The sequence below is a fragment of the Hibiscus syriacus genome, unplaced genomic scaffold (assembly GCF_006381635.1).
Source record: "Hibiscus syriacus cultivar Baekdansim isolate YM2019G1 unplaced genomic scaffold, ASM638163v2 tig00110347_pilon, whole genome shotgun sequence".
Classification (NCBI taxonomy): Eukaryota; Viridiplantae; Streptophyta; class Magnoliopsida; order Malvales; family Malvaceae; genus Hibiscus; species Hibiscus syriacus.
In genome coordinates, this window is record NW_024062698.1 from 379,053 (window position 1) to 451,141 (window position 72,089).

The following is a 72,089-nucleotide window of genomic DNA, read 5'->3' on the forward strand; positions in this document are numbered from 1 at the left end:
CTGCTTCATTAAAAGTGGCAGGAACGTTATCAATTGCAATTGGTGATGGAAAAGAGACCATAACAGCATAACGAGCAGGTTGTCTAATGGTCATCTTTCTCTTTCCTAGTGCAATTGATTCATGTTGCTGTTGAGGTTCTTGGGTCTGAACCTCTTTATCATCTGACTCTTCTTCTACCATAGGAAAGTCATCATCAGTTTCTTTACTGGATGGGTCAATTTTGCTTCCTTCAAACTCCACCTGTTTGGGAGTTCCATCTGTCTGCTCCAATTTTTATGAAGTCACCTTTCTCAACATGGTAGATTCATCAAAGGTAACATCCCTGCTGAAGATTATTTTCTTTGTTTCTGGACACCAAAGACGATAGCCTTTTACACCAGAGGTAATCCCCATAAAGATCACCTTCTTTGCTCTTGGATCCAGCTTTGACTCCTTAACATGGTAGTATGCAGTGGAATCAAACACATGTAAGGAATCATAATCTGTAGCAGGTTCTCCAAACCATTTCTCTAATGGTGTTTTAACACTAATAACAGTCGATGGTAAACAGTTGACAAGGTGACAAGCATAGACCAAAGCCTCAGCCCAAAATTCTTTGCCTAACACAGCATTAGACAACATACACCGAAACTTCTCCACTAATGTCTGGTTCATTCGCTCTGTCACCCCATTTTGTTATGGTGTAGATCTTATAGTGAAGTGCCTGACAATACCTTCTTCATCACAGAATTTTATAAATGGATCATTTTTGTACTCTCCACCATTGTCTGTACGAAGACGTTTGATTTTTCTGCCTGTTTTAGTCTCCACCATCTTTTTCCATTTAAGGAAAAATCCTAGCACCTCATCCTTTGTCTTCATTGTATACACCCAAAATCTCCGGGAAAAATCATCAACAAAGGTGACATAATAGTGTGTTCCTCCAAATTAAGTTGTCTTGGAAGGCCCCCATACATATTAATGAACATAATCCAAAATACCTTTAGTATCATGGATTGTTGTTCCAAATTTCACACTCGTCTTCTTCCCTTTGATGCAATGGTCACAAAAAGCTAATTTGCAAGCATGGGCACCCTTCAATAATCCTTGATCTATCAGCAATTTCAAGGATTTTTCACCAACATGCACCAAGCGCATATGCCATAACCTGGTTGCTTCTGACTCATGTTCATCAGTAGAAGCTGCCACTGTTGTTGTCCCAACAATTGTACTACCCAGAAAGTAATACACATTGTTTCTTTTCCGGATTCCCTTCATTATCACCAGTGCACCAGAGATAATCCTCATAATCCCATCTTTTGCCCTCACTTCTAAACCTTTTGACTCTAAGGTTCCCACATAGATGAGATTTCTCATTAAATCTGGTACATAATGGACACCTGTTAAGGTTCTGATTGATCCATCCTGATTCCTCAAGCGAATTGAACCAATCTCAAGTGTGTCAAGAGGGGAATTATTTGCTTTGTAGACAATTCCACCTTTTAGTTCTTTCAAATCAAAGAACCATTCTCTATTGGGGGTCATATGGTGGCTACAAGCTGAATCTAACAGCCATGAACTGGAACAACTAGTTGATGGCATAGCAGCGAATGCGAAATCTGAATCTGCATCATCATACTCGACCACATTTGATTCTGAGACAGCCTTTCCCCTTTCAGGTTTGCCTTTTTTCTTTAGCCTGGGTCATTCTTTCTTCTAGTGCCATTTTTCTCGACAAAAGGCACATTCATCTTTGCTCAATCTGGACTTTGACTTTGATCTCCATCTCCTTCCTTTATTCTGACTCTTCGAACGACCTCTAACAACAAGAGTTTCTGCTTCGACACTTGTGTTTTCTTGTTTGCTTTCTTTCTCAATTCATAACTATACAAGGCAGCAATTACTTCACTGAGAGACACATCAACTTTCCCATGAAGTAGAGTACTTTCAAGATACTCAAACTCATCAGGAAGTGATCCCATCAACATCAGAGCCAGATCTTCGTCTTCAAAAGTCACGTACATATTCATCATATCAGTCACCAGCTGATTAAAGCTAGTAATGTGATCATTTATAGTGGTACCTAGTACATAGTTGAAGCGAAACAATCTCTTTTCATGTAGAGCTTGTTCTGACCGCTTTTCTTCAAAAATTTCTCCTCCAGTGCCTTCCACAATTTACTTGCAGAAGTTTCCTTAGAAAATGCATACTTCTGCTCTCTAGAAAGACACGATCGAATAGTACCACATGCCAATCTATTGATCCTCTTCCATTCTTTCTCCTCAACATCATATGGTTTCTCTCCTTCAATAGAAATGTCTAGACCCTACTGAAATAGGGCATCTAGAACCTCACTTTGCCACATGCCGAAATGACCGGTGCCATAAAAAATCTCCACTGTAAATCTAACATTTTTCACATCTGTTGACAACGATGTGGATGTTTTTGTTGCGTCTGCCATTTCAGCTACAAATTCTATTTAATAGATGTCAATGCGGAATGCCAATTATCCCAAGCAAATTTTTTCTGATGTGGAAGATCAGCCTAAGCCGCAACCACAGAGCATACTAAAATAAACCAAGAGTTCTGATACCAATTATTGTGGAATTTGAGTTAATTTCCACCAATAATAACAAATTCAGCTTTCAAACTATTATCTAGGTGACTAGTATGAAAATAATTGTACTAAAAATCACATTAAGATAGATTCTCAGGAAAGAGGAGGGGTCACAATGGTCCCTCTTAAAACCCACTTTCCTTAGACAGAACTACCAAGACAAGTAATTTTAATAGGACAATAATTAACAACAACTATACCCGACAATAGCTATTAAATAGACATAAAGAGAACACCAAAATTTAACGAAGTTAAGCCAAATTATGCTACTTCTTCAAATACTACTAAAATAATATTTCACTGATAGAGGAAATATTACAAAGAGAAAGAAAGAATACAAATAGCCTTTAATATAGAAGAAGGCTTATATTTGTGGGATGTTTAACTAAGGAGGAGGATGACTCTATTTATAACAAAAGAATTCTCCCTCCTCTTATACACAATCAATGTGGGACTTTGCTAAAAAGACCAACAATTAGAATCTGACATAACATGATTTATCAACGAATTAAACCCAAAAACGATCGAACTTGCAATGAATTGAATCAAAATTATTTAAATCCAAAATAATTTAAGTTTGAGATACTTTTAACTCAAAAATTCTGATCGACAAAATAAATAGTTCAAACATGAAAATATTATAATATTATAAATATTATTAAAAAAAACAACAAACATGTCTAGCTGCATGTACAATATATAGAATAGTAGTCCCCTGTATAAAGCCTGCAGAAGCTATTTGTTGTTGCTGTTGCATGTTGGTGTTTGTGGGGATACTACTCTCTCTTTGGGTGGTGGGGTTGGATAAAGTTTTTTTGTTCATTGAAATCGATAAAATTGATGTCCGATTTGGTGCATCTGATATTATTATGGTGTTTTCCTCTCTCAAATTAGCATACCTGTACGAGTTAAACCGAGCAGTTGATTATAATAAAATATTTATGTTTGATATATTAATTAACAATCTTTCAGAACTAGTGTATATTGAAATCTACGCTCCTATCCAACATTGATTCTAAGTGGGATATATGTTATGGGTTCGGTGGATATATTATTGTTAACCCCGCACGCTGTTCCAGAGGAAGGCAGTTGGTGTTTGTGAACCACTAAATAAGGTAGGCAAGAGGACAAACAAAATGGCTGAGTAAATGATGTGGGAAAAAAATTCTCAATATAATCCACCTCGGGAATTATTTTCTCATCTAGGGTGAATTGCACATCATCAACCTAAAGACGTTAGGTGTTCTGTACGTCTTCAAGCTAAATATGAAGACTCAACTACTGTATGTAATCTTTAGGCAAATGAAGAAGACCACGACTACATGGCGTTTTCAGGCAAATGAAGAAGACCTTAGGAGTGCACGGTATCTTCATATCAATAAAAAGTCCTAGTTCAAAAAATATATGATGGATGTCTTATATGAGAAAATTATTTTTTCTTACAATACGCGAGAAAGCCAAGAGGACATGGATTTCAGAAATCAGGTTCAACCCCTCCACTAATTTAACCATAGGATCGGTTGGGTTGGAGGGAAGCATTCAATAGCTTCTTCTGCATCTTGTCCTCCTCTTATTTAATCAATCATTCAATACTTTTGATCACCGGATAAAAGGAACACCACGCTTTGGTTTTTTAATCAATCATTCAACAGGATCATGTACATGTAATGTAACTGAGAAATGGGTCATCTCAGATGGGTACTATTATTAATTTTAACATTTAATCTAATGGGTGAATATTCACCTTCAACTGAGAAATAGAACACCACCACATGCTCTTTACAAGGAAAATGTAAGATATCGATATCATATTTAGGGTATTCACATTAAGAGCCTCATTATTGATATCTTAGTTAAATATAACATATAAAACAAATAAGGATATAGTATCAATACTGTTCCTTAATTATGGATACCCTATCTTTCAACTGCAAGACAATCTTATACATCGGAAAAACAATTCAAACTGGTAGAATTGACCTTGGAGCATATGAAGACTTGAAATATTATTGCTTTCTAACTCCTCAAGAATAATAAAAAAGAATTTAAGAGAAACTCAAACTTAAAGTTTTTTTAAAGAAAAAAAGAAGAAAAGTCTTAACCACTATGTTACAACTAACCAATAAATATATATCTCAGTTCTATACTAATTTAATTAAAAGTCAAATTAATTAAACCAAAAATTAAAGACGTCACCAGTTCCTTCCAATCTGTTGTGCAAACATTGCTTTCAGTCAATCCAAACGAAACCTGTACAGTGGGAGACATTTGTGTTGCTGCATGATGAAATAATTGAAAAACTGTGTATTTCCCAATACTAGCTAGGTGAAACACTGAAGTAGCTACAGTCTACAGGCTATACGTCAGGACAGGCCTACTTAAAAAGCTCATCGTTTAGGCGATAATAGCCTACCAACAACCCTAACAGAGATTACACTCCAACATAACCACATTGGTGAATGTATTGTTTTCCTATTGAAACTAGTATGTATTCATAATAAATTTACTTTGATATATTATTTTAGGTTTATTTTATTTTAAAACAATTATATATACATGTATATCTAACAATATTTATAAATATAAAATGATATTAAAATTAAATTATAAACAATGCTTTTAGTCCGACCCAAATAGGGTTGTAAATGAGACGAGATAGATCGCGAGCATTCGAGATCGACTCGATCAAGGCTCGATAAATACTCGGATCGAATGGACTCGAGCTCGAGCTCGACTCGAGTTCTTAACGAGCTGAAACGAGCTACTTAATATTCGACTCGAAAAGCTCGTGAACAGCTCGAAAATATAATATATTAAGATTTTATTTTTTAAAAAATAAATTATTAATAATATTAATATTTATGTATTGATTTTTTTTAAAAATATAGTAAGATTTCATATTTAAGGTTCATGTTCGAGTTTGAGTTTGAGTTTGAGGCTTCAATCGAGTTAAGTTTAAGAAACAAATTTCATTTCGAGCTGCTCACGAGCTTCAGTTCATGATTTCGAGTTCGAGTCGAGCTCGAAAATTTTAAGCTCGCGAGTTTTCGAGTCTAGTCGAGTAGCAATACTCGAGCTTGACTTGGCTCGTTTACACCCCTAGACCCAAACATATACCACTATTTCTGAATTTATCCTAAACCCATCATCCACTAGGAGTAGTCATGCCCCAAGGTCCATTTCCATAAGACCCAGAAAAGCCCAAACCTTGATAACCTAAATCGGGTCAACCCAAATTTAGGTCCAGTTACTCGACCCGGTCTCCCCCCAACTATATCAGTCGAACTCGATTATTCCTTAAAATCTCTAAACCTCACACCCAATAAATTTGCAAAAATCTCACTCTTTGAGAAGGGGAGTTAGCGACGAAAAAGAAAACATAGAACTACAACGATAAACAGCTAATCCAGAACAGAAAGCTACGATATACAGAAGAAGAAAGTTACGAAATCGACTTTCATATTGCACACAACAAATTAATGAGTGGCATGAAACCTAAGGCCCGTCGTACGGGACTCCAATACTTAACCACTAAATTAAATTAAGAAGTTTGATAAGTATCATTGTTAATTATTTAATACCAATAATCAAAATAAAAAGAAATAATATCAATGATGATTTTTCATAAAAATATTTAAATTATCAAAGTAAAAAATGATAAATTGGTGACTGCTAATATTATCCTACTATTTATTTTCTATTTTATATTTCCATCGTTTAACACTTGTAAGTTGCAACTGCGGTTTATAAAATTTAAAAAATATATTAAAAAAGAAAATAAAGAAAAATGGTCCAAAATAATTTATATATGAGATATATTGGGGGAAAAAATAAACTTTACACCCTCTGGATCCAAGAGATAAAATTTAAAAGTAAAAGTGAGCTCGGAACGTTTTGTGTAAACAAAGTGCTTATAAATTATAATATTATATTAGTAACCATCCTAAAGAAATGATGCCTAAATGAGACATGAAAATGGACTAAGTACAAGGTCCGGACTCCGGGAACCGTGGAGGTCTTGGGATTGAGAAACTAATGAATTAGCATAGCACACTGATAACCATGCTTCACATGCAACTTTTGCTTTCCAGTGGGCACTTATACTATCTTAGTCTGCAAACAACATTTTTAATAAACCCTAATTATTCAGCCACACCTGCACTTCCAAATGGATGGTCATATTCTTCGGCTTCTTTTACCACAAGTGAACAAAACTTAAGAGGAAGCCATGAAATATAATTACAAAAAACACTACTGCAAATAAAATCCTAAAGCGTTTTTTTTTTCATGATCAAGTTCGAGCATGCTCAATGATTATGTCGCTCTGAAAATAATGTTTCGTTGCTTTAAAGGGATACATTGTCATGCTTGGCTTCAACCCAAGTAAAAAGGATGTTCTCCCAGTGAGTAACAACCATTGAGCACTACTACTTTTCTTGCCTCTTAATCCTGTAATCACCCATTATTACTGGACACCTGAAGTTTGGTTCCCTTCCTCCAGGTATTTAAATCAAGCTGGTAATAAAAAAAATCAAAACAAGCTACCTCCTTCATGTTTTGCTCCCAATATGGCAGATCATCGTCGTCGATTGCCTGGGCAGACTGCAATTTAATGTCGACACTCGACATGGGAGTGCATATATATATATATGTTTCCTTGTTTCTCATACTTCTGGAAGAAGGATCAATTAAGTTCGCTAACCTGAAGGAGATAGATCAGTCTGGCTGAATCCATCTTAATTCATCTTGTTGAACAGGTATGTAGCTAAACCAAAGGTATATGTTTGTTGAACAGGCGATAACTACTAAATATTAGCAATTTATCATCTAAATGTTAACTAGAGTAACAATCCGAGACAAAATTGAACCTGAGAAAAAGTAAAAGAAAGAAATCAAATTCTTTAAAATAAAAAAGAATTAAAAAGGAAATAAAAATAATATTTTATATTGTGATCGTAATCAATTGAGACATGTCGCTATACAATTTCCTTAAGATAGATGTTCGATTACTCCTTAGTGCTCGAGATCTTTTGGTCGTCAGTCTCCTAGGATACAACAACTTAATGATCAACTACAGTAGTACAACAGTAGAAATCACGAACTTTCTTTGCCTTTTACTATCACCGAAAGATTAGTTCTCATGGGAATGTGCCTAAAGCCATGGACAACATCTGGTTCCATAAGAGTTTGAGAGAACTATGCCCGATAGTCTCCTTGAAGCTGCCCCACTTCACTCTCACATATGACTTATGTTGCTCGACTCACCGTGGCACACAATGGTCATTAAAAACCTAGCTTAGCCTATACCACTTTGATCATTGTTTACATCATAAGAACGGACTTAGGATAAGAAACCCCCACAGTGAGTGTACACGATTTATGCAATTAGGTTGTCCCTTTGAACCTAGATCTTGGGGTCTCCAGTCAATAAGGTAGGGTTTTCCTTCACATAACACCTTTAAATTTCACAAGCTTTAGTCGCATTCCTTTAGATGTTTTCTCAACTTGATCTTGATTTAACCCTTTGGTTAGCGGATTTGCGATGTTATCTTTTGATTTTACATAATCAATAGAGATAACTACATTTGAGATCAATTGCCTAATGGTATTGTGTCGACGACACATATGTCTCGATTTACCATTATACATAAAATTATGTTCTCTAACAATTGTTGCTTGGTTATCACAGTATACACATATAGTGGGTATAGGTTTTACCCATTCTAGAATATCCTTAAGAAAGTTTCGAAGCCAATATGCTTCTTCTTTAGATTTATCTAGAGGTACAAATTCATATTCCATTGTGAATCTTGTTATAATCATTTTCTTGAGGTATATTAAATACATATCCACTTGTACCTTTGGTATCTTGAATATCAGATATCTAACTAGCATCAGAGTGTCCTTCTAAGACCGCATGATCTCTAGAATAATGCTACCCATAATCTCGGGTATATCTAAGATATCTCAGTATCATTTTTATTTCTTTCCATTGATTTTCACTTGGATTGCTTATGAATATGCTATGACTGCTCATAGTGAAAGTGATGTTTGGTCTCGTATATCTCATGAGATACATTAAGCTACCTATGACCTTTGCATATTCCACCTGGTGAATACTTCCACCTTGATTTTTAGACAAATGTACACATGAGTCTATTGGATTTATAGAAATACCAAAATCATCCTTGGTAAATTTCTTAAGGATCTTGTCCACATAGTGTGACTGTGTTAGAATAAGGCCTTAGATGACCTTTTAATTTGGATGCCTAGAATCGTATTGGCCAATCTCATATCTTTCATGTCAAATCTCAAATTTAACATGCCTTTGGTACGTTTTACCATTTCATTGTTACTCCCAACAATGAGTATGTCATCAACATATAAGCATAAAATCACATATCTGATGTTTGTAGTTTTGACATATACACATTTATCACACTCATTTATCTTGAAGTCGTTTGTCATCATGACACTATCGAACTTCTCATGCCATTATTTTGATGCTTGTTTAAGCTCATACAAAGACTTCACCAACCAATATACTTTCCTTTTTTGACCTAAAACTACATGACCCTCATGTTGTTCCATGTAAATTTCTTCGTCAAGATTTAGGAAAACTGCTTTAACATCCATTTGATGTACTTCTAGATTTCGCAAAGCGACAATTGCGAGAATCATTTTTATGGATGTTATTATTGATAAAGGAGATTATGTATCAAAGTAGTCGAGGTATTCATTTTGTCGATTTCCTTTTATTACCAATCTAGCCTTATACTTATCGATTGTTCCATCTTCTTTTATTTTCCATTTGAAAATCCATTTAGAATTTAGTGGTTTAATCCCCGGAGGGAGATCCACTAATTCTCACCTATGATTCTGCATGATGGAATTTATTTCACTCTTAATGGCTTTCTTTCATAAGTTGCCTTCAGAGGATCGTATATCTTTACTATACGTTTGAGGTCAACCTCCAACATAAAGGTTAAGATATCTAGACCAAAAGATTTTCCAACCCTTGCCCGCTTACTCCTTCTTGACTCTATCCTAGTTTCATCATTTTGTTGATCGTCTAGACTATCCTCATTATAAGTCTCTAAGGTTCATTTTATTGAACTTTGATCAACCTCCTTAGATTTATAAGGAAAAATATTTTCAAAGAATGAATGATGCATTCTTTAATTCGATAATTGTATTCTTGTGAATCTCAAGATTATTTGATTTATACACAAGAAATTGATATGCATTGTTATGTTCTCCATAGCTATGAAAATACAATCCACGGTTTTAGGAAATATTTTCATTTGATTTGGTAATGGGGTCCTTACCTTTGCAAGAAACCACCACATTTTCAAATGTTTGTAAAAATGTTTCTGACCTTTCCATAATTCGTATGGTGTCTTGTCTTTTTCCTTTCGGGGCACCTTATTTAAAAGGTAATTAGTTGAAATGATAGTTTCCCCCACATGTTTTGTGCTAACCCAAAACTGCCTAACAAGGCATTCATCATTTCTTTTAGAGTAATTTTTTTTGCTCGGCTACTCCATTTGATTGAGGAGATTATGGTGGTGTTACTTCATGAATAATTCCATATTGTGAACAAAATTCACCGAATGGTTTAACATATTCACCACCACGATCACTGTTTATCATATTAATCCTTTTATTAAGTTAGTTTTTGACTTTCTGCTTATAGAGTATAAATTTCTCTATAACTTCATCTTTGCTCTTAAGCAAATATACATAGCAATACTTTGTGTTATCTTCAATGAAGGTAATAAAATATTTATTCCCTCATCTTGTTTGAACATATTTTATGTCACAAACATCACTGTGAATTAAATCAAGCGGTTCAGTATTTCTTGCAACAGTTTGAAAAGACGACATAGTTAATTTTACCTCAACACACGTTTCACATTTATGATTATAATTAATATGAAACGAAAGGATGTGTTCTAAGTTAATTAATCTCCGTAGAGTATCATAACTAACATGTCCAAGCCTACCATTCCATAAATTAAATGCTCAAGCATATAAACAGAATGATAAACAATTTTCTTATTCATGTTTTTGGCTTTTATAGTGATAACATTGAGTTTCGACATATTATTCAATACATATCCTCTACCCACAAACATTCCCCTTTTAGACCAAATCAGCTTTTGGGATTCAAAAACCATTCTAAAGCTGTGAACACTTAGGAGTGTTCAAGAAACAAGGTCTTTTTCGTATGTCAGGTACATACAACACATTCTATAGCTTGATTTCTTTTCCAGAAGTCATCTTCAAGCTAAAAACCCTTCCCCTTGATTTCAGAAGTTGCAGCATTGCCCATGTAGAACTTCTCCCCATCATTGCAAAGTGTCAATTCAAAAAATGAATTATTGTCGCAACAAATGTGACACTTAGCTCTAGTATCGAGCCACCATTCTCTTGGATTAGAGTCAACCAGATTGACTTCAAATATCACAACACATAGTTATATATCCTCCACATCTTTAGATGTTTTTTTTCCAAAACATTAGCCTCGTGAGCTTTCACTTTCTTTGGATGTTTGCATTCAGAGGATCTATGCCCCATCTTTCCACAGTTAAAGCACTTCTCTTGGAATTTTTACTTATTGGAAATTCCACCTTTAGGTTCTAGTTTTGACCTATTTTTGGGTTGTTTTCCCTTTTCGATGTCTTTAACTTCCATCACATTTGCCTTAGCTTCTTCTTTGTTGAGCTTTTTGGCAGTAATCTTGTTGTCGTCTTCTATTCAAAGTATGACAACCAATTCTTCCATGGTCATTTCTTTCCTCTTATGTTTCAGATAATTCTTGAAGTCACTCCATCTAAGAGATACTTTCTCAATAACGGCGACTACCCGAAAGGATTCGCTTATGACCATTATTTCGACAAGAATTTCATTAATCAATAGTTAGAATCCCTCCACTTGTTTTACTATTGGTTTAGAGTTAACTATAGTAAAATTCAAGAACTTGGCAACTAAAAACTTTTTAGTTTCAACATCTTCAGCTTTGTACTCGTGGTCCAATACTTCCCACAATTTCTTTGATGTTTCATAACCAGCATATCCCGAATATAATGAATCTTAAAGACAATTTAGTATTATATTCCGACATATATATTCTGAATGCTTCTAAGCTTCAACAATGTTGAAAGTAGTAACATTGTCTTCTCCATCTTTAATAAAATAAAGATCTTGCTTCAAGAACCTTGAAAGGTTCCTTGTGGTCAAATAGAAAGTCATCTTCTGTTGTCACATCTTGAAATTCTCTTCGTAGAATTTTTTTGGCTTTTCGTTGTGGTTAATTGCCATTGCTGATTGACACACTTTCAGATTTGGATTATGAGTCGGTACAATTATCTTAGTATCCATGTTGGGTAGATCGATAGAGTCTACTGTCTCTATTTTCTGTAAAAGAAACGAAACAAAAATTAGAAATAACTCCAATAAAAAGAAACTTAATTCTCGTTTATTTTAGATTTTGTTATCGGTCAGAATCAATATGCTGAAAAAAAATAGTAACCTCAGTTAATTTTACGATGATTTCTGTTACACATATTTATCCACTTGAGATTCTAGTAAACACGTTAAGACGACAAGATAAATCCCGAAGAAAATTTGTTTACTATCTCATTTTCCCCAAAATTTTGAATTATCTCGAATCATGAAAGGCAAAAAATGAGAAAAAATATGTCTTAAGATTGTTAACTAGAGTAGCAATCCGATACAAAATGGAACCTGAGAAAAAGTAACAGAAAGAAATCAAATTCTTTGAAATAAATCAAATTCTTTGAAATAAAAGAGAATTAAAAAGGAAATAAAAAAAAATACTCTTTTATATTTCATGCTGTGACCAGAATCAGTTCAGGCATATCACTATACAGTTTCCTTAAGATAGATTTTTGGCCACTCTTTAGTGCTCGAGATCTTTTGGTCGTCTGTCTCCCATGATACAACTTAAGGATCAACTATAGTAGTACAACAGTAGAGATCATGAACTTTCCTTGCATTTGAATATCATCGAAAAACTAAGGAGAAAATGATTATTTTCTAAGAAAGAGAGAAAATATTTTTCAAAGAAGGAGAGAAAACATTTTTCAAGTGAAGAATACTTCTTGAATTCTGAGATATGAAAAACTAAGAGAAAAAACAGAGAGTATTGCTCAATATTTATAGGGGAATTTCGAAAGAGTTTTAGTTGAACTCTTTTAATATCTGAAAATAGATAATAATATCTTTAAAATTTAAAATATTAAATCTGAGAGTTTTACTTTAACCAAAACTCTTTTAATATTTAAATTTAAACATATTATAATATCTTTTAAATTTATAATATTAAATCTGATAGTTTTACTCCAACCGAAACTCTTTTAATATCTAAATTTAAATAGATTATAATATCTTTTAAATTTATAATATTAAACCTGAGAGTTTTACTCCAACCAAAACTCTTTTAATATCTAAATTTAAATAGAAAATAATATTATTTAAATTTAAATATTAAACATATATTCCCTCCTAGATTTAATATAAATATTAAATACATTGATGTAATTCACCTTTTTTCGAACATTAAATTCTCTTTCCTGAGCTATCAAGTTGTGCATTTGCTTGTTAAGTTCCGAATTCGAATGTGTGAAGAAGAACGTGAGGGTGACAAAATCTTTTTTTTATAGTCTGCCAGATAATGAGATAAACGTGTTCAGAATCTTTCTTACTACTTAGGCTAATCAATGGGCTATGTTTGAATTCATGGAAATACCAACAAATTAGTTTAGACTGTGAGAAAACAGTTTGTACACAATTGGGTAGTGTCAAGTGTATGACCTGCAATCTTCTTAGTGCTTTGCTTTTGTTAGGTATGACTCATAAATATACCGGTAAAGGAAAGTCTCATAGAGGGGATTACAATTATGTGGGTTGGGGTGCGGGGGCTGTGGCCCCACGGTATGGTACATGGTTATTTTTGTAAATATGTACCAGGGTTTATTTATTATAAAATGAGATGTAACCTAATCCTATGAGACATTGAATTGAATAAAAAATTCTAGCGCCGTCTAAGGCACCGAGGACGTAAGCACATTGCTGAACCTCGTTAAAATTCTTGTGTTCTTTTTGTTTTCTTTACCCAATTATTAAACAATTGGTATTAGATGTCAGGAGCCAAATTCGAAGTTGCGAAATTTGATGGTCAGGGTAACTTTGGATTATGGCAAACAATAGTGAAGGATCTGTTGGCGCAGCAAGGGATCCTGAAGGCTTTGCAACCTACAAAGCAGCGTCGATGGAGGAGGAAGATTGGGAAGAATTGTATTAGCGAGCGGCATGAACCATACGATTATGTTTGGCGGACGAGGTCATGTATCACGTCATGCATCTGTCGTCTCCAGATGAAATTTGGAAGAAGTTGGAAAGTCAGTTTATGTCTAAATCCTTAACGACTAAATTGTATCTAAAGCAACGACTGTATGGGCTGAAGATCCAGGATGATCATGATTTGGCGCAACACGTGAATGTCTGCAATCAAATCGTTTCTGATTTGGCTCGGCTTGATGTGAAAATTGAGGATGAAGACAAAGCGATGATTCTGCTATATTCGTTGCCTCCCTATTACGAACACATGGTGACTACTCTTACATATGGGAAAAAGACTATCAAAGTTGAGGAGATTACTGCAGCGTTGTTGGCTCACAACTAGCGGAAGCAGAATGCAGGAGAAAGCTATCAAGCTGATAGCTTATATGTCAAGGGTAATCGAGACCGTGGACGGAGGCCAGAGAAGGCGGGGTCTGGGAAGCGGAATTTCAGATCCAAATCTAGGGATAAGAAGACAATTCATTGTTACAAGTGCAATGAGGAGGGACATATGAAGTGAGACTATCTGAAGTTGAAAAATTAGACTGATGAGAAGCGTGATGACTCATCCAAGTCTGTGAATGTGGTCGAGGATGACAATTCTGATTGCAGTGAGGGTGATATCTCTCTATTTCAACAACTCAATTGACGGATGTTTGGATTCTTGATTCTGGATGTTCTTATCATATCACACCAAATAGGGAATGGTTTTCAACATACAGGTCGGTTAATTCTGGTTCTGTCTATTTGGGTGATGATTGATGTTGCAATATTATTGGTATTGGTGATGTTAGAATTAAGATGTATGATGGTTATGTTCGGATGTTATGTGGTGTTCGACATATCCCATATTTGAAGAAGAATTTGATTTCTCTGGGCACTTTGCATAAGAATGGTTTTATCCCTAAGGCTGATGAGGATAGGGAAACCATTCGGATTGTTAAAGGAGCTTTGACTGTGATGAAAGGAAAGATGACTGCAGAGAATATTTATAGATTGTTAAGGAGTACCGTTGTAGGTGGAGTTCATTCTGTTGAGTCCTGTGATGATACTACTAAACTGTGGCATATGCGTCTTGCTCATCTTAGTGAACGTGGTATGGTTGAATTACATAAAAAAAATATGTTGCATGGTGTTAAAAGCTGTAACCTCGATTTTTGCAAGTATTGTGTTCTTGGTAAACAGACTAAAGTTTGTTTCAAGACTGGGAAGCACACAACTGAAGGGATTCTTGATTATGTGCATTTTGATGTATGGGGGCCTTCCACGACATCGTCTTTGGGTGGATCTAGGTATTATGTTACTTTTATTGAAGATTTTTCACAAAAAGTTTGGGTGTATTTTTTGAAACTAAAGTTTGACATTTTTTAGAAGTTCAAGCTGTGGAAAGCTGAGGTAGAAAACCAAATATGACAAAAAATCAAGTGTTTGCGATCTTACAATGGTACGAAGTACACAGATTCACAGTTTCTAAACTTCTGTAAGGAGCAAGGATTAAGAGGCATTTTACAGTGTGCAAAACACCACAACATAATGGTGTTGCGAAAATAATGAACAGGTCGTTGAATGAAAGAGCCAGCTGTTTGCGGTTGAATGCGGGGTTTCCCAAACACTTCTAGGCTGAGGCTGTTAACATGGCATGTTATCTTATCAATAGATCGCCAAGGGCATCATTGGCTGGGAAAGTTACAGAAGAGGTATGGACTGGTCATGATGCTACTTTTGATTACCTACGGATTTTTGGTTGTCCTGCTTATGTGCATGTACCTGCTGATGAGAGATCCAAACTTGATGCAAAATCGAAGGAGTGCATTTTTCTAGGTTACAAGAAAGGAGTCAAAGGATTCAAGTTATGGGATCCAGTTGCAAATAAAATTATGATCAGTAGAGATGTTATTTTTTATGAACTGCCCATGTTACAGCAGAAGAAAGACACGACAATGGTGGATTTCAAGCAGTTTCCAGTTGAGAAAATAGAAATTTCTCAACTGACTTCTGGTGGTTCCACTACGGTTGATTTGCAAGATTACAGTCTTGCCAGAGACAAGGTGAGACAGACGAATATAAAGCCTCCGAATAGATTGATTTTTGAAGACTTAGTCTCCTTTTCACTTACTGTTAGTAGTGATAATCCAGTTACTTTTCATGATGCTCTTACTAGCAAGAAAAACGACAAGTGGATGGCTGCCATGGCTGAGGAGATGGAGTCTTTGAATCACAATCGTACATGAGAGTTAGTTCGCCTTCCTAAGGGTAAGAAGCCTATTGGTTGCAAATGGGTGTATACGAAGAAACCAGTAGTAACAGAAAAAGAGGGGGAGAAGTTCAAGGCTTGTTTAGTAGCAAAGGGTTTTTCACAGCAGAAAGGAGTTGATTATGATGAAATTGTTTCTCCTGTGGTCAGACACACTTCAATCCGAGCAGTACTTGCATTGGTGGCTAGTTGGGATTTGCATTTAGAGCAGATGGATGTTAAAACTGCTTTTTTGCATGGTGATTTAGAGGAGCAGATCTACATGCAGCATTCTGAAGGTTTCACTCAACCTGGAAACGAGCATTTAGTTTACAGATTGAAAAAATCTTTGTACGGGTTGAAACTGTCTCCGAGAGAATGGTACAAACGGTTTGACTTCTATATGATCAAGATTGGCTACAAGCGATGTGAGTATGATTGTTGTGTCTATGTTAAGAGCCTTGATGATGGTTCTTTTATTTTTCTGTTACTGTATGTTGATGATATGTTAATTGCTGCGAAGAACATGGAGGGCCTAATTTGTTGGAAGTCTATCGTTCAATCTGTTGTGGCATTATTTACAACTGAAGTTGAATACATGGCAGCGGCTGAAGCTGCAAAACAAGTTGTATGGCTTACTGGTTTAGTGAAGGAGTTAGGAATTCAACAAGGTGAAGTTCAGTCGCTTTGTGACAATCCAAATACTATTCACTTGGCTAAGAATCAGGTATATCGTGCTAGAACCAAGCATATTGATGTAAGGTTTCACAAGATCAGAGAGTTGGTTGCATCTGGAGAGATTTTGTTTCAGAAGGTACATACTAATGAGAATGTCGCTGATATGTTTATCAAGCCAGTTACGACAGACACGTTCATGCATTGCTAGGACTTGTTGGATGTTTTCGAGTTGTTAAAGAAGTAAGGTAACTCAAACCACATTGAATGTTTCCTAAGGGGCAGGATATTCGCCAAGGTAGAGATTTGTTAGGTATGGCTCATAAATATACCGGTAAAGGAAAGTCTCGTAGAGGGGGTTACGATTATGTGGGTTGGGGTGCGGGGGTCGTGGCCCCGCGGTATGGTATAGGATTAATTTTGTAAATATGTACCATTGTATATTTATTATAAAAGGAGATGTAACCTAAACCTATGAGACATTGAATTGAATAAAAAATTCTAGCGCCGTCTAAGGCATCGAGAACGTAAACATATTGCTGAACCTCGTTAAAATTCTTGTGTTCTTTCTGTTTTCTTTACCCGATTATTCAACAGCTTTCATTGTAGCATGCATCAATTCTAACTTATCTTTAAGCACATGCACTGCCAGAGGAAAGTTATAGATAACTTTTTGCAATGTTAACATCTTTCTGAGCCTCCGGTATTTACCTTATCTTTTTTCGACGCCTGACTAGGTCAATGTTAAGTGATATTGAACTTAATTAAGAGGATAAATCATTTAAACTTTCAATCTATGGGCTATGTTTATTAGAAATTTAGAATTTTATAGCTCAATATTTTATTGTTTTTTCGTCAAAAATGTTGTCTGATTTCCTATTTATGTCCCGCACCGCACTTATATGAAACTACAAAGAAGACGATAACGGTGACTTGTGAGTGTCAAGCTTTCCGTAAAAGGGATTGATTTAATTCATTTTTGTAGATACTAATTTTTCAATTTACTTTTATTATTGTTATTTTTATTTATTAATATTATTATTATACATTATTATTATTTATTATTATTAAATAAATATTACAAATTACATTTTACAAAACTGGAAGCCCGTTTACAAGCCCAAATCCCAGGCCCAACCAGAACCGACCCATACCTAAATGGAAACCCTAAACTGATTTAGGGTTTCAGCTAGGGTTTTCAAACCCTAGCTCCCAGCCGCTGCTTCCAGTGATCCCCAGCCGCCTCCAAGATTCCAGAACAACCCGTGGTGCCGCCGTTGCTTCCAGACGTTCCAGCTACCGCCGCCTCGCCAGAAGTCTCCAGAAGGCCAGCTCCCCACATGTCACGGCTATGGGGTGAGTCACCACATAGCTCGGTGACTCACCGAACTTCCCTTAGACCGGGCGAGCATGGCTCTGTGGTGGCTATAAAAGCCACCGGATCCTGCAAAACAAAAAAAACCACAACATAAAAAAAGAGAGAAGGGAGACAGAAAACAGAAAAAAAATATAGCAACTAACGAAGAAAAACAGATAACAAAACACAACAACAGCAAACTACCAACGATCTCAGGCAACAACAAATCAAGGGAAGAAGAAAATGTAGAAGAAACTTACCACAGAGGAGAGTAAACGTCGCCTGAAACCACCAAAACCCGAAGGTATTCTTGTAGATCTGCTCCGATTAGGAGCTTTTTAAAGAAAAGTAAGGTTGGATTCGGTATTGGGGGTGTTTAGCGCTCCCTTTTGGTATAAGATTGTATAGTTCTGGCCACCGCTCTCGGTGGCCGGTGGCGACGTCTGACGCCAAGGTATGGTGGCCGGCAGCTGTCGGAGTTCCCTCTGTTGAGGGAAGCAAGAGAGAGACGAGAGAGAATTTCTTCTCTCTGTTTTAGAGAGAAACTGAGAAAGAAAGAAATGAGAAAGCTTGGCCCTTCGGGCCAGGCGTTTAGGGTTTATAAACCCTTCCCCATACGACGTCGTTTAAGGAGGATGAGTGTGCGTGTAATTTCTATCAGGGGTAATCCCTGTCCGCAGTCACTATATTTTGTTATCATTACAATTTAGTCACTGAATTAATTTCTTACTATTTTAATTTAGTCTTCTAATTTTATTTTATTTTAATTTAATCCTTATCAGCATATATATATTTAAGGAAAATATCAAATTTAGTCCCTCATAGTTTAGTAATTATTATTTTAATCCCGTATTATAAATTATGGTTAAATCCACTGTTAGCACTCAAGTTTTTATATATCGAATTAGGACTTTAGTTTTTATAATTTTACATTTTAATCATTCATTTTAATCATTAGTTTTTAATTTGACTATTTTTTAATATTTTACATTTTAATACTATATTTTATTCCTTTTATTTTAATCATTATTGTAATATTTTTATTATATTATTATTATTATTTATTTTTAATTATTATTTTATATTATAAATAAATATATATATATAAAATAATATCTTTTTTATTAAAATCCTATATTTCATAAAATATTTATAATCATATTTTAATATATATTTATTTTTTTAATATTAAGAAAAAGATTGTCTTAAAACACCTAGAAGTTTGTTTTCTGATATTTTTAAATATCCTATTTTATAAATTATAAATTAATTGTTTTAATTAATTATTTATTTTTTAATATCAAAGAAAAGAACTGTCTTAAGGCACCTAGAAGTCATTTTCTGATATTTCTAAATAAATAAATATCTTAATGTATAAATTAATAGATTTTCTTAAAAATAAGTTTGAAATAACAGAATTATTAATTATATATATTTTGAATTTTTAATTTTTAATAATAGAGGCAATTTATAATTAAAAAGTACCAATTTTGGGCGTTGTAGGGGTGCTAATCCTTCCCTAAATGTAACCGACCACGAATCCCTTTTTATTATTAAAAAGAACGAATTTTTGGTTAAAACACAAATCAGTTTATCTTTTAATTGATGTTTTCTTAAAAACTCTTTTAAAAGATATTTTTTAGGTATTCGACCTACCTGACCCAAAAGGCCGATGGCGACTCCCAAATTATTTTCAAAACCATTTATTCACATCACTTTTCCCGTCAAGTAAATATTTCATGCCCGGACGAAAACCGGTTACGACAACTTGGCGACTCCGCTGGGGACTGACAAACTTTAAAATTAATTATAAATTGTCTCTATTAATTAGAAATTAAAAATTCATTTATTTAATTTTTAATTCTTTTCTTTTAAATTTTATTACTTATTATTTTTATATTATTTTATTAATTTTTTTTGAGTATTAATTTTAATTATTTTATTTATCTGTTAGAAGTTTGAACATTTCTCCTCACACACAACACTTGCATTGCATAACATAAAGCTCTATAATTGAGTTTGTCCCTTTTAAGTGGGAGTGAAAGCGACGTCTTCGTGAGAATTTATTCTCCGTGTCAGACCTAGCAAGTAACTTTCGGGGTTCATATGCTCTATGTCTTCGTGAGAATTTATTCTCCGTGTTAGTCATAGAGAAATGTATCCCCTCGAATTGAACTCGATCTGTTTAAGTCTGTAATGGACTAGGATTGAGGGTTTGGCAGCCTAAGGGGGCACTAACAAGGACAATTCGAGTACCTTTACTCCTAGAAATAAAACCCTGCATGTAATAAACCTTAGAACTTCTCCTGATTTAAGACAGTACTGAACCTCTGTCCTTAGGTGTACACAAAGGATAAATAAGCTTTAGCTTTTAATTTTTTTATTTATTATTTTTTCTGAATAAATGCCTGCGAACTAAATATCATACGGTTAGGTTAATTTTTCCAAACAAAGCATGGAACTAGAAAGCATGAGGTTAAGATTTATACCTTGATAGATAGATTTTTTTCATTAGTTGGTACTAACTATTTTATTTTTTTCTCATTTCTTTTGTTTGCATTGCATGATCATAGCATAACCAAAAGGTGTTTACTGGAAAAACTGTTCATCATATTGGAAAGAAATCGTAAATGGACAAAAAGTTCTATGATCAAACAAAATATGATGCGTCCAAGAAAAGACATCCTGAAGAAACTCCGAGGATAGAAAAGAGCTATGCACCTAGAGATCATGTGTCCATTAAGGAGCAAGAAGAGATACGAGAAATAAGAGAGCAGATGTCCAAGATGATGGATAGAATATCTGTTTTGGCCAAAAGAGAAGAGATTCCTGCACAGAAAGAGAGAAAGCTTAATGAACATAATCCTGCAATCTCAAATATACAAGGGACTTCCGATCCTAATCAATTGGAGAAGTTACAGACAATCATCATCCGTATTCACAAGTTGTCTGGAGATATTCAGGAAATGATGACAATTGTAAAAGCTCCCAGAGAAGAGAAGAAATTATGTAACCTGAAATCATCGAAGTTTAATATGCTCCTGATGTCTGAAACTCGGGTTCAATCCAAGACAAAAGGCGGTTCTCATTTTGATGCTATCCCTATATCGTATAAAGAATTATATGATAAGCTACTTGAAGCACAAGAAGTGGCCCCGTACTACATAAAACCATTCCAACCCCCGTATCCGAAGTGGTATGACATCAACGCTTATTGTGAATATCATGCCGGAGCTCAAGGACATACCATTGAGAATTGCCTTGCTTTCGAACGTCGAGTTCAAAGTCTTTTGGATCGGGGAATCTTGCAGTTTATGATAAATGATCAACCTAGTTTGGTAACTGAAGATCCTGCCAGATCAACACTAAATGTATCCAAAGGTAAGAGCATTAGTAGGGGCGTCCAAAAGGAAGAAGATTTGCTTAGATTCGAAGTTCAAATACGTCATTTGAAGGATCAAAACAATGAATTGAGCACCAAAATGGAAACCATGCAGGAAGATTTCCAGAAGGTCAGTCAAACCTTTCAAAATGCTGGCATAGGAAACACCCCAGAAGAGTGGATCAAAGGGGTCACCAAACTGAAAAAGAATTATAACATACATGAAGGTCGAGCAAAGAAGTTTTATCACGATTTACGAGTTACAGAAGAAATACACAATACGTCTGTCAGTGAATTGGAAAGATGTCAAGTCGAAAATCAAAGGTTGAATAGTGCTATGACTAACATGGAAGCATCATATCAGATCTATCAGCATGAGGTTAATACTGAATTAAAAGCCATTATCGAAAAGAACAAGACATTGAAGAAATATTTAGATGATTATGGGGATATTGTACGAGAACTCTGTAACCACGAAGATTTTCTCAAAAAATGAACAACATTGTTTACAACTCCGAGAATCGACACGAAAGATAAAGGAAAAAAACAATATCATGAATGAAGCTGCTGCTCAAGCAAACAATGTGGCTCATAAGCTGGTGGACTTAGCTGGCTTCACGAGAGAATTAAAGCAGATGGATAATTCCACACCTAAGTAAGAGTGGAAGTTAGTTTGGCTTTTAAGTGAAATAGAGAAATTAGGAGTGAAAGTTATTCCCTATATGTAAAGTTTTATTGAAGTTAGGACTGAAAGATGTCCCCTACATATAAGAGTTTTGTTTGATGTACCGAAACTTTGTGTTCAATGAAATCTGTTCTAAGATGATCACTCTTGAGTAACACCTTTTCATATGCATTTCATTTTGCATCTTTGCATTTCATTTTGTATTTATACTTTTATGTTTGCCTTTGAATTGCACATTTTTCATTCTTATTTTTCCATTTTTTGCATTTTTGCACATTACATTTTTATTTAGTATTGTTATATACATAAATTAAAAACATGTAAATAATTCATGAAAGGTTTCTGTAACAGTAAAAACCAAGACCATTCATTCATATTACTTTACTATCATCATGAAAACAATGGAGCAATCTTATAAGGGACTACAAGACCAGTGGCCAGAACCATTGACAGGGTTACCTCGGGATACAAGGAAAGAAGCGTCAGATTCAACACCAGATGAATCAGATCAAATTATTCAGGGAATGGAATCGGATAAAGAAAAGATAACTGCTAAAGAAAAATCGTGCTATCAGATTGAAGAGTCAAGAAAGATAACATACCATGGGGCATCCTACTTGAACCCAAAGAATAACCTCATTAATTATTCACAATATGAGGAGAAAGTCAATAGGACAAAGAAAGCAATCAGAAACATGAAAGATGTTAGTTCCCACCACAAAGAATTAGAAGCAAGAAAGCTCAGCTTGGTTCCAGATTTGGTTATTCCCCATGAATTCAAAATGCCTGATTTTGAGAAATATGATGGCACCAGTTGTCCCTTAATCCATTTGAGAATGTTTTGCAGAAAAATGGAAGGATATTTAATTTCTAATGATCTGTTAATTCACTCTTTCCATGATAGCCTTATTGGCCTAGCAGTAGTCTGGTACAATCAGTTGACACAAGAACAGATCAAGAGATGGATTGATTTAGCTGATGCATTTTTGGAACAATATCGGTATGTTAAAGGCTTAGCTCCAACACGTATGGATCTTCGAAGAGTAAAGAAGAAAAACAATGAAAGATTTCAAGAATATGCCTTAAGATGGAGAGGAGTGGCTGCACCAGTTCAACCTCCCATATTAGAAGAAGAAATATCACGTATATTTCGTGATTCCCTTCCAGCGCCTTTCTTCGAGTTAATGCAGGCAAATCCGACGAAGGAATTCGAGAATCTTGTGACAAGTGGAGATTTAATTGAGAATGTAATCAGTGAAGAAAACTCAAAAGTCACATTCAAGAGCCCGACGGATCAAAAAGTGAAAGCTGATGATGTGAATGAGTGTCGCATCCAGAATCTCCACAACTGCAAAAGAAAAAGAGCAAATAGTTGTTCGGATCGACCAAAGAAAGTCACACGATCAAGAAAAATTTTGGAAGTGTTCCAAACTTCTATTTCAAACTTATACCCTCATTTGGTTAAAAGGTCAGTACATCACACCAAGACCAATGAAAATGTCACCAAACCCTTCTGCTCATAAATATGATCAAAGTAGTGTTTGTGATTTTCACTTGGGAGTATTCGGGCATTCCACGAGCAATTGTAGGCAACTGTTAAAAGAAATAGAGATGCTTGTTGAAAAAAGAATCTTGACACAAGAAATGATCAAGAAATGGGGGGCAAATGAAGACAATGACTCTGATCTTATTACACACCCGATATTAAAGGGGTAATAATGCATAAACAAGTGGAATTGTTATCTACCACTGTAGTACCTTTTATTTTCAGCATCTTGTTTGAACTTGTTTTTTGTTCATTTCTCCGTCTTTTGTGCAATAAATAAATTTGTGTTGCTTATTAAGGTTATGAGCAAGGAATCAAGTTTTAACATTGAGATTATTGAGTATCAAGTAGATTAAATATTCTTTTAAATTTTCAAGAGTTATAGATCTATTGGCAAGTGGTAAAATTATATCTTCCATATCCCATCCAATGCTAATTACTTGACCCTTACCAAAACCAAATCCTGACACTACATTTATCTGAGACTCTGAAGAAGTGTCTCTACCTGTTTTTGAGACACCAATTATAGATGTTTATTTTTTCGGGTAGAGTTGATCGATTCATTATACTACCTTCCACCATATACATGACTTCAAAAGTCACACATTTTTCCCTCCAAATACAAAACCATCACAAACCAAAGAACCTCAAAAGAACCAAACTTTCAAATTATTCGTGAATCTTACTGCAAGAAGAGACGAGATGGGGCATCATGGACCAACTTATTGAAAATGATTTCAAGTGATTAGGGCATACTCAAAGAAGAAGGGGAAAATGATTGATTGAAATAAATATATCATGTATTAATTACATTTTCATGTAAGTAAAATTGATCTTGAATATTCATCCCCCTGGAGATATCTTTTTATAAGGACTTCTATGACATGACTAAACTTCGCGCACAGATCAAGCATGTCAACTCAGTGACATATCGCCCAAAGATGAATGGGGCATTGGCAGGAGCAAATAAGAACCTTAAGAGGATCATTACAAAGACCACTAAAGCTTACAAGGTTTGGCACGAGAAGCCACCTTTTGCCTTACATGCATATTGAATTACTGTGCTAGCATCTATTGGGGCAACACCTTATTGTTTAGTCTATGGGATGGTAACAGTATTACCAATTGAAGTTGAGATCCCATTATTTTGTATCCTCAAGGAGGAAAAATTGGAGAAGACTGAATGTATCCAATTTCGATTTAATCAATTAAACCTTATGGATAAGAACCAATTGGAAGCTATCTGCCATGGGCAGATGTATCAGAAATAGACGATGAAAGGTCACGAACAAAAATTCGAGAGAGTTCCAAAAGGGTGATCTAATGCTAAAAATGATCTTGCTTGTACATAAAGATTTCCATGGGAAATGAATGCCTAATTGGGAAGGGACCTATCCAGTAAAAAAAAAACAAAAGACCTTTTCCGGAGAAGTGTTGATCTTGGCAAAAATGGATGGGAAAGTTCTGAAAATCCAAATAAACTCATATTCTGTCAAGAGATATTATGCTTAAGAAAAAATGACAAAAGGAAAAGGAGACGTCCAAAGCAATTGAAGTATTAGACTCATCCATCAAAGAAAAAAAAAACCTGAAAAAAAAATTGAATCAAGATGGGTGACTCATGGAGCCTCAAGTTACAAGATGGATCAAAGATCCATATTCAACAAGAAGAGCAAGAAATGATGAAGATATGAGAAAATGGAAATGAATCCAAAATTTAGCAGTCTAGAGGGATCCAGATTATAGAAAAATCCCCAGCAAGGCAGATCCAAGTCAAGCAAAGAAAGATTGAAGGCATCTAAAGAGAATATCTTCATAATTCATTCCGCCTCTCAAGATTGATTTTTATTTGCAAAAATTGGTTTTTAAAATCTTTAATGCATGATATGAAAAATGATAAAAGGGGGGTTCAAGATGTAAATTTTTAAATAACATCTTGAAACCAAAGGAATATTCGAGTTGAAAACCTAAAAAAGGCGGCTCGAATAATGAATGGTTCAACAACGACATAAGAGATGATCTTAAGCTCTTAAATGAAACACCGCAAATCCCGAAGACGTTCCTGAGAGTCGGGAAACAAGAAGCATCTCTACAAGATGAGCATAACAACCATTTGTTCAAGTTAGTGGAAGCCCGAAGCGACATACTGAACCAACTTGAAAGAACCTTACTTTACCAAAATCCACCTACACCTTAAATCAGTCAATAATTTTGACACTTGCCATAGGACTATGATTTTTGAATGATTTAAAAGTGTAGTTGATTTATTGGATATTCATTAAACTTATTGTTTATGATTTGATTATATTGTGAACCTGAAAGGGGTAATACTTTGCAAAATTCTTTCATTCTTCAATAAAGAAAGGAGAAAAAAACATTTTCAAACAGGACGGTCTCAAATGAGAAAGGTCCTTGAAGCAAATTGATGCCTGTCCTACCTCTGTTGTAAAAAAGGAATGAACGAGGCCATAATGATGAAGCATTTCACTTTCTTGAAAGTAAATGGTCCAAGAAGCCAGAAAGTCTGGAGAATTGAACTTGTAACGCTCGCCGGTGACATTATTAGCAATCTATCAAGAAAGATTATCGTTTATCTCATGCTGAGGGCGATAAGCATCACCATACAGATTATTTTCCCCAACCATTAATTCATGTTCTCTAGAAGATTACATCACAGAGATATAGGTCCCCGTAAGATGTATTATGGGAATGAACAAGTCACTACCTGCACTCTGGTGTTGGCTCAAGTCTTGATACATCTTTGCTACCTCTTCCATGCCGATCATTTTCTTTGTTAAGATGATATCCATTAGGTCCTTCAGAAGATTGCTGAATTTGAGAACATATGGCACATACTAAGACATTGGAACAGATTCTACACTTATAGACTTTACTGGATTCTAAAAGTTGAGATAATCAATTTTACTATCAGCTAGACCTTTCCATGGTTCGGGAAGAGTGAGATATTGCAGTGCATATTTTGGAGCAGCAGAAGAGACAATTGTCGTAGCAGTCATTGCAAGAAAATGCACCAACAAAAAATCGCCTAGCTCATCATGATGATGTTTATTTCTTCCAGTAAGGTTGTTACACTGGATACCATCGACAACAAGGTTGAATCCTCCAAATCTACCCATCAATTGCTCCAACTGATCACCATTCAGTTCTTGCACATCTGTTTTCAAAGGGATGCCAAGACAGTAGAAAGCAACCTCTGCATGATCCTAGAGAAAAGAGACATGACATGGAAACCTGGAAGTATTTCCACCTCATCAGGTTCAAATGAAAAGGCTTATGCCTTCCAACTCATACTGGATTCCATTTTAGGAACTCATCAAGAACATACTTCTGGACACTCGAAGGTGGCTCATCATCAGAAGTTTCAAGAGCCTTACGGATCCTTTCTGTCAATTTGGCACTTCCTGTACATGTTTGTAAACAGTTCAACTTTGCCCAGGAAGGCCACCATTCTTTGTCAATGGAAAAGCATCATGTATGGCACATGAAGGAAGTAGAATAAAAGGAAATCTATTCTCAATTAGCAGATTATGAACATAGCCCCTTTTCAGTACAACATCATTGAAAATACTTTGAATCTCCAAATTCTGGCTCTACATCGAATAAGTACCGTGATATCCCAGTCCAAACATTAACTGGAGTAAGTGCCATGTTCTCATAGTAGAAATAAGAAGACCTAATAGCATCTTCTGGAAGTGTTCTTTAAGTTATCTGATCTAATTTGGTATGAACCCCAAAATCAATCATTGGATTTAAAAGATGAATTTGCTCGTAGTAGAAATAAGGAGGCCCAATAACATCTTTTGGAAGTGTTCTTTGAGTTATCTGATATGGTTCGGTAGGAACCCCATAACCAATCATTGGAATTGAAAGATGAACTGCATGATCGTCTTCATTAAGAAGCTTCTTTTTAAGCTTCCTCTACTGCTTCCTTCTCTAAAAATCATAGCCTGGGTTTGGCCTTTGCCTGTAATTGAGGTCATTGCATAACAACTTTCTATCTTCTCCTGAAAGAAGTACGTCAGCAGCCTTAGCCATTTGAGCAGCACATATAAAATCTGTCAACTCTGCAATTGATGAATCTGGATCACATCTCTCCATGGCTATTGAATCTTCAGCTTCTGAGAACCTCATTTTCGTCAAGTATAACAGTTTATTCTCCTCGTCATAATCAGAATTCATGATTTCCTCGGTATTAGAAAGAACTATCAATATCTGTGAAATCATCCTGAAAGATCACTTCATAATCAGATGAGTTGTTATCAGAATCAACATGTTGCATGTGTGTGAATTTTTCAAGAGCCTGTACCACTGTATATGTAGTCTTGCAATTGCATCAGATTACTGTTTACAGAAATTGGTTTCTCTCCCACAGAAAAGTATATTTCAGAGATGGCCTTCACTGAAAGATGATAAGCCACTGTGTCAGCCTGGAACAGATTACCAAGCTATTTTCACTGTTCTGTCTGACTAAATCCCTCCAGATACAGAAAATGGTCACCTCATTCAGAAGATACATATCTCAGACGTTTCTGTCAGAATGATTGAATACTTCTTAAGTCTATGACAACGTGAAGAGGATTACTCCAATTACTTGACAACACTGCTGTTTAGTGACACCATAATGAGAGCATTCAAGATAAATAGATTTGGGGCACGAATAAATCCACATGTTTCTATAACAATGCATTGTCAAAATTGGACCTCATAGGGATCATGAGATTCAAGTCAAACAGACATTGAAAATAAACCAGAATTAGAATGTCGGGGGCATTTTGAAGATCCAAGTCAGACAGATCCATGTGGGACATCTTGAGGGCCAATTTTAACCAGTATGAATATTTGGGCATTTTTGAAGGCTCATCTCAACAAGAAGTAACGTTTGAGCACACTTTTAACATCTGTATCAGCAAATGTTGGGGCATTTTAAAGGTTCCTTCAGACAGATCCATGTGGAGCATTTTGAAGGCTCAGATTAACAAGAAGCAAATGTTGGGGCATGCTGAAAGCCCATTTCAATCAGAATCAAGAATGTCGATGCATTCTGCACGCTTGTATTAGCCCATGTTGGGGCATGCTGAAGGCCCATATCATCCTGTGTCAAGATCATTGACTTGAAAAAATATTTCCAATGAGACAGAAAGATATGAAGAATGAAAATAGTGACAGTCCAGCTGATTATACATAATTGCTTCGTTCATCAGGCAGTTGCATTAGGGTCCTGTTGTTGAACAAATATTTACTCAGCAAGTATGGTTTCAAATACCCAATCTTCTTAAATCATGTGTCACATGACAATGTGTTCTTTGTTAAACTACATCATGATTGCATGGATAAAGATGATCCCCAGGCAAACTACTCGATCCAGGGTTCAGTTCCTCAAGATCTCAGCTTTGAATTTTGCATTCTCTGTATCAGTGATAATTGAAAATATTTCTTTGAGGTTCCTGGCAGTTAGTTTCAACCATACTGTTGAGGTTACGAAGCTGTTTTTCACATCAGTTTGTTACTTGATGACATTGAAGAGAGAAGCTCATGTATATTGCTCTTTCCCGCTGTTACTAGGGTTATTATTTCCAAGCCAAGATGAACTGATTTTCCATCAATTGGATTTTATCATGCGTGTTTCATCCCCGGCAGTAAAAATTTCACGGATATCTTTCTGTACATGGATCCTATAGCGGATGTGTTTCTACTTTCTACAATTCTCATTATGAAAGAAAGCATGATCAGTATCACATTTGCCTTTGCCAGAGATGATATCAAGATTTGTTGTATCTCCTATTCAATTCGACAACAGCACATTTTGTGAATTTGACTAACTTTTTGGTCATACCAACATTACACTTGAATCCCCAATGAGTTTTGTTCTCAAGTGGTCTTGTGACGTCATTCAAAAGTTTTGAACATTAAGCAAAGAGCTTCAATGATTGAGAAATCTTGGCAGAAGCCACAGGAAATGATGAATGTGTTGTCAAATGTTTTACGAACATCTGAACAGAAACCACAGGAAATGATGAATGTGTTGTCAAATGTTTTACGAACATCTGAGCAGAAGCCACAGGAAAGGTTGAATGCGCTGTCAAATGTTTTATGAACCTGCTATTCTGATGCTGAACCAATGTTACGATCATATGGTTTCCATTTATTGATCCAAGATGAAATCTCTTCTTAACCCAAGATTAGAAGTGAGATATGATGAAGATTTCTTTCCACAAAGGGAAGCAGAAATTTTAACAGCAAGAAACTAGAGCCGACTAAGGTTGAACGACAAGTTGTTGTTAAGCATCTCGACATTATATGGTCCAAGTTGCCTTATTCGAGATCTGATTATATGTGGAGACATGAAATGAATTGGAATAAATCTTCTTTGTGATGTGTTTCAAGAGTCAAATCAGAACATACTCTACTCTCCTGATTAATCCCTGCTGAGTCAGGCATATCTACATCTGCACTTTTTAAAGATGATAGATTCTCACTTCAGAGATGACAAATTTTCTTTTTAAAGATGATAGATTCTCTTTTCAAAGATGAAAGCTTTATGGGATTTCTACACAAGTTCAAGCAAAGAAAGTTGGTTTTATCCAAGACAAAATGGGGCATCAAGGTCATAGTTCTGACTACGACAAGAGTTCCACAAATGAAACAATTCTTCTGAGACTTTTATGAAGCAAAGAAGACATAAAGATACAAGTTGATCAGATGATTCTGCAGAAATGCAAGCTTTACACTGACATCTAGAGGTGACACTGGCAATAAATGATGAACTGAAGGAAGACTGAGTTCACCACTTTGAAGTCAAATGAAGATTGCATCAACATTCATGCATTCATAAAAACATCATTTACACAATAGACAATGCATTACATTGATACATCTGAGTGCATTCAAACATGAAGTTTTACAGATCTTCGGAAGAACAAGAAGATTCATGGTAAGAAATACCTTACAAGAAGAAGGTATTCAAAACCGCAAATATAGCAATCATGCAAACATCTGAAGAAGTGATGGATGCAATCCACAAGAATGAAAATTATCTTGAGATTGGAGCATGTTACCCAATCAATATGTTATTTTGAAACATAATGAGAAAACGATTTTCATAGTTTCTCATTTTATCTTTTCTAAAATGAAATTGTTGAAAAGTAAGAAAACGATTTTCTTAGTTTTTTTACTTAGTAAACTATTTCCAACAACCTTATTGGGGCATGTTACCCAATCAACATGTTACTTTGAAACATAATGAGAAAACGATTTTCATAGTTTCTCATTTTATCTTTTTTAAAATGAAATTGTTGAAAAGTAAGAAAACGATTTTCTTAGTTTTTTTTTACTTAGTAAACTATTTCCCACATCTGTAAGTCCTGCAGTGCATGATGTCTCCAAAAAGCCTTCGGGAGCTTTTTGATGTTTTCAAACCCTCAGGGTCATCTGTAAGTCTTGTAGTGCATGATGTCTCCAAAAAGCCTTTAGGAGCTTTTTAATGTTTTCAAACCCTCAGGGTCATCTGTAAGTCCTGCAGTGCATGATGTCTCCAAAAAGCCTTCGGGAGCTTTTTGATGTTTTCAAACCCTCAGGGTCATCTGTAAGTCCTACAGTGCATGATGTCTCCAAAAAGCCTTCGGGAGCTTTTTGATGTTTTCAAACCCTCAGGGTCATCTGTAAGTCCTGCAGTGCATGATGTCTCCAAAAAGCCTTCGGGAGCTTTTTGATGTTTTCAAACCCTCAGGGTCATCTGTAAGTCCTGCAGTGCATGATGTCTCCAAAAAGCCTTCGGGAGCTTTTTGATGTTTTCAAACCCTCAGGGTCATCTGTAAGTCCTGCAGTGCATGATGTCTCCAAAAAGCCTTCGGGAGCTTTTTGATGTTTTCAAACCCTCAGGGTCATCTGTAAGTCCTGCAGTGCATGATGTCTCCAAAAGCCTTTGGGAGCTTTTTGATGTTTTCAAACCCTCAGGGTCATCTGTAAGTCCTGCAGTGCATGATGTCTCCAAAAAGCCTTCGGGAGCTTTTTGATGTTTTCAAACCCTCAGGTTCATCTGTAAGTCCTGTAGTGCATGATGTCTCCAAAAAGCCTTCGGGAGCTTTTTGATGTTTTCAAACCCTCAGGGTCATCTGTAAGTCCTGCAGTGCATGATGTTTCCAAAAAGCCTTCGGGAGCTTTTTGATGTTTTTAAACCCTCGGGGTTATTCATAAGACCTCTGGGCAGAATGTTTTCAACATTTCCATATTACTTAAAATAAGCTGAATGAAAAATTATTATCTTTTTCGTCTTTACTCTATTCTTGTTAACACAAGAATGAGCAAAGAAGGGCAGTTGTAGACACTAATTTTTCAATTTACTTTTATTATTGTTATTTTTATTTATTAATATTATTATTATACATTATTATTATTTATTATTATTAAATAAATATTACAAATTACATTTTACAAAACTGGAAGCCCGTTTACAAGCCCAAATCCCAGGCCCAACCAGAACCGACCCATACCTAAATGGAAACCCTAAACTGATTTAGGGTTTTAGCTAGGGTTTTCAAACCCTAGCTCCCAGCCGCTGCTTCCAGTGATCCCCAGCCGCCTCCAAGATTCCAGAACAACCACGTGGCCGCCGCCGTTGCTTCCAGACGTTCCAGCTGTCGCCGCCCTCGCCAGAAGTCTCCAGAAGGCCAGCTGCTCCCCACATGTCACGGCTATGGGGTGAGTCACCACATAGCTCGGTGACTCACCGAACATCCCCCTCTAGACCGGTCCGAGCATGGCTCTGTGGTGGCTATAAAAGCCACCGGATCCTGCAAAACAAAAAAAAAACCACAACAGAAAAAAAAAAGAGAAGGGAGACAGAAAACAGAAAAAAAATATAGCAACTAACGAAGAAAAACAGATAACAAAACACAACAACAGCAAACTACCAACGATCTCAGGCAACAACAAATCAAGGGAAGAAGAAAATGTAGAAGAAACTTACCACAGAGGAGAGTAAACGTCGCCTGAAACCACCAAAACCCGAAGGTATTCTTGTAGATCTGCTCCGATTAGGAGCTTTTTAAAGAAAAGTAAGGTTGGATTCGGTATTGGGGGTTTTAGCGCTCCCTTTTGGTATAAGATTGTATAGTTCGGCCACCGCTCACGGTGGCCGGCGGCGACGTTGACGCCAAGGTATGGTGGCCGGCAGCTGTCGGAGTTCCCTCTGTTGAGGGAAGCAAGAGAGAGACGAGAGAGAATTTCTTCTCTCTGTTTTAGAGAGAAACTGAGAAAGAAAGAAATGAGAAAGCTTAGCCCTTTGGGCCAGGCGTTTAGGGTTTATAAACCCTCCCCCATACGACATCGTTTAAGGGGGAGGAGTGTGCGTGTAATTTCTATCAGGGGTAAACCCTGTTCGCAGTCACTATATTTTGTTATCATTACAATTTAGTCACTGAAATTAATTTCTTACTATTTTAATTTAGTCTTCTAATTTATTTTATTTTAATTTAATCCTTATCAGCATATATATTTAAGGAAAATATCAAATTTAGTCCCTCATAGTTTAGTAATTATTATTTTAATCCCGTATTATGAATTATGGTTAAATCACACTGTTAGCACTCAAGTTTTATAATATATCGAATTAGGACTTTAGTTTTTATAATTTTACATTTTAATCATTAATTTCATTTTAATCATAATTTTTATTTGACTATGATTTTTAATATTTTACATTTTAATACTATATTTTATTTCCTTTTATTTTAATCATTATTTGTAATATTATTTTATTATTATTATTATTATTATTATTATTATTTTATTTGTTTTAATTATTATTTTATTATTATAAATATATATATAATAAATAATATATTTTTTATTAAAATCCTATATTTCATAAAATATTTTTAATAATCATATTTTAATATATATTTATTTTTTAATATTAAGAAAAAGACTGTCTTAAAACACCTAGAAGTCTGTTTTCTGATATTTTTAAATATCCTATTTTATAAATTATATATTAATTGTTTTAATTATTTATTTATTTTTTAATATCAAAGAAAAGAGCTGTCTTAAGGCATCTAGAAGTCATTTTCTGATATTTCTAAAGAAATAAATATCTTAATGTATAAATTAATAGATTTTCTTAAAAATAAGTTTGAAATAACAGAATTATTAATTATATATATTTTTAATTTTTAATTTTTAATTTTTAATAATAGAGACAATTTATAATTAAAAAGTACCAATTTTGGGCGTTGTAGGGGTGCTAATCCTTCCCTAAACGTAACCGACTACGAATCCCTTTTTTTTAAAAAAAAGAACGATTTTTTGGTTAAAACGCAGATCAGTTTATCTTTTAATTGATGTTTTCTTAAAAACTCTTTTAAAAGATATTGTTTAGGTATTCGACCTACCTGACCCAAAAGGCCGATGGCGACTCCCAAATTATTTTCAAAACCATTTATTCACATCACTTTTCCCATCAAGTAAATATTTCATGCCCGGACGAAAACCGATTACGATAATTTTCATAGCATAATTTTGAACCATATCAAAGGATTTATAAACTATTCGTGTACCTGAAAATTTCTGAAGGAATGATAAAAGTTTTTAAAATAAATAAATACGTAAATGAACGAAGAATAACAAGATTTCAATAAGAAAGAATCACATCGTATATCAAACTGAAAATACATTCAATATTAGGCCGATTCAATCCCAATACCTGTCGGCCATAGTAAAAGTACTAATTTATTTGTACTTTTTTATGTTAATGTTTATAATAATTGCATGCCTGATCCATAGCTAATACAATACCATATATTGCAGTTTTATCATGTACAGAAACCTGGATTAAAGACATTAATTTTCTTATAATTTTCCTTCTATAATTAGTATATATGATATAATGGGGAGAATATACTTTCACTTCCACAGGTCAATTTGACAACTCGAAGTGGACGTAGAGGTATATTCCTGGTGAGCAATCCCAGGCCTTTTGGATTCATTGGATAGCAAATTAATTTGTTCAGCCACTTGAAAACCGGTAGCTGCATTGGAATAGTTGTTTTCCTTGGAAGCTTCCTCATGACTGAGCTGAGAGGCAACGAATTTGTCGAGGACTCTCCAATCGGTCACTTGGTCCACCGCTTGCTCATTGTTGTTATAAAGCGAGTTCAGATTTTGCTGATGCACCGGGTTCATGTGCTCTTCCTGTGTGAGAGTCGATGACTGCAAAGTGCTCCCGTAAGGAACAACCGAGTTGCAGCTTACGCTTGCGGCTGATTGCGGAACTCTGGGGATTTCTAACTGTGGGAGTTGAAGGAAAGCGTTATGATGAGGCAAATTCTGTTGCAGTTCAAGCTCTCGCTTGCAGGGATAATGGTGATGGTATGACGCTGCATATGGCTGAGGGATCCGCCTTGGGGATTCAAGTTCTTGTATGAACGAGATTTGCTCGTCGTACCAGTATGAAGATTCATATTCACTCACTTTGCACTGCTGTCATTCGCTTTCTTGAACACCCTGCAACCACCCATCCTTCTTCCTGCTGGAATAACAAAGACAACAAATTAATCGAAAACCAATAGAAAATTTTGTAATATACCTTTCTCTTGCAATGTAGTCATATGTATACTTACGTGAGGAGTTCCATTTTCATTAGTTCGAGTCGATACTCATGCATGATCCAATCAGATTTTTGTCCATTGGGTGCTCGTCCTTTGTAGAAGACTAGGGTTTTTCTCATACCAGTAAGGCAATGCCTGCAGTAAATAGCTTTGTCTCTTCCCGTGGCTTTCCAGAACCCTTCTTTTGTTGCTCTATTAGTGCGAGTGCCTGTTGGATACTTCTTATCTTTGTGGCTAAAGAAGTACCATTCATTTTGTTCCTCGGTCCCTATTCTGCACAATTCTGTGATTCCCAGAAAACAAAATACATCTCAATGGTTGATCAAACAATTTGCATATTTGATAATGCAAGAAAAACATTTATTGCTACCTTGCAGATCCCATGGTTCAATTTTATAAAGATCAACATCTTTGATGACATCCAGATCTATCCTTTTTGAAGCAACTTTCTTTCTAAGGTAGTAATCAACGAGTTCTTCATCGGTGGGATGGAACCTAAAGCCCGGCGGAACATTTGAAAAGGTATTCATATTCTTCTAATCAAAGATTAATCAAAACCTGCATTAAAATGTTATATTATCAGAGAAAAAAGCAAGTCAAGTAATTCAATATATTATATAAAGGACAACAAAAAAAAAATATTAATTTCATCTAATGATGATTAATTAACTTGGATGTACTTCTAAGACAAGTTTTCTTAGGATGCAAAGAGCTATCATTTCAGATGATGCATAACCATTCTAGTAAGTGTGAAGTTGGTAAATAGTTAGGGCTTGCAGGATGTGATAGTAGATCATACTAGTAGAATATAACTTGTAAAAAATATAGAAAAAAATAAGGATAAAATTGATAAAATGGGCAAGATATAAGAAAACTAAAGACTTTCTGTATCTAAACTCATCCATTTCAAAAACAGCAGAAAAAAAAGTGAGCATGTTACATATAAAACAAGATCAGCTCTTTAGCTTCTTGTGATCCGCACGACAAAATATATATTTCAGAAAGAAAAGAACTGCAATTCCTAGAAGAAGAAAAACAACAGAAAAACAAAATAAAATAACCAGAGAACTTGAAAAACCTAAGAAATAAATGAAGGGGAAAAAACAAAGTCCATAGCCCTAATTAGAATCATGAAACAAGCATAAAATTTGAGAAATAAGGTTATATCCCAGATCAATGAGCAATATACAAGGACTGATCAAACAGTTAAAGACATCATATCTTTATAGTTTCATTATTTCATTGCTTAACGTATACCAAAAGCATCCCTCACTTCAATCTTTGTGACCCTGGGGAAATGATCACTCATCAAAAGAAAGAAAGAAAAAACAAACAAAAACACTAAGAAAACGAAATAACAAGGAAGAGAAGCTCACGGTACCACCACCAAGCCTGGTATTTGTCTATCCAACTCAAACTGCTTAATCGTCAGAGATCTCACTGAAATACCAGACACATCCGATTGCACCAAATCAACTTAAAGCTAACTTTTTGTTCACTCTCTCTTTTCAACTTTTATTGAACCAGACAAAGCAAGAGATCATGTAAGAAAAAAGGAAAAGTTGTAACACTCCCTTGGGAATTGAACTTGTCGAGATCACAAGAAGAAAGAAAAGAAAGGGCAATGAAGAATGGGAAAAGAGGGTGAAGATAGAGTTAAATAAGAAACACAGATGCCCTAACAAATATTTCTTTCCTGTATAACTAAAGCTTGATTACTGGAAAAGCTTAGCGGGAAAAAAGGGAGGCGGACAATGGTTCAAGGAAGATTGAGAGCGAGAGTCTTTGACAATGATTTATATGTAATATTTCCATTTACAAAAAGAAAGGGAAAGAGAAAGAGACCGCAACCTTCAATGCCACCCACCTGCTACTGATAAAGACCAGAAGAGTGTTTAATTTGCTTCTTCCTCTTCCTTTTTTCATACAAAAAGAGAAAAGAAAATGAACAAGATTATAATCCGACGGTAAAGGTTAGATAGGCAGCTAAAAAGGGTTTCAAGGACGCCAAAAAAACTGGTTTCTTTCGTTTTCTCTTTAATTTGAGATATGATCATCAACCTCTATATTCTTTCTTTACAGTTTTAAATTACATTGATGAATATATAAGATGGAAAGCTAAGATTATTCCCTTCTTTCTTTCTAGTTTTTGGATTTTGTTTAGCATTACAAAACCAGCATTCATGGTAATGATAAATAAGATGAGAATTAATCAAGACACCATACATATGTTGAGTCATTTTCTTTTTTGGAATTAGTATGTCCAGTGTTACAAAGTTTTCACATGCAATAATACTTACTTAAAACTTCCAATTATTTTTGTTTGGTAAGAAACATGAAAATTGAAATAAATGTAATTTTGTTTCTTTTCATTGCTTAGTAGAGTTAAGAAATAATGATAAACGAAATATATATTTTTTTTTAAAATACATACTTTTGTACTAACTAATATTTATCTCACATTTTCACTCATCTAACCATTTCATCTAAGAATGCTTTGTTTTTATACATGAAGATTGAAAATAATCATTATTCTCTTTTTCTTTCTATCGCTCTTCCTATTAAGCGAGAAATTATTAAATGGTCATGGCTCGCCACTTCATCTGTGGTTCAACTAATAATATTTTTCCATATCTTTTTTTTTCAAGGTGAATCTTCACATCTTTCTTACATGTAAATAAGAAATGAGTAGTTATTCAGAAATTATTTTAAAATTTGTGACTTTCATTCATTGGGACCACATATGATGTGGTGGGTTGAGACCATGAAATAATTTCTCCTATTAAGCACATTTAAAATTTATTTCCATTTTCATTTCCTCCCTCCAAATCTATTTTTCCACTCAACCAAACACACCTTAAAAGAAAAAAAAAACCTTTAAAATTTACTAAAATAAATTTAAGCATGTGATATACTAACAAAGACATTATTTTTTATATACTTCAAGTTTACTAAAGCATAACACCTAAACATTGGAAAAGGTCCAAACACAAAAATAGGATTAACACAAAAATTAATAAGCATTGATAATTCTAGTTTTGGTTAACATGAATTTTTGTGTTTGATTTCGAATAATTTATATTTGTATCTTGATTACCCTAATGATTAAGTGACATTGACATTCTTTATCTAAGATTCAAAACTTTTTTCTCATCTAAATATTAAAAATAAACATTATATTTTATGACATTTGTTTTATGTTTTAACCATGTTAGAATGTTTTTAAGATATCTCTTATTATACTTCAAACTTAAGTTTAAATTTAAATGAGTAATTTATTTTATGAAAATTTACCTATAGACTTAGTAATCTGGTAAGATAATTCACCACCCTAAATCTACAACCAATTATGGAGCTTTTGAGTAGGGGTGTTCAATCAGTTAAAACGGTGGTCGATCGAATCGAATTATCATTAATCGAATTAATCGAATTTTTTTAACCGTTAACCGAACTAATTTTTTTTTGAAAATATTAATCGAACCGAATTAAGTTCGGTTAATTCTGTCGGTTAATCGAATTGACCGATTTTTTTTATAATTTTTAATTAAATTAATTTTAATATAATAGAAGTATTTTTTTAAATTGGGTTAAAATTTAATTAGTATTAATAATTTAATGAGTCTAGTGTGGTTAAAAAATAATTGGGTCTTAATTCTTAATGGTTTTGAGCTTAAAATATGTATTTAATAAATATAATATATTTAATAATTTCAGTTAATTTGGTTAATTAACTGATTTCAAACCGAATTAATCGCTACCCGAATATTGAAAAAAAAACGTTAATCGTTACCCGAATATTAAAAAAATATTAACCGTTCCCCGATCGAACTAATTAGGTGACTGACCAAATTAACCGAACTAATTCGATTTGGTCGATTAATTTGATTAAAACCGAAAAATTAACACCCTACTTTTGAGTAACCACTAATCTAACTACAACTCATATACCGATTCCGTCTTTCATTCCCTACATTCTACAAAAATAAAATAATGCAAAATCTTTTAATGGTCTTCGAGATTGAGGAATGTGTTGGACTATAATTTAACAACCTCAAATTTTAGATGTAATATCACATCCATTTAACTTTATAAATATCTAAGAAAGTAAATATATATGTCGTCTCTCTATGTTATTTTATATAGAAATACATATTGCATTGATAAATAGTTAATAAATTTATATAGAAACTTTTTATTAATTATTATTAAATATTTCTGTACATAATATTTTTGTTCATTAATAGTATGCATGTGACAAAATTTAATATTTATAATAAAAACAAGTGAAAAGCACAAACCAAAACAATAATAAGTAGTAAAAGAAAGTGCAAATCGTGAAATATTAAAACATCTGAGAAAAGCCTTTTTTTTAAGGTTCGCAAATAAAATATAGTCTGAAAAAGCAGTCACACTCACACACCAGCCATTGCACGCGACTTCCCGTTGGTTGGTCACCGATTTATTTTATTTATTTATTTATTAAACTAGCAAATTATAAATTATTTCATTTCCCTTTATTAATTTAATCTCATATTAGTTTTGCCAAGCTTTCGCACCTTGGCCCCACGAACCGACTCTATGCATATTGACTACTGACACCTCTCCAAAAAAATTATACTAATTTTTTGTTTAAAAATACTATCAAACTTCTTTTAAAATTCTCAAATTGGCTCGGCTAAGCTCCAAAGTCAAAGCCAATAAGCCTAGATAGGAGTCTATTATTGCATACATGATTAATAACACAAGGTTGAATTGTAATTCAATTATTTGATTATTTAGTACAAATTTGAATTATATATGGAATATAAAATTATTAGTCGGGAAATAATTGAAATGGATTATTAAATATATAAATAAATATATTAATAACTAAAATGCTTGTAAAAAAATGGAAATAAAGTTGGATAAACCTATAAACAATCCCTTGGAAGTAACAATGAAAATTAGTAGACATGAGTTTTTGTATAAAATGGTGGAGAGTGGAGCCCAAAGGACAGAATGGGGTATGTCGGGGCTCAGGGACCACTAGCCCACAATCATTAGGCTCAACGTTTTGTGTTGGAGGCTGCCTCTTTCAAGTGGGTCCTACCCATTTAGCCTTGAACCCACATTTTCCGTCGCCTTCGCACTCTTATTTATTCATGGCTAAAACACATAAATGGGCTCCCAATTATATGACATTACTTTGTTAAGTTTTCAAATTATTAAAAATTATATAATGATCAATTGGTTATTTATAATTTTAAATTTGTTATTTTATTAAATAATTGACGACAATCTAAGCTGAACGTTAACATGTTGAGTGTGATATGATAAAATCTGATCCCAAAATCTTAAACGACTATTGCATCTCAATCAACAGGTTTACGTCCAACTCAGATTGTCATCAATTCTTCAACTAAAAATGATAAGTTTGAAACAAACAAATAGTCAGATGACCATTATGTAACTTTCAATAGTCAATGAACTCAACAAAATAACTCCTTATAATTGAGAGATTATTTTTTAATTTTTAATAGTTGAGAGACTCATAAAAAACGACCCTGTTATCAGGAATCATTTTTACATTTATCCTTTATTTATTTATTTTTATTTATTATTATTAGCCCTTGTGATTACTGATAAGTAAAAACTATAAATGCTCCATTTATATATTATCATATAAAAGTGTGGTTTCGCCTGCATCGCCTAGGGTTGAGGGATAGCATTAAAAATTAACAAGAGTTGTATATTTTCTTTTTGTTGGATGTAGAATAGAAGTCAAGCAAAAGTATGAAACGTTATCCAAGTGTCGTCTTGGCCCCGCCGTTGTTTGCTTGGCAGTGTGTCATTCGACCCTAAAACGCTTTACATTTATCGTGGATCAATTCACCATACTTTATAATACCATAAGTGTACATGAAAGAGCTACTCATATACTTGTATTTCATGACAACTTTATAATACCTTAAATGTCCTTCATTTATATATATATATAAAAAAAGAATTCTCCTCATCAATATCGCTAATTACATTTGTGATGTTTGCGTTTTGGAAATATCTAACAACAGAAATAATGATTACGTTTTGGTTTATATGTCCCCTTCATAATAACAATACCAATTATGGCGATAATTATAAGATTAAGAAATAAAAACAAATAAATGGTAAGAAATGGAGCTCGGAATCTTACCTACACAATTACGTGTCTCCATTTTTTTAAAGATTATGGTAACATCTTAACTCGCACCAAAAAAATCAGCAACAATACATCCAGACTAGTTTATGAGATTATAATTATTTGAGACGAATATAGAAATTAGATCTTTAATAATAAGTATAAAAAATTAAATTATAAAATTAAATAAACTGAATAAATTTGCTTGTAAATTATTTTTTATTTTTTATATTGAGTGGTATGAAAAAGAAAATAGACAAATAGTAAAAAAAAAAGTAAAGCCGTGTAATTTCTACGAGGGTTGCTCATCTACTTCTCAAATTTGTGCTTGATTATCAAGCTAAATTATTTAATCCTATTTAATTTGGAATAAGAAAAAAAATACTCTTGTTGAATATTGCCCCTTTATATATTTAGTTTTTAATATTTTAAATTTGACAATACCACATATTTGGAAGCTCTTTCCACATCATGCAAAATGGAATTTATTTGGGTTTTCACTCAAACCATAAAATTTCTGGGCATTTGTTTTCTTGTTTGAATGGAAAATGAATTCCTTGTACACTTGGGCTTACTCATTGGGTGAGATTCTGCCATATCTTCTGGACCTAAGGCTAAGGCCTATTTTTCCGGATATTCGGATAATTTGAAAATGATATTTTTTTTTCGATTTATATACAATTCAGTTATTCAAATTTTTTATCGGATATCTGATCTAAATTATTCAAAACAAAAAAATTGGATTAGATATCCGAATTTTCAGATCGAATCATCGAATAATTCGGATCAAATCTATTTACTTGTCAGGCTGATCTTGGTGAGGAGTGGTAACGAGATGGTACTTTGTGTTATCTTCAATATAAAGTATCCTTTATTTTCAAAAAAAAAAAAAGTCATGTACGCCCTTTCTCCCAGGAGGATTCTTGAGATTTTCTCTACTGTAGAGTCGAAATATCTTTTAAATTGCCACCGTTCTTTGGGGTTGCATTTAATGATTCTAACTTGATTTCAGATTCAAAATAGATCATTAATGATGTTGATTTGGTGTTTCTTCTGAGTTTTGGTTTACTTTTGAATGCACTTCAATAGCTACGAGTTTGCTATCTTCCATTAAGCGTCCAGATTGGGGTTATGTTTTCCTTATATAATTCGCATCTAGTTGATGTTTACCTTTTATTAAAATAGCACAGAATGAAAGGTGCTCAATAGGCTTGTTGGTGATAATCTTACCAACAGAGTTTGGTTTATGCCCCCTTAATAATAATAATAATAATAATACCAATTATGGCGATAATTATAAGATTAAGAGATGAGAACAAATAAATGGTAAGAGACTGGAGTTTGGAATTTACATACACAAACTACGTGGCTCTAGAAAAAAATTTCTCCACTATAAATAATTTTATTAATACGAGATAAGCTATCAAAGAAAAACAAAAACCTCAAGGCAAATCAACACACATTCACGTAAAAGCTTGTAATGTTCACTCCAAGATAGAAAAGAATAACATCAGAAAGATTAAATTACCTCAATTCACCTGCATCATACAGAGACGAACAATGAAGAGTAAACTTTACCCTTATTACTGCCCCATCCGTAACAGCATGGGCAAAATAAAAAATAGAGCCACATAATACAAGACATAATCCTCACAGACAAACACAATCGCCGACATCAATCACTAAATCCCCTTCCTATTGTATCTCTTATTCAATTTTTGGTTTTTGATTGCTGTCTTTTCTCTTCCTCTCAACTTTTGAAAATACTTTATTGGTACCTTGCAGATCCCATGGTTCAATTTTATAAAGATGAAGCTCTTTGATGACGTCCAGATCTATCCTTCTGGGATAGTAATCAACGAGCTCTTCTACTGTGGGATGGAACCTAAAGCCTGGCGGAACATTTGAAAAGGTGTTCATATTCTAATCAAAGATCAATCAAAACCTGCACTACAATGTCACACTATCAGATAAAAAGCAAGACAAATTCATTAATTATATCTAATGATGATTAATTAATTTGGATGTACTTCTAAGACAAGTTTTCTCAAGATGCAAAGAGCCTTCATTTCTGATGATGCTTAATCATTCTGTCAAGTGTGAAAGTTGGTAAATAATTAGGGTTTACAGGATGGGCTTCCTCGCAAATAATTCTCCATATAGGGCTCTAATTAAATTATTTCTTGATCTGGGGTGTTTGTTACAGTAACCTTATTAGTCGCCAAGTGCTCCATAGGTCGCCAAGTGTTTCTTGCGACAAAACCTCATCTGTTGCAACAACTCTTCTCTCTTCCCTCGCTGTTGCAGTTCCATAGGTCGACGTGTGCTCCTGGAGACCTATGGTGGTCACTGTAACAATCACTATACTTAAACAAATAATTATTCGACTGTAAATATTTTTTTTCCATTGCATTATTCAACCATTTTTACCTACAGGATGTGATACTAGATCACCCTAATAGAATAACATAGAGAAATAAGGATAAAACTGATAAAAATGAGCAAGATATAAGAAAGCTAAAGACTTTCTGTATCTAAACTCAACCATTTCCAAAACAACAGGAAAAATGAGCATGTTATGTATATAAACAAAATCAGCTCTTTAGCTGGTCGTGATCCGCACGACAAAAATTATATTTCAGAAAGAAAGAAAGAACTGCAATACCCAAAGGAAAGGAAATAACAGAAAAACAAAATAAAATGTAATCAGAGAAGTTGAAAAACCTAGGAAATACAATGAAGGGGGAAAAACAAAATCCTTAGTCCTGATTAGAATCCATGAAAGAATCATACGATTTGAGAAATAAGGTTATACAATCCCAGATCAAGATGAAGCCATCTTTGAGCTAAAAAGTAAAATCCAAGCACTGATCAAACAGTTCAAGATATCATATCTTTTATAGTTCAAGGAACGTTGAGAACGAGAGTCTTTGATAAAGATTTGAAGCACCGGCGGAACCATAAATTTAAGAGAAAATAATTTTAGTAACCGAAAATGCCTTATAATATACGATTTTAATCAATTTTTTTTGAATTTGCCAAAATGACCAACAAAATCGCAACGCGATCTTAAATTCGCAACGCGAACTCTAATTTTTTAACTCAGTTTTCAAATTCGCAACGCGAATATCCAGATTCGCAACGCGTTTTTGAAAAATGTGTTGCGATAGTTAAAATGTGTTGCGAGAGTTTGAAAAACATGTTGTTGCGATAGTGAAAAAGTGTTGCTATAGTGAAAAATCCAAAAAAAGTTTACATTTAAACTATTCCAAATTCACGTAGAGTTTGAAACAATAAAGAATGTGTTGCGATAGTGTAAAAGATTCCCAAGCCATTTGTAAGATCTTAGTTTGAAACAATAAAGAATGTGTTGCGATAGTGTAAAAGATTCCCAAGTGTTTGCAATGCTCAATCCCACATAATATTGGAAACACTATTGGGAACGGGTATTTAAGGCTTGGATTTCCCAATTTCTTGTTGAGTGGAAGAGAACAAGAGGGAATCTCGCGCGCCGCCGCCACCGCCGTCCCGTCTCGGGTCATGGTCGTGGTCGTGGTCGTGATCGTGGTAATACGTGTCTTCGATATGTCCGCGCGGATACTATCTTTTTAGAGAAAATTCTTAAGAAACAAATGCAATACCACCAGTCGTTGCGATAGTCAGAATCGCGTTGCGATTTTGTATTATCGCGTTGCAATAGTCAAAATCGCGTTACGAATCTGGAAACTGATTTGCGATACTGGAGATCGCGTTGTGATTTAGAGATCGCATTGCGATTTTGTTGGTCATTTTGGCAAATCGAAAAAAAGTTGATCAAAATCGTATATTATAAGGCATTTTCGGTCACTTAGGTTATTTTCTCTAAATTTAATAACATGGTCTTAAATTTTAATATTTTTTCTTAAAAATAATAGGTATGTATATAAAAAAAATTTATTCCATTTTATTTATCATATTAAACTGAATTTCACTTTTTTCCTAAATAGTAGTGCACTTGACTCATATGGGACTTAGTGCATCCGCCCCTTATTTATAGTATGTAGTAATAAAGTAAATTATATAAATGATCAATTTCGTTGAGTTTTATAAACTTTTAATCACTAAATTCAAAAAATATAATATTTAGTCATTTTCGTTTCGTTTTAATTAAGACGTGGTCACTGAAAGTTAACGACCGTTAAACTTTTAACGGTTTGTTGATGTGACACGATAAATATATATTTATCACTTGGATAATGCGTGGATTAAGTTTTATCAATTTCCTTTCATATTTGTATAATTTTGATCACTAAATTTAAAAAAAAAAGATTTAATCACTTACGTTGTTGTTTTATTATGTTTTTGTCATTTACGTTATCATTTATTAAGTTTTGGTCACTTGACCATTTAATTGTTATTTTAACTTCTACACTTTTCAAACAAAATATTGATTATGGATCCATTTTTAAATTCAAATTAGTTCAGGGATAATATTTTAATTTATCTATTTTTAATAATCGAAAAATAAATTGAACTTGGTTATTGAAATATATAATAAAAATGGAAATAAATTTGTAATAAACAATCCTTGAGAAGTAAAAATGGGAATTAGTAATATTTTGAGAAATGAGTTTGTTGTATAAATAGTGGAGAGTGGAGCCCACAGAAGAGAATGGGTATGTCGGGGGCCCAGAGACGCAGCGGCTAATGGTCCGGCTTGGATTAGCTCACAAACATTAGGCTCACCGTTTTGTGTTGGAGGCTGCCTCTTCAAGTGAGTCCTATCCTGTTTTCCGTCGCTTTTGCACTCTGATTTATTTATTAGACTTGATGAAAAAATAATCACACAAATTATACTATTTATTAATTTTAGGGGTTTAAAATATTCTTATTCAAAATATATGTATAATATTTTTAATGTTACTTAAGTATGTACTGTTGAAATAGAGAGAAGAGTATTGAGAAACAATTACTTGAGTTTTCCATTGATTAAGAGTAGATATATATACACAAGATGGGGCACATAGAAATAGGAAACTAGCCTATAGTTAGGAAATTACAACTAATCACAAGAATATTATAATTGATTACAATAATTTAAAATTTAAATAAAATTTGTTATAATTAATTCTCTAATATGCCCCCTCAAGATGGAGCTCCGGAGGAGACACCAATCTTGACCCTTAAGTCTTGGAAGTGGTTTGGTAAGAGCGTCGGCAAATTGATATTCTGAGGAAACATGAGTTACACGAAGAGCACCTGATTGAACTTGACCCCGAATAAAGTGATAGTCAAGTGCCACATGTTTCATGCACGAATGAAAGATTGGATTAGAACATAGATAGGTGGCACCAACATTGTCGCAGTAGATAACAGGCGGTGTAGAAAGAGTGATGCCAAGTTCTATGAGAAGGGAACAAATCCAATTGAGTTCAGAAGTAGTAGCGGCAACTGATCGATACTCTGCTTCCGTGGAGGATCGAGCAACTATACGTTGTTTCTTGGATAACCAAGAAATAGGATGACGACCAAGATAGACAATATAGGCACTCGTTGAGGTATAGTCATCTTTGTTTCCACCCCAATCAGCATCTGAGAAGGCATGAAGGGATAATGGATTTGCCTTGTGAAAGAATAATCCATGAGTTAATGTGCCACATAGATATCGAAGCAGTCGTTTTGCAACTTTCCAATGTTCAGACGTCGGGCAATGCATGAATTGAGAAAGCTTGTTAACAGCATATGCTATGTCTAGGCGAGTGAGGCAAAGATACTGTAGACTGTCAACAATTGTTCTATATTCTGTGCAGTCAGTTAGAGTTGTATCTGAATGAAGTGTGAGATTTCCATCTGTAACAAGTGGTGTAGCAACAGGTTTTGCACCAATCATTTTTGTTCGGGAAAGAAGATCAGTGATGTAGCGCCTTTGAGTAAGCAACAATCCGGATGGAGTGGTTAGAACCTCAATGCCGAGAAAATAAGACAAGGTACCAAGATCCTTGATTGAAAATCTTTGTGCCATGAGGTCAATGTAGCGCTGAATAATATTGGTGTTGGTGTCTGTGATAATAATGTCATCTATATAAACAAGTAGATATATAGTAGTGTCACCTGAGTGAAGAATGAATAGGGAAGTGCCTGCATGAGAGTTTGTGAACCCAGACTCAATGAGGAATTGGCAAAGTTCAAGGTACCAAGCCCGTAGGGCCTGCTTGAGTCTATATATAGCGTTTTTTAGTTTGCATACATGTGTTGTATTGTCTTTATCAACAAATCTTAGATGATGGGCCATGTAGACATCTTCGGAAAGATAGCCCTGGTGAAAGGCATTATTAACATCCAATTGTCGCAATTGCCAACCTCTACTGAGTGCCAGGCTTAGAACAAGTCGTATTGTTGTCAGCTTGACAACCGGACTAAAAGTGTCATGATAATCCACTCCAAGTCGCTGATGAAAGCCTTTAGCAACTAATCTAGCTTTGTACATATCAATAGAACCATTAGAAAGTCGTTTAATACGAAAAACCCACTTATATCCAACAATATTCTGCAAAGACGTAGATGGAACAAGCTCCTAAGTTCCATTCCGAACAAGATCATCAAACTCATCATTCATAGCTTGTCTCCATTTAGGATCTTTTAGGGCTTGAAAAATAGTATGAGGCTTAATGTCTAATGGTTGAGAAATGATAACAGTGAGGTTTATTTTGGTTAGGGGTTTATGGATGTTGTTTTTCGATCTAGTGGTCATAGGATGGGTATTTTGATGGGTGGGTTGCGCTATGATTGAAGCAGAAGAGGTCTCAGAATTGTGTGGTTCTAGTGGTAAATGGTCGACGATGGTTTCTTGGCGATTAATCGAGCTGTGTTAGGGTAAAGGGAGGTCTATGAACAGGGATCGACGGTCGACTGATGAGGAAGGGCAGTGGTTTGTTTGGGTATTTTGTGACGGATGTTGACATGAGGAATCCCTTTGTGGAGGCGTATTGAGTGAGCCACTTGAAATTGGTAAAATTTGGACCGGGGAAGCCATTTGGAAATGATCTCTGGGTGGGACGCGATAGATGGATTTGGTGAGTGCTAAAGGGAAAGGAGTTTTCAAGAAATTTGACATGACGAGAAATGTATATTTTAGAAGTGGATAGACCGAGACAGATATATGCACTTTGTGTTGAAGAGTAACCAAGAATGACACAAGGAGTGGAACGAGAGTCAAGTTTATACTGAGAATAAAGACGAAGCCACGGATAACATAAACAACCAAACACCCGAAGTTTAGTGTAGTTAGGTTGAGACTCAAAGAGTTTCTCAAAAGGAGATGAAAGATTTAATGTGGGTGTGGGCATACGGTTGATGATATATACATCAGTGGCAAAGGCGTAAGTCTAATAAGTTAAAGGCATTGATGCATGAGTGAGGAGAGATAGACCAGTTTCAACAATATATCGATGACGTCGTTAAGAAAAACCGTTATGTTCTGGTGTATGGGGTGGTGTAGTAAGATGTGATATACCATTGGTGGAGAGGAAAAGATCAAGGGCTTTATATTCACCACCATTATCTGAATAGAAGGTAACAATTCGATGTTTAAATTGGTTTTCGACTAATGCCTTGAAAGGTACAAAGACATCATACACATGAGATTTTCGTTTAAGGGGATAATACCAAATATATCGTGTATAATGATCAAAAAAAATAACATAGTATTGAAAACCATCAACAGAATAAACAAGAGAGGTCTAGACATCAGAAAAAATAAGTTCAAGCGGGTGAGATGAGGTTAAGGTAGAAGAAGAAAATGGAATTTTATGACTTTTATTGCATGAACAGGCATTGCAATATGTGAAGGAGGATTACAGACTAGACAATGGTAAAGGAAATTTGGAAACAATATTTTTCATAATAGTAAATGATGGATGACCTAGTATAGAGTGCCACTCGGACGAAGTGGTCTTGACACTGAAAAATGCAAGCAATGGTGGAGAGGAAACTGAAGGGGATGTAGTCGGCCACTCATATACGTTATCCTTAGGTTCACCCATCAAAAGGATTGTCCCCGTGTTTAGATCTTTCACCTGAAACGCAGAGGGTGAGAATTCAACAGAAACATGGTTATGAGTAAAAAATTAATAAATCGAAATTAAGTTATTTTTCATGGAATGGACACAAAGAACATTTTGTAAAGTAAAGGTGCGAGAGGAAGTAGGTATGGTGGTAGAACCAGTATGGGTTATGTGAAGGGTCGATCCATCACCAATCATGAAATCATCAGATCCTTGGCACGAGCTATGAAGAGAGAGATTGCTCAAGTCAAATGTAACGTGGTGAGATGCTCCACTATCCAGCAGCTAAGTAGGTGTACTTTTGTTGCCTAGAATAGCATGATTGGCTCGTGGTTGCCAGGGTGTGGAGAGGCGATATCCCTAAGAGCCTTGAGGACGAGATGTTGGTGATTGTTGATTAGTGACAAGTCGAAACATCGGGCATCATTTGGAAGTGTTTCCTTGAGTGTCGCATGCTTGACAACGACCCAAATAAGGTTTGGGTTGGCGTTGATCATGAGGAGAAAGTATAGTGGTAGGGCCTGATTGTTGTGAATTGGTGGTTGATGGACGCCAATTTGGACGATTCCGAAAGGTCGTGGGATTTGTCGTGGCTGGTAGTGATAGGGAAGGTGGTTGAGCGGTCTGAAGAGATGCTTCTTTGTTGAGAAGTTTCTCATGAAGTTCAGCAAAAGAAATTGGTGTGTCACGGGCATTAATGGCATCAATGATAGATTTATACTCATCACTTAGTCCTTCTAGAACCCGATCAATAAAATCCTCATCATCAATTGGCTTCCCTAGAAGACCAAGTTCATCGGTACGAGTCTTTATCGCCTATATGTATTCACTAATTGATTTTGAGCCCTTGGTACACCGCTTTAATTGTTCCTTCAATTGTTTGATATGACCACAAGATGGTTTGGCGTAGGTATTAGCTAAGGTTTGCCATGCATCAAGGGAAGTGGTGGTGCGGGCAATAAGCGGTTGTAGTGAAACGAAGATGGCACCAAGGAGAGCGCTAAAAAGGAGACAATCCTGACGCTTCCAGGTTGTGTACGCCAGATTTGGAGATGTAACACCATTGACGGTGACGGTGGGTTGTGGTGGAGTTTGAGTGCCATCAATAAAGTGATGAAGATCATAACCTTCAAGAAGAGATTGGATTTGAAGGCTCCATGTGAGATAATTGGTGGATGACAATTTGGTGATATTGGAGAGATTTATTGTAAGGAGAGGATCTTGAGAATTTTGGATAGTAATAGGATCGTTGGTGGAAGAGGAAGTCGTATGGGAAGCCATTGAAGGGACTAGTGGCGTAGTTTTAGATATATGTATATGAAGGATCGTGGTGTTTTTGAAGGGAAAAAGAGAGAGAAAAATATGCTCAGGAAGATTAGGCTCGTGATACCATGTTGAAATAGAGAGAAGAGTATTGAGAAACAATGGCTTGAGTTTTCCATTGATTAAGAGTGGATATATATACACAAGATGGAGTACATAGAAATAGGAAACTAGCCTAGAGTTAGGGGGTTACAACTAATTACAAGGCACATAAATATGATACTAGCCTAGAGTTAGGGAATTACAACTAATCACAAGAATATTATAATTGATTACAATAATTTAAAATTTAAATAAAATTTGTTAGAATTAATTCTCTAATATGTACGTCATTATAGTTGTTATAGTCGTTGAAACACTATTATTTGACTTATATTATGTTTATAATTTTTGAAATTTTTATTTTTAAATAAAATTTTTATTTTTAAAAAAACATTTTTTTAATAAAATATCATAATACCCTAATTCCCCCGATTCCATAGTTCAGTGCCATTAATACCCCTGACACTCTAATTATCCGCCCCCGTACGCCCATTGTTAGGATTAAATCCCATTGTAAACGCTCCATTATCGGGATTAAATCCCAGTATGATGCCCTTGAAGGGATTAAATCCCAGTATGATGCCCTTGAAGGGATTAAATCCCGATATGAACCATGCTAAACCCCACTCCATCATGTGGTGTTTGGAATTAAATTTAGGGCTAGAGAGTTTGGGTTTTAGGTGATAATAAAAATAATGATTCGTCAATCAGTTAGGAACAGCATGTGGGTGGTCGTGCGACGAAAGAAGCAGTGGCGAGCGACAGTATAAATATTTAAAAGAATAACGTTATAAATATTAAATAATTATTTTAATTGAAAAAAAAAATTAAACAAATAAAAATAATAAAATATATAATTTTAATACTTATTTTTTTCATTAACCATATTTTTTATTAGTCCTTGTGATTACTGATAAGCAAAAACTAAAAATGTCCCATATATACAAATATTATATTTTTGATAATTTAATATCATTACTATATAAAAGTGTGGCTTCGCCTTTATCTGGGGCATCGCCTAGGGTTGAGGGTCCTGCCATTAAAATTTAGCAAATTTATATATTTTGTTTTAGGTTGGGTGTAGAATAAAAGTAAAGCAAAAGTACGAATTATGAAACGTTATCCAAGTGTCGACTTGGCCCCAACGTTGTTTGCTTGACAGCGCACCATTCGACCTAAAATGATTTACATTATCATTATAATATTCTGTATTATAAATGTAAGTATGAGCAGCTCTTTCATGTACCCAACTTATATATTAAACATTATTTCTTTAAGAAAGCAAAAACTAAAATAATTGTTTTATCAAACGTCAAAATTCATTTTTAACATTATATTTATTACGTATGCATTCATAACATATATATGCCGACAAGTATAATTAAAGAAATAGTATGTACAAGCAATGCAAAATTGCAAACACACATGCAAACATCAATAATGATGAAGTTATCTCATGTGAGACCTAGGCCTTGATCTGCAAGCAAGTTTGGATGAGAGATATTTGGTGATGGGATTGTGACTAATGATGAAGTTATCTTTTAACTCTTTAAAGTCCATTGGTCCATCACAAGGCCTATGGACACATCAAGTAGGCCCATTTACTCGTCAGGTTGGTGTTGGCGAGGAGTAGTAACGGATGAGTCTGTCACGCTCGACGAGCATCGTTGAGTATAACGATGAGTATCGTTGAGCACCAATAATTTAATTTATAAAAATTTAAAATTTTAAAAGATTTAATGTATAATTATAAATTAGTTAAAAATTTAATGGTAAATTATTTAAAATATATATTTTTAAAAAATTTACCTTTAATTTTTTTTTAACTAATTATACATTGCATCCTTTAAAATTTTAAATTTTTATAAATTAAATTAATGGTGTTCAATGATGATCCTCGTTATGGTGCTTAACGGTACTTGTCGAGTATTGTAGAATTTTCCGTCATGTACTCCCTTTTTCTTTGGGTTGCATTTAATGGTTCTAAATTGCTTTCAGATTCAAAATAGATCATTAATGATGTTTGATGTTGTTGATTTGGTGAATCTTTGATTTGCTTTTGAATGCACTTCAATAGCTACGTGTTTACTATCTTCCAGTAAGCTTCCAAATTGGGGTTATGTTTTCCTTTTGTGATTCGCATCCACTTGCCATAGAAATCATGTTTTCCTTTTATTAAAGTAGCACAGAGGGAAAGGTGTTTAATACGCTGGTTGGTGATAACCTTACCAACCCAATTTTGTGAAGGGTATACCCTCCGCCGAAAGGTTAAAACTATAAATGAAGTAGTTTTTCATGGGATCCTACTCAAATTTCATCGTCTAGAAGAAGAAGAGTAGTATCTAAGTCCTTGATAACATCAGATATAGTATCCAGTTTGTTTTAAGTTTCCTCTTCAAAAATGGTAAATTAATTAGACACTCATCTAGGTCTTTTTGTTTTTGTCTCTTTTGTACACTAATTGAAGTTTTAATTATAAGCTAAAGCTGCCATGGCCATGACTGAGATGCTTGTACCAAAAATGACACTACAAAGTTGCAGAAGTGCTGCCTGATTTCAGGCCTTTCTGGTTTATTTGTGTTTCCCTCGTTTCGGTAGGATTAATTTTGGCACTACCCTTTTATATTTTTGGGTAAACTACATATGTAGCTATCCAACTATTGCCACAGTTCTATTTTGGTCACTTAATTAATTTTCTTTCAAAATCAAATCTAAAGTTATATTTTGGTCACCGATCATTGAAAAATAGAATTGCATGTGAGAATTTTTTTATTTTTTTATATTGTTTACGTGGCATTACCTTATGATAATATATCAGCATCACTGTTAATTTTTTAATTACGGATGATCAAAACTTAAATTTATATATGATTTTGAGAAAAATAATTAAATAACCAAAATAAAACTGTAAAAATAATTAAGTGACTAAAAATATGTAGTTTATCCTTATAATTTTTTGGCAAGCATTTTTCTATTATTTGTATTTATCCATAGAAAATAGTAGGTAAACTATAACGTTGACCACTCAATTATGTAGTCCTTTTACTTTTGTCATTGATCTTTTAATTTTATCAATCATACCACTTAACTATTTAAATATGATCAATCAAACCACTATCCGTTAATGGTTGACAAAAAATGTTGACGTACAATAAAAACAATTGGCATAATTATACATTTAGTCCTTAATTTTTATATGTTCTATTAATTTTATCCTAATTTAAATTTAATTTAATAAATTTAATCCTCTAATCATATTTTGACATATGTTACAACATGAATAGAAGGTATTTTTTAATTTAATTATTTTATTTTCTACCCAATCATATGGTGATGAAGGAGGGAATGAAAATCCGTCAAGTTGACGTTGGATCGCTCGAAGTTCCTCGATCATACGAGCCTCAATAGCATCCTAACGATGCTCGATCACATCAAAGCGAGAGTCTACATGGGTTCGGAGAGAACTGATAGACTGAATCATCCTCTCCTCAAAGCCTCAGAAGAAATCCGCGGGAGGTGTCGGGTCTACATGAGCCGCTCTCTCGGGCTCCTCGCCAACATTGTCATTATGAGCCTCCTCCATATGCTCTTCTCTATCGTGATCGTCATCCATATGCTCTCCATGAAGACTACGAAACCAATGCATGGATCCCTCGAAATACTTCATATAGTTGATCTTCGTCATAGTGTCACGATCAATGGTTCTCTCATCGGAAGGAAGCGTGCCAGGTTCAAGTGAAATGTCGACGTCGAAAAACTCAAAGAAAGGACTAAATTACATCTAATAGACAATGTTCAGTCGAGCCTTCGATTTGAAATTAAGCGTGTTGGAGCCTTAAATCATTGACGGTAGTTATTTAAACTGATTCATTAATTTAAATAACTACTTAAACTGATTCATTAATTTAGATAACTACTTAAACTGATTCATTAATTTAAATCCCGCGTTTCACGAAACCATAGAGCCGCATATCGATTGTAAGCTCGACCCGATTCATAGGCCTCCCGGTTTTAATTGATAGCAAAAGTCAGCATTTTATCTAAAAGTTATTTCTGTTTTCAACTTTAGAAACATGATTTATAGCACTACAGTTATTTTAAAACATGAAATAACTTTTAAATCATCCAGATTTTATTTATTGATAAGCGTTTTATATAGCTATGAACATTTTCAATGTAAAGAAAAACTATTAACATTTAATCTATAATTAATTAATTTAAATTGGATATTATAAAAATTTATTACGAGGAGTACACTATCAATATAATTTACATTATTCTCAACATCACGATTTGGAACTTTAACGTTGTTTGAATTGTCCAGTCCAAAGAGGGAGGGGAAAGCCGGCAAAGATAGTCACCCCTAAATTTTTTTAAATTTTTATATATTTTAGATTATTTTTTGTATTTTCGTTTAAGGATCTATTTTTGCATCTCTAATGTAACACCCTAGACCAGTACAACACACATTCGACCGATTTAAGGTGCTACACGGAGCCACCGAAGTGACTAACCAACTTTAAACTTAACTTTCTCATGCTTTAAAACGACCATTTTAACCAACCATTAAATAAACTAAATTATAATAAAAATCTTTTTACTGAGGAGCTCCTAAATAAAATATTTACACTTCAAAAAATATTACAGACCAAATTGACTGAATCTATGACTCAACTGGACAACAATGTTTACAAATATACATGCCTAATAAAAACGTTGAGACGTACATCTAATCTGCACTGGATTGGTCTGGACCTTGGTCTATCTACTGCTTCCCAACTGCTTGATCTACTCACCTGCCCACGGAAACATTCGAAGGCTGAGCTAACTAGCTCAACGCCACACTAACAGCTAAAACATGCTAACTGTAATTCACTGAAAGGCTTAAACATTCAAGTCTACTGCTTTTCTATTCTGTCTATTGATCTGTTATGTACTGCTTCAGTGAGTATACTTGTATACACTCTCTACTATATGGTAGACATCATGGTGCGGCTAAGGGTTCTGGATCTCGGAGTTCACACACCCCTCTAATCTACCGATGTTGAAAACATTTTCATGTTGAAAACATTTTGATGTTTCGATATAACAAATTACAATAAATGAATTTTAAGATTTTACAAATGATTTTCTAAGTATATTCAATACAATTATTCGAATATCAAAATTATTACTCCAAGACTTTCAAAGTTTAAATTCAATCCTTACTAAAGTTTAAACTTGTGTTTTATACTTAAAATATTTTTGAAACAATTTTTCACAAAGTATTTCGAACAAACAAGTCAAAAATCAATTTTATGAAGGGATGTACCAATACACACATTTAATGCATCGATGCACACCCATTTCGAATACAATTTATGCACCGATGCACAGTCATGCATCGATGCACTCTGGATTTTATTAAAACATCGAATTGATTTTGTGCACCGATGCACAAGCCATGCATCGATGCACCCAGGCTATTTTTGAAACATCGAAGCAAATTTGTGCACCGATGCACACCCTAGTGTACTGATGCACTAAGTCTTACAAAGGTCGAAATATTTGAATTTTACATATAGTGTACCGATGCACAAAGCCTATGCATCGATGCACCATATGCTCCCAACTGTTTTATTTATTTTTTTCACACACTAACGACTCTATTGACTCCACTAATGATCCCCAACGTTCAGAAGTGATCCAAGGAGTATTTAAACAAGCTTAGAAGCCATTAATCAACAACAATTATCAAGAATCAAGAGAGAATCAAAGAGAAAGCATTGCTCAAAACATTTTTGTGTTTCGATATAACAAATTAAGTTTAAATGAATTTTAACATTTTACAAAAGATTTTCTAAGTATATTCGATTTAATTAATCAAATATCAAATTATTACTCCAAGTCTTTCAAGTTCAAATTCAAACCTTACTAAATGTGTAAAATTATGTTTTATACTTAAACTATTTTTGAAAAAAATTTCATAAAGTATTTTGAACCAAAATCAAGCCTAAAATCAATTTATCAAAGTGATGCACCGATGCACCAATCCATGCAGCGATGCACCATGAATTAAATTGAACAACGAATGCATTTCATGCATCGATGCACATACCATGCACCAATGCACTGAGGATTTTATGAAAACATCAAATGCATTTGATGCACTCTGGCTATTTTGAAACATCGAATACACTTGATACATCGATGCACTCTTTGTGCACCGATGCACTAAGGGTCCAACGGTCAAAATATTTGAATTTTACACCGATGCACCATGGGTATGCATCGATGCACTGACGCTCCCAACTGAATTTATTAATTATTTTCACACTTAAACGGCTATATTGACTCCACTAAGCATCCCCAACATTCAGAATCATTTGAAGGTATATTTAAACAAGCTTAGAAGCCATTGATCAATATAAAGAAACAACAATCAACAAGAATCAAGAGAGAATCAAAGAGAAAGCATCAAACCTCAAGTTTGAGCATTTCAAGCCTATTTTTCATTCAATATTCATTTTACTTTCAAGAACACTACTTGTACTCAATTGTATTCATTTTTAGTGTTCTTTCCTTTGTTCTAGAATTTTGCAAACAATCTACCTTGTGAGGATTTCCTTATAAGTTTGCAAATTTGTAATATTCTCTTTAAGAAAGAGTGTTCTCAAGAATTGGGGTATATTCTTGAGGGAGTTGTAAGGTTATCTCTTTGGCCTCAAAACAAAGAACAAATTAGTGAATTTGTTGGAAAATCCTTAGTGTGGATAGCTAAGGTAGTGGACGTAGACTTTGATTGAGAAAGTCGAACCACTCTAAATCGCTGTGCAATTACTTTCAATTTTCTGTAAAAGCTTCCACCAAAATTTTAATTGCCAATTCACCCCCTCTTATCCGATTACGTCGATCGATTAACTCAATAATTGGTATCAGAGCCTCACTCATTTGAAGGTTTAATCACCTCTTGAGTCGATTCGGGAAGGGTTACATCGATTGTCAAGTTATCAATGGCCTCTACTTCAAATGTTGACTCCGGTCTCGATTCAATGCCCGTCAACAAGCCTCCTTTCTTCAATGGAGCTAACTATGCCTATTGGAAGAATAGGATGATATATTTCATTCAAGCAAGTTACATGGGAGCATGGAATGTTGTAGAAGACGGATATATCAAGCCTCTCACTCATCCAAGATTGTGGAGTGAAGGAGAGACAAGAATGTTCCAGCTCAACTCCAAAGCAATCCATATCATATTTTGTGCTCTTGGACCAGATGAATATGAAAGAGTTTCATCTTGTACAACCACCAAATAAATATGGGATAAACTACAAGTAACTCATGAAGGCACTGACGAGGTAAAAGAATCTAAAATTAGTCTTCTAACACATAGCTATGAAAATTTCAGGACGAAACCAAATGAAGATATCAAAGCTATGACGGATAGATTCTCAACGATTGTCAATGGTCTCAAATCATATGGAAAGATCATTCCAAACGAAAAACTTGTGAGGAAGTTAGTTTACTCACTTCCAAAATCATGGCAATCCAAGAAGACTACAATCATCGAGGCTAAGAACCTAAAGTCCTTAACTCTTGAAGAGCTAATCGGTTCCCTCGTCACTCATGAAATGATGCTTGAAGATGAGGTGGACCTCGATAAGATTGATGAGACACCAAAGGAGAAGGAGGAGAAGAAAAACATTGGAGTTGCTCTCAAATCCACAAAAGATGAGAGTGATTCGAATGAAGATGGCGATGACGAGGAAATGGCATTGTTTTCCAAACGGTTCAGAAAAATGATGAGACCTTACTGAGGAAGAAAATTGAAACGAAATGAAGGCCTAAAAAATGAACCAAAAGAGAAGGACCCTATTATTTACTATGAATGCAAAAAGTCGGGGCATGTCAAATATGATTGTCCATAATTGAAAAGAAAGGGTCAATCAAAAAATAAGCACAAGGCTCATGTGGCTATATGGAGCGATGAAGAGGGTTTCGATGAAGAGGAACAAGAAGTAGCAAATTTGTGCTTGATGACATTTGGGGAAGATTCTAAGGTAACCTCTAACTCATCTGAATTTGATGATTTATCTTATGATGAGCTATTAGAGGAATATAATGGGTTGGCTTCGGATTATGAGAAATTGTTTTTAAAATATAAAAATGATGTTTCAAAATTGAAAAATGAAAATAAACTCATATCCAAAACCAACAATGATCTTAAAAGTAAAATCAAAGATTTGCAAATCAAACTAGAAGAGTTTGAAAAGAAAATTTTGGATTTGCTTATTTTCAAAGGTCAATGATGATCATCAAAAGAAAATTGATGATCTTAAAACTTCTTTTGATAAAGATGGAACAAAATGTTTTGAAAATGGAGAAAATTCAAAATCCAACTTTGTTAGAAAAAGTTTTAAAAACTACAATCATAGAGGTCCCCGAAGAACCTCTAATGGAAAAATCGTTAAAAGTATATGGGTTCCTAAAGGACTCATTACTACTAAAGATAAAGATGTCCTACACAAATGGATACCTAAGGGGACTAGGATTTTCAAAACTAATGAATATGGACCCAAAAGAATTTGGGTACCAAAAATTAGAAATTAATCTATGTTTGTAGGAAAAGGAGCATTGCTACAAGGCACGGGAAACAAATTCAAACTCATGGTACCTTGATAGTGGATGCTCAAGACACATGACCGGAGACAAAAATCGGTTCATAGAGCTTAACACCAAAAATGGAGGAGAAGTGACTTTTGGTGATAATTCAAAAGGTCACATCGAAGGTATAGGTACTATAAGTAATACCTCTTCCATACAAATTAAAAATGTTTTATATGTGAATGGATTAAAGCATAATCTCTTAAGTATTAGTCAATTATGTGATAAATGATTCAATGTCATGTTTGAAACTAATGGTTGTAAAGTTATTGACATTGCATCTAATCGAATTATGCTTGTTGGCCATAGAATAGGAAACATATACATGGTGCATTTAGACTCTATTGATATGACTAATTTATGCCTAGTTGTTAAGGATGAGCATGATAGTTGGTTATGGCATAGGAGACTAGGACATGCTAGTATGAGTGTTTTGCAACGGCTAATTCAAGGAAATTTAGTTCAAGGGTTGCCTAAGCTTAAATTTGATAATGATAAAATCTGTGATGCTTGTGCTAAAGGAAAACAAAAGCGAATTTCTTTTAAATCCATTAATGATGTATCAACTAGTAGAGTATTACAATTGATCCATATAGATCTTTTTGGGCCAACTAGAACTACTAGCTTAGGTGGAAAACTATATGCATTTGTCTTGGTAGATGACTATTCTAGATATACTTTTCTATTCTTAATTACTAAAGATGAAGCATTAGAAAAATTCATCACGTTTTCAAAAATAATCCAAAACGAAAAAGGTTACTCTATAACTAGTGTTAGGAGTGATCATGGAACTGAATTTGAAAATCTTGGATTTACTGATTTTTGTAATTCTAATGGTATTAGCCATAATTTTTCAGCACCTAGAACCCCTCAACAAAATGGAGTTGTTGAGAGGAAAAATCGAACTTTAGAAGAAATGGCTAGAACCATGCTTTGTGAAAATAATTTGCAAAAATAGTTTTGGGCGGAAGCCACAAATACCGCGTGTTATGTTGTAAATCGAGTAATGATTAGGCCAATCTTAAAGAAAACTCCATATGAAATTTTCAAAAATAAAAAGCCTAACATTAGCTATTTTCATCCTTTTGGATGTAAATGTTTTGTTTTAAACAACAGTAAAGACAATCTTGGCAAATTTGATGCTAAAAGTGATGAAGGAATTTTTTTGGGTTCTTCCTTAAATTCTAAAGCTTATCGAGTATTTAATAAAAGAACTTTAGTTGTAGAAGAGTCTATACATGTTGTTTTCGATGATAATCCCCTTCCGAGGAAGGATTCTTGTTTGAATGATGATGTAGGTATTATAAACATAAATGACGTTGAACATGACATTAGAGAACCATCATCAAAGGAAGAAAAGAAAGACGAGGAAACTCAAGATCCTCTCGAGAATCCAACCATTGAAGAAATGGAAGTATCTTACCCAAGAGAGTACAACTATGTCAAGGATGGTGAGATTATAGGTGATCCATCAAAAGGGGTAACAACTCGATCTTTTCTTAGAAATATTTGTAATTATGTTGCATTTATCTCATGCATAGAGCCTAAGAATATTAAAAAAACATTTAAAGATGAACATTGGATTATGGTTATGCAAGAAGAGTTAAATCAATTTGAGAGAAGTAAAGTATGGACATTAGTTGAAAGGCCTAGTAATAAATCTACTGTAGGTACTAGATGGGTGTTTAGGAATAAGCTTGATGAAAGTGGTAATATAGTGAGAAGAAAGGCTAGACTTGTTGCTCAAGGCTATACTCAAGAAGAGGGCATAGATTATGATGAAACATACGCTCCCGTAGCTAGGATGTAAGCAATTAGAATGTTATTAGCATTTTCATATTTTCATGAATTTAAATTATATCAAATGGATGTTAAAAGTTCATTTTTAAATGGTTTTATAAAGAAAGAAGTGTATGTGGAACAACCTCCAGGTTTTGAAGATTTAAAATTTCCAAATCATGTTCTTATATTGACAAAAACACTTTATGGTTTAAAACAAGCTCCTAGAGCTCGGTATGAAATATTGTCAAACTTTTTAATTGAAAAAGGTTTTTCAAAAGGGAAGGTTGACACTACATTGTTTTTAAAGCATAAAGGTAAAGATTTATTAGTAGTTCAAATTTATGTTGATGATATTATTTGGTTCTACTAATGATGTTCTTTGCTAAGAATTTTCTAAGCTAATGCAAAGTGAATTCGAGATGAGCATGATGGGGGAGCTCTCATTCTTCTTGGGACTCCAAAATCAAACAAAGAAAAGATGGCATATTCATCAATCAAGCTAAGTACGTCAAAGATATGCTCAAGAAGTTTGGACTGGAAAATGGGAAGCCACATAACACTCCAATGAGCTCATCGACAAAGCTTGACATAGATGAATGAGGTAAATGTGTGGATGTTAAATTATATAGGTCAATGATTGGTTCTTTGCTTTATCTAACTGCAAGTAGACCGGACATTATGTTTAGTGTTTCCTTATGTGCTAGATTTCAATCATGTCATAAGGAATCACATTTACTAGCTGTTAAGAGGATCTTTAAATACCTTAAGGACACTCCTAGTTTAGGACTTTGGTATCCTAGAGACTCTAGCTTTTTCTTGCACGCCTTCTCTGATGCGGATTATGGAGGATGCAAATTAGATAGGAAAAGCACCTCCGGTACTTTCCAATTTCTTGGAAATATGTTGATTTCTTGGTTTTCAAAGAAACAAAATTGTGTTGCATTATCTACCACTGAAGCGGAATACATTTCAGCCGGTAGTTGTTGTGCACAAGTTTTTTGGATGAAACAAAAACTTTTTGATTATGGAATTGAAGAAGGTACCATTCCTATCAAGTGTGACAATACTAGTGCTATTTGTCTCCCTAAAAATCCCATCCAACACTCTAGAACTAAGCATATTAAAATTAGACATCACTTCATTATAGACCATGTCGCTAAGGAAGATGTAGTTCTAGAATTTGTTGATACTTTGCACCAATTAGCAGATATCTTAACAAAACCTTTAGACAAAGAAAGATTTTGGACACTTAGGAGAGAATTAGGTTTAACTGGCCTATCTTCACTTAGTGTTTAAAATAATTTTAGCACTTTTAAGTATAAATGAAAAATGCTTATAATAATAATTTTTGATTGCATTCTTTGCTATTAGTTAGGGGGAGTTTATGTTGCTTGATGAAAATTAATTTTATGTTCAAAAGTAGTTTAAAGGATTAATTTAATTGATTGGACATGATTAATTTTCAATATATGAGTTACCAATACCACTAGAGTCAATTAATTTAGCTTTTTGAGTGTTTAAAACGGATTTTTTTACATTTTTGTGCTTCATTCATCGATACACTTAAAAGTGCATCGATGCATCCCTTTGCATGTGCATCGATTCATCATGTTGATGCACTGATGCACGCCTTGAATGTGCATCGATGCACGGGGCCATGCATCAATGCATCCGTCGGGTTTTGGGTTTAAAAGGCTTATTTTTCTCATTTGGTTCAAACCCTAAAAACTAAACCTCTCTAGCCGCTCGTCCCTCTCACTCTCTAAATTCTCTTCTTGCTCAAAATCAACAAAATTTTGTCGGAATCTTCGAGCTCTTCATCTCCTAATCCTGTTCTTATCATCAAATCGTGCAAAACAACATCACATTCCCTCAAATCCAAAAATTTCAAGGTAATATTTCAAAAACTCTATTTCATTGATTTTTGATATTAGGACTAGTTTAGATTAGTTCTAGGATGAACATTATATTGGGCATTGAGTATTTGATGATTTCAAACTAGATTTTACAACCAATTTTATCAAAAAAATTACAAATTTTCAAAAAAAAATCGAAATTAAAAAAAATGAGTATTTCGAAATTTTGAATTTAATTTTTAAATTTGATGTTTTTGATTTAATTATGTTGTTTTCATATACATATTATGATTTTTCAAAAATTATTTTCAAAACCTTGCCCATTAGGATTTGATTTAGAGAACCTCAAATTATTGAGGACTCAATTGAGTTTTGGGATTGATTAACATGTGTTTCAATATGCAGGTTATATTCCTTTTTTTGATTCCTAAACTATGTCTAATCCCAAACGCCCTAGAACTTCATCGAGTCGTTCTCGTTCAAACCAACCTCCTAATCCCGTTCCTCCTTCACCTTCATCTCTATTAGGATCTTTTTTTAACATGTCTGAGCGTCGTAGAGACGAATTGTACTCTAGGTACAGAAATTCTTTTCAAACTTATAGAATCCGGGAAGAACGTATTCCTTCTCTTCAAGCTATGATAGATATTGAATTTGAATACCTTCCGATTCTTAAAGCTTGGAAGTTTGATAAAATGTTTCAGCTCAAACCTATCATTTATCAATAGTTAGTCCGCATTTTCTATTCCAATGCGGTATGTATTCAAAACAAAACTCAATGTGGGACTATAACCATTAGATCATATCTTTTAGGCCAATATATTAATATTGACTCCGCGATTATAGCTTCACGTTTTGGATTAGATGATGATGGGTTATATAATGAGAATGAAACTGTAGATTATCCCTATGTTCCAAATGCTAGTGTTAGTACTCTACGATCTCATCACGATCGTTTTCTTCATCTGATAATCTCTTGGTGGTTTAGACCATCCGGAGGTAGGTACTTCACTCTTCATATTAGGGATTTGTGGTGGATGCACTGTCTCAAGAATAAGATAAAAATCAATCTACCCCACATTATCTTCAGTCAAGTAGTTGATGTCATAAATATTGTTCCTTCAAAACATGTCGAAACATTAGTTTATGGATGTATTCTTAGTAACCTCTTTATCAAAATTGGTTTGGACGTCTCTCTCAACAATCTTATCCCACTCCAAAATCAAATCAATCTTACTTCCTTGAAGAAAGCGGATTGGAAGCAAGACGAGGAAACCGATCTTTGGGTATTTCGACCTAGTAAGCAAACCTCGGGAGCTAGCTCTTCACGAGCTGCTCCTAGCTCTTCTCGTGCTCCTCCTCCTCCTCCGGCACCAACTGCTGACGATGATCCTGAGTTTCAACAACTTATGCAAGATATCGACGATCACGTTCCAGACGATGAGCCTGCACGACAAGAAGATCAAATGCCACCATATTTTTGATCCTTCTTGGAGTCGTTTGATCTGAGGTTTACCTCCATGGAGTCTCAGATTATTGAGTTTCAGCGGGAGATGCGTGAACGTATGGACGCTCTCACTCTTGAAGTTCGAGCTCATTATCCTCCTCCTCCCGATCCTCCAATGGAGTGAATTTGTTTCCTTGTTATGTTTTCTTGGATTTTCAAACTTTGATTAATTTTTGATATTTCTGGATTGTTTGTTTTGGATTGATAAATGTTTGAATTTGTTAGGAGTTGGATGTTTTATGGATTTTGAACTTATTATATATATATTTGGTTTGATTTTATTATTTTGAGCTTAATGATTATTAATTTTTGCATCATATTAGTTCATTTTGACCAATTATGCCATTTCACATTTAATTATGAATATTGTTTATGAAACTAATGGCTAATCTCTCTTTTGATTGTGATCTTAGCAACTTAAGCTATATATATATATATATATTTAATCAATTGGCTATGTTTTTTCAAAACCTTGTTTAAATCGGTTATTAAATCTTTTTGATTTAACAAAAAGGGGGAGAAATATTAAGTGTTAAAAGGGAAAAGTGTTATAGTAAGGGGGAGTAATTTTTCAAAATTCATTTAAAATTTTTAGAAAATCATACAATAACACAAATGTTTTGTTATATCAAAAAGGGGGAGATTGTTGAAAACATTTTTGTCTTTCGATATAACAAATTAAGTTTAAATGAATTTTAAGATTTTACAAAAGATTTTCTAAGTATATTCTATTTAATTAATCGAATATCAAATTATTACTCCAAGTCTTTCAAGTTCAAATTCAAACCTTACTAAATGTGTAAAATTGTGTTTTATACTTAAACTATTTTTGAAACAATTTTCATAAAGTATTTTGAACCAAAATCAAGCCTAAATCAATTTATCAAAGTGATGCACCGATGCACCAATCCATGCATCGATGCACCATGAATTAAATTGAACATCGAATGCATTTCATGCATCGATGCACATACCATGCATCGATGCACTGAGGATTTTATGAAAACATCGAATGCATTTGATGCATCGATCCACCAACCATGCATCGATGCATTCTGGCTATTTTGAAACATCGAATGAACTTGATGCATCGATGCACTCTTAGTGCACCAATGCACTAAGGGTCCAACGGTCAAAATATTTGAATTTTACACTGATACACCGATGCACCATGGGTATGCATCGATGCACTGATGCTCCCAACTGGATTTATTAATTATTTTCACACTTAAACGGCTATATTGACTCCACTAAGCATCCCCAACATTCAAAATCATTTGAAGGTGTGTTTAAACAAGCTTAGAAGCCATTGATCAATATAAAGAAACAACAATCAACAAGAATCAAGAGAGAATCAAAGAGAAAGCATCAAACCTCAAGTTTGAGCATTTCAATCCTATTTTTCATTCAATATTCATTTTGCTTTCAATAACACTACTTGTACTCAATTGTATTCATTTTTAGTGTTCTTTTCTTTGTTCTAGAATTGTGCAAACAATCTGCCTTGTGAGGATTTCCTTGTAAGTTTGCAAATTTGTAATCTTCTCTTTGAGAAAGAGTGTTCTCAAGAATTGGGGTATATTCTTGAGGGAGTTGTAAGGTTATCTCTTTGGCCTCAAAATAAAGAACAAATTGGTGAATTTGTTGGAAAATCCTTAGTGTGGATAGCTAAGGTAGTGGACGTAGACTTTGATTGAGAAAGTCGAACCACTCTAAATCATTGTACAATTACTTTCAATTTTCTGCAAAAGCTTCCACCAAAATTTTAATTGCCAATTCACCCCTCTTGGCCGATTCTGTCGATCGATTAACTCAACAAGCATCAAACCTCAAGTTTGAGCATTTTCAAGCCTATTTCCTTAAATATTCATTTTTGCTTTCAAGAACACTTATTGTGCTCAATTGTATTATTCTTGAGTGTTCTTTCTTTGTTCTAGAATTGTGCAAACATCTTGCCTTGTGAGGATTTTCTTGTAAGTTTACAAAATTTATATTGTTCTCTTTGGGAGAGAGTGTTCTCAAGAATTTGGGGTATAATTCTTGTGGTATTTGTAAGGTTACTCTTTGTCCTCAAAAGAAAGACAAATTCATGAATTTGTGGAAAATCCTTAGTGTGGATAGCTAAGGTAGTGGACGTAGACTTTGGTTGAGAAAGTCGAACTACTCTAAATCGTTGTGCAAATATTTTCAATTTTCTGTAAAAGCTTCCACCGAACTTTTATTGCCAATTCACCCCCTCTTGGCCTATTCCATCGATCGATTAACACAACAATCGAGAATGTGGCCCTTGGAATCTCTGCATCGAACACCACACTCTCGACTAACCCACTCCTTGAGTGTCGGACCTTACGCCTAAACTAATCCGCTTAAAGTGCCTTGCATACTCCCTAAGGATATATCTTGACTGAATCTATACTTTCGACTCTGCTATCTTTTCTAAAGGGACTTAGGTGTCCTGGTCGTTTTCCTGAGCATTCAAACAAGGCTTGTATTATTTGATCTTACTCTATTCTTGTTTCTACGTTTGAATTAATTTTTTTATCGTTCTCACTTGTAGTCTTATTTGATGATAAAAAGAATTGTTGGGGTACCTCGAGTCTAATTCCCTTAAAAACTGATATTTTTACCCAAAATAGACTGAAAGTGTCGATACTAGCCCAAGAGTATCGATACTCCTGCAAAAGTTTAAATACTTTATATAAGTAGTTATACTTTTAAACATTTTGTTCTGCCCAATTTCGAAACTATGACCCAAAGTTTCGATACTCTTGAAAGAGTATCGATACTCTTTCCCAGAAACTCATGAATTTTCCCAAAATGAAGAACAAGTATCGATACTATCCCTATAGTATCGATACTCTACATGCATAAGTCATAAAACAAGTACCAAAAATTCTATTTCTCAATCCCAAAGACTGTAGTGAGGTCCCCAAACATGCTTAAAGTTTTATGTGAATACAAGGAACATAAACAAGGCTTTATCTCTTACTTGTAACATCAAATGAACAATCTACCATAGAAATTTCTAAGCATTCTTTAAACTTGACTTTCTAACACATCTTAACTTTCCATGATCTACACTTGTATGAGAAAGCTATAAGTTTGTTACCTTGTTGCCTTAGTTGCTAAAACACCTCTTGAATTAACTAGAATTCACCCTACCTTCAAGAAAACCCCATTTTGAAAACAAATTCTAAAACTCACAAAATAGAGCTTGAACTAAAGCTTGAAGGATGGAGATAAACATTCTTACCTTGGATACAACAAACTAAGCTTGAATCCTTAAAACTTTTCACGTAAGAAAGGAATAAGAAAAGAGAAAATGATGAAGAATAAGAGAGGAGTGCTTTGTGAGAAAATGGTGGGGGTGGTTTGCGTAAACATGATATAAAAATAGAGGGAAAGATATCAGCTTTAGCAAAAAGGGTAAACTACACTTTAAGTCCTTCTCATATTAACTTAATTTTAAAAACGCCATTTTCTTAAAGCTATTGGGTCAACCTAAACCCAATACTCTTTCTAATTGATCCAAACTATCTTAGGAAGTCTAATGGGCTCAACTATCGGGTTTCGGGATAACCCGAACTATTGACTCGGGATTTGGGTTATTACATCTAAAATTTTATAAGTTCGTTATTCCTTAATTTTTATTTATTCATCCTCTAATATAAAATTATGTGTTCGTCTCTAGTCTCAACCAATTAAGGGCCATATTAGCAGGGCTTTTGAAAAGCGAGTTTTAAAAGTACGGTAGAAAAGAAATTTAAAAATATATCAACTTAAACTAAATAAAAATATAAAAAATATTTTAAGATAATTCTTTAATAATATTTTTATAAATGAAATATTTTATTAAGAAAAATATATTACCAATACTTTTTAACACGTGGATATAAAATTATTACTTTTAATAATATTTTTATAAATGAATTTGATTTACTTTTAAGTAATTAAAATAAATTATTAAGTATAATTTTTTTTAAGGATGTTAGTATTAAATTATTAAAATAAAATAAAAATATATAATAGAGTGGGCTCATGCATTAGTAAGGGTAAAAATATAATTTGCTTCCAAACACTAAGTTGAAAATGAAAACGAAAAACTATAAATCTTAGTTTTTACAGTTGATTTGAAACCATTGTTTCTACCACGATTTTTTTAAATTTTTTACCCATTTGACATTGATTTTACAATCAAAACGAGTTTTTTTTAGCTAAAATTATTTTTAGAAAGTCTCACCAATCGAGCCCAAACCAAATAATAGTTAGTACTTGTGAAATTATATGAGTTAATTGCACAATAAATATATAAATTATGATTTTCATTTTAAATTAGTCCTTAAATTTTTTTAACAATTTTATTTTATCGTTAAATTATAATTTTGCTTTTAAATTTATCTTCAAACTTTTGAATATTTTAATTTAATCATAAAAAGTATTTAAACTTGATTGAAAACATACGATAAAAAGTGAGCAATGCTTTGGGGATACGATATACAGATTGCATATGCCTAATTTTGAAACCCACGTTATTAGTAAATAATTGAGATTAGAAATAAAATAATAATATTGAAAAATAATTATGATACTGATATAAACTAACACAAAGTGATATTTATTCAAATATTCTCAACAATTTAATAATGAAAATTCATAACCCTGTATACATGCAATAATCTTTTATATATCTTTAGTTTGTTTTAAGATTTAATCTTAAACTAAAAAAGTCCCTAAACTATACTTATTCTTTGCTTTAAGCTCCTAAACTATTTTTTTGGTTGAAATAAGTATATATTTTTTTTGCGTGACGTGATAATATTTTATTAGTCGAAAAATAGTTTTCTAACTGAAAAATATGACTTAAAATAATTAAATATTATAATTTAAGAATTTAATTTGAGTAAAAAATAGTTTAGAAACTTAAAATAAAAGGAAGACATATTTTAAGTTCTTATTTTCACCTTAAGCCTAATATTTACGTTTGAGGCTTGTAAATTTTTAAAAGTATATTATTAAATTTAGGGTACATTGCTTATATGGTTATCAGTTATTTTTGTGGTTTTGTTCTGGTTATTTGTTATTAAAAATAGTAATAAAATTATTGATGAAATATTTTTTTTTATTTTTTTCAATGATGACATAGTCATATCTCACAATGACATGTTAACACCACTAATAATTTTTTAATTGTTAGTAATTAAAACGTAACATTAGGTATGATTTAAAAAATAATAATTAAGTGATTAAAACAAAATAACAAGAATAATGGGACGACTAAATACATAGATTATATTTAAATTTATTTATAACTTTTAAAAACATACATTAATTAATCCCTCCAAACAAACAAACATGATAACATGTTTAAACGAGAAAAAAAATTATTTCCTTTTGGGTCCCACTCTACAGCGCGCCTGGTGCTGACCATTACCATCTCTGTTTGCAAAAATTCTTGTATATAAACATCTGTGAATCTCCTCCAGAACAGCCGAGCCTTATTCTCGTGTCATGCTTCAATTACCCAAAGCGTCCAAAGTGGCTATTTCCTATAAAACCAAACTCAAAGAAGAAACAGAGGCATGGCCATGGTAATGAGAGTGTGAAAACAGACACCATTAACAAATCCCATAAGCACCCATTTCGAGTTTCGACGTAAAGATGATGAAGAAAATAAGAGGGTTCCAGCTTGGGTGGAAGCTAGTGAAGGTTTGCAAATGGATAATAAGACCCAGAAGGAGGATTAGTTTCTTACCTTTAACAAGAATCTCCTCTTTTGTTCGACGGGGGATGCTGTGTGATTCGAACCCGGATCCGGGCTACATTCAACTGGGTGCAGGAAAAGGAGCGAAGCGGATTGGAGTGCCCAAGGGGCACCTTGCAGTGTACGTGGGCGAATCGGAAGGTAACACGAAGAGGATGTTAGTGCCTGTGATTTATTTCAATCACCCGCTATTTGGTGTGCTGTTGAAGGAAGCGGAGCGGATTTACGGGTTCAATCAATCGGGTGGGATCACGTTGCCTTGTGGGATTTCGAGTTTGAAAAGGTTAAAACGAAAATTGCCGACTGGAATCATTGCCGACGGAAGCAACACCGTCGTTATTTGTAGTTACGTGTTTCCCCTTACCTTTGATGGGGGTTTTAAATTTTATTTAGGCATAATCAAGGGTGCCGCCGTGCACATGTTTTGTTATATATATAGTAAAAAAAGGTTTAATTATTCTTATAGACATAATCATTGCATGACTCCTTTTTCACTCATGTTTTTCTTTCAGTTTCAGTTTCCTTTATTTTGTAAATGAAAAAAATATTTAAAACAATGCATATCTTTTTATAATCAAAAGTATAAACCTTATTTTAAATTGGTATATAAATTTTTAAATGTTTAATGTTTTAATTTTATCTTTAAATTATTACCATCATTCTACATTTGTCCTTAAACTTTTAAATATTTCAACTTTATCCCCAAAATTATGACTTTCATTTTAAATTGGTCCTCAAACTTTTTGAACATTCCAATTTTATCCCAAACTATACATATATACTAATCACATCCATTGTTAATAAGATCGTTATTAACTACTTACATATTTAGATGAATTTGTGGACGAAATTGGAAAATTCAAAAGTTTGGATACTTATTTAGAAATAGTGTCATAGTTTAGGGATGAAATTAGAATGTTCAAAATTTTAAGGACTAATTTAAAATGGATGAAGTTGAAATATTTAAAAGTTGAAGGACTGATTTAGCATGAGAGTTATAGTTTGATGACATATGATGTAATTAACTCAAATATTAACTACTTATTATTAGGGTTGAGAAAAACTCGACTCAACTAAAAAAATATTTTTTACTTGACTCGACTTGAGAAAACTCAACTCCAATTGACTACGAGTTGTAATTTCATAAACTCAACTTGACTCAAAAAAATTTCAAGTTCAAATCGAGTTGTAAAATACAAATCAAGTAACTCGAAATTGTTAGTACTTAGTTGATTTATTTTCAAGTTTGAGTAAAGTCTCTCGAATTTGTGTGGTATATGCATATCACATATAAAAAAATATTAAGAAACATAGATGTATTGTATATGATTTACAATTAAATTTAAAGAGAAACTCGAAAATTCGACTGGACTCGAAAATCGGGTTATAAAATAGGACTCATCAACTACTCAACTTGATCGAACACTCACCGTTACTTATTATAATTTTATGACTTAATGCAAAAATAAATACTTAAACGGTACATTTTTATTAATTTCAGGTGTCTAGA

General features: G+C 33.9%; 2 pseudogenes; one reads left to right on the top strand and one right to left on the bottom strand.

Moving 5' to 3' along the window:
• Positions 1–34,647: 34,647 nt before the first annotated feature.
• LOC120120777 lies at positions 34,648–35,996 on the bottom strand (annotated as a pseudogene).
• Positions 35,997–70,331: 34,335 nt separating this feature from the next.
• Positions 70,332–70,932, top strand: LOC120120769 (annotated as a pseudogene).
• The last annotated feature ends 1,157 nt before the right edge of the window (positions 70,933–72,089 follow it).